General features: G+C 46.9%; 1 protein-coding gene across 1 annotated transcript; it reads left to right on the forward strand.

Moving 5' to 3' along the window:
• Positions 1 to 23,799: 23,799 nt before the first annotated feature.
• LOC8023370 (chymotrypsin B) lies at positions 23,800 to 52,889 on the forward strand. The gene is made up of 9 exons (XM_040207758.3): positions 23,800 to 23,952; positions 26,277 to 26,440; positions 30,539 to 30,776; positions 35,196 to 35,318; positions 36,555 to 36,780; positions 40,137 to 40,236; positions 40,932 to 41,091; positions 43,793 to 43,941; positions 52,623 to 52,889. The coding sequence occupies exons 1-9, from the start codon at positions 23,916 to 23,918 to the stop codon at positions 52,797 to 52,799; spliced, it is 1,374 nt and encodes a 457-aa protein (XP_040063692.1). The 5' UTR covers positions 23,800 to 23,915; the 3' UTR covers positions 52,800 to 52,889.
• Positions 52,890 to 72,089: the final 19,200 nt, after the last annotated feature.

Genomic DNA, 72,089 nt, shown 5'->3' on the forward strand with positions numbered 1-72,089 from the left:
ATAAAATACTGAATCAAGAATGTGTTGGTTAGGGTCAAACAAAGAATCTTCAGCGCGAGACTTTCGCAACTTCCAAATAGAAACGTGTGACGCGCTTTCACCAAAAAGATTGTTCTGTTTTTTGCTTCACTGAAGACTTTTTCGCAATGTTTGTTCTATTACTGTAGAAATCAGCCTCCACGAGTCTATATGCAAGCGAATGTCGAAATTAAAACAAAATGGACGAACTCACCCATGTTTCTTCCGCATTTAAAATATGTAAACATTTTAAATGCATCTCTGCATAATATTTGAAATCGCCAAATCAAATCACCTCTCCTACTTCGAACAGAAAGAAGTGATAAGACAGTATCAACCCTTTGACGCTTCGGTAGCTTTTGTCTGCCCGCATTTGGTAACTTGGTAAGGACCCCTTGAGGCGTGAAATCTTTCACTCCCATTTTTGTGACCCAAAACGCCGACAAAGAACGTGACATCGTCTGAAGGACGCGCTCGGGCGATGGACAACCTACTGCTCACTATAACGATAATCCGCAAAATATCTTCACCCGCAAAAAAAAAAAAAAAAAAGAAAGAAAGAAAGCTTTGAGAGGCACTCTCCCTCAAAATTCCGACCGTCAACCCGACGACATAGATGTAAGTAGTCCGGGGCGCTATAACACATTGGGCAATTTCAAGTGGTGGTATTAGCGACATGCTCATAGATGGCGCAAGCTGATAGCTGGATTTCTGGCATTTGATGGGCCACAAACTTAGTTAAAGTTTACCACAATAAAAATCTCTGGCAAAGCAATCTTGTAAGAGATATATTCAAAAAGTCTTGGTCTTCAATATTGTGGCGCCTGAATTTGTATTCAGGCCCTGGTTTATTTTTAAGTGTTCATGAAAAACGGAATGAAAAAAGGGCCTTTACAAGCAAGTTTAAGTTCCCGTAAAACAATTTTAAAATTTAGATTGGGAAAGATAGCGCCACAATATTACTCAGTTTTTTTATCATCTTTCTAATGAAGCCATTCCCAATTCAATCCATTCGGTGGTTACTGAGAAAAAATATAAAAAAGTTGTCATTGGAATTGCATAGGGCTTGGAGGTGCGATACCCTCTCCGTGGTGCCAGTATGACGAAGGGAAAACTCACGTATCTTGCCACATGTAGGACGTGAAGGCGGTCCGTTTCGACCAGGGTGTAAGATAGACAGGTGGGGAAACGGCCCATAGAAGCCTACCGCAGCGCCGTGACCGGATTGTGTACTCGTCTGCTTGCGGGTACCCCCGATCTGCGACAGATGGCGCTGCGGCGAGAAGAAAAAAAAATTGGAATCGGATTTTCATGCAACTCTATGGGAGAGTGCGCAAAATAAACCGAGAGGACGACAGTCCTCCATTGAAAATCCACAAGAAATCATCTCCGTCAGTTTCGCCAGTCGCCACCGGTCGCCCACCCGGAGTGAGAGTTCGCGGTGCTCCACATAGATGGCGCCACAGAAAAAGAGGAAGCCGGGGGGGACACAATCCGGTCGCTCATTTGGCTCTTGTTTCCCCACCTGTCTATCTTACACCCTGGTTTCGACGGACAAGTGAATGTCACGTCGCTCATGCTCTACGCAGACGAAATGTGCGCGCCTGCAAAAAAACTTCGAGCTTCGTGCAAGCTTCACAGGAGTTTTCTTAGTTGGCACTGAGTGGACTAGCTACGCTAACGATGTACGTTTAATGATTTCTTAATCAGCTTCACAACAACCGGGCGATTGCTTTCGCGCTGTTTCGATATTTTTTATCTCTTCTCTCTGTAGGCTGACGGAAACATCCCAGGGTATGTTATAGGGTAAGCAACGTTCTCGTTCCGCTTTTCGTTGCCGGTGAAGTATTTGCTGCATATTTTAGAGTTTGCTGTAGGTATCCATGTTGATCCACCGTCGCTAGTAAAGATGATTGTATTATTCGTCAGCCACTTAAAGCACAACGAGAATTGTAAGGTGAGAAACGTCACTTACTTGCATCGACGCAAAAGTCGCACTCAGGTCGCGCGGCGCTCCGCCTCGTTCGGCTTCAAAGAGAAGCCGTAAAACTTCGTGCCGAGCGCGTCCTTGTAGGTACTGTTGCATCTCAGAAATTATAGCGCTAACCCGCCACAACGCACAACCAACGCAGCGGCTGGCAGAAGCTTCCCAATGAAACGGAACCGTTTGCCGCTAAGGGCGGTCTGGTCGGGGCTTGAGTTAGGTCCGCCAGGTTCCTATGCCTAATTAACTTGGTCCGATCCTGCTTGCAATTTTCAGTATTGACGCTTAGCATCGCAGCTACCATCCACATTTTTGCAGCCTGAGCGACATCATCGACTGAAAATAGCGAGCAAAATCTCATCATGTGAATCAGGCTTCAGCGTTGATTCTGTGGCGTTCACGCGGAATGAATCGACACTCATTACCATTCCCTTTGCGAATGCCCCGCGGACCGATACCCCCCTCTTCCCTCCCCTCACCTCTGGGAGCAGATGTTGCGCAAACCGGAGGAGTCAGCTCAAGTCCTGACCACCTCCCGGGCCCTGGCGATCGCGGCGGCCCTCTGGGCCTCCGCCACCCCCAATACCTGATCCCGGAAGAATAATAAAGTTTCCTCCTCCTCCTCGCCGCATGTCACATTATTTATACAAAGTTGTGCGCTGTAACGAGCCTCGTTAATTTCGCTCAGGACACTAATGTAGAAAAGAGTCAAGGTACAGGCTAGCTGGTGGAAGTCAACCATTTCGTCGTTTACCCTGAGACTTGTCTGTTTTGAGACCTGTCTGTTTTGAGACCTGTCTGTTTTTTTCTGTTACTTCTGCTCTTCAAAAAAAAACCCAGTCTCAGGGTAAACGACGAAATGGTTGACACTAATGTAGTAAGGCATTGGGAAGACGAAGAAATATCAATTCCTACGCGAAAGAGAGCACCACCCTGGCTCGCTGGTGACTGCTGCACCGCTGGGTGAGGCAGCGGCAGGAGTGCGAAGCTCGGCTCTGCGCCGGTACTGCGAAGCTCGGCGCGGCGCGGGCTAAAATGACGTGTCTTCTCATCATCATCATCACTCTAGCTGCGGGTACCGGTTGACGACGTTAGACCTCAGGGCGTAACGATACACCCAACGTTGGTTACACTAACGTTACTAAAACACTCAGTTGGGAAACTCGCCGTCGAAACCTGGGCCGCTGGCGTCCACCGAGACCGAGCTAAATACGACAACAGCGCCACTCTTCATCACTTGTCTGTACTGTGGTCACCTTGAGCTTTTAGAAAACATATTTTTTGCGTAAAAACAAACGGAAAAGGCTCTTTTTGTATGAAATTGATTGGAGTTTAGTACAGAATGAAGGGCGCGTGATGTTTTTAAAATCTTTAGTTTGCAAGGTTTTGCGGCACAATTAATATTGTTTTTATACACCCATGCCTCAGCGGTGCTTTCAGGTAGCGCGTCCCGACCTAGGTGCATTTTAACTTCAGTAGTAAGACGTGGCGCGTCCGCTGGGGGGACGGGGTTGGCACCCCTCTACCCTCTTCCGCTGTATCTGTTTCGGTGCCAAAATGGCCGCTGGAGGCCATAATGGACGTCACGTGCAGTTCCTCGAGTAGCCGCTGCGGGAGAAACGGCGGCGTTGTGTTCGCCATTAGCTCGGTGCTCGAGGACAGATCGGGGACGCTTTTCAGAGAAGTCTTTATGGCAGTTTCCCAAGTGAGTGTTTTAGTAACGTTGGTTACACCTAACATTAGGCTTAAAGTTAGGCCTAACGTACGTCAGGCAAGCGCATGCCCTCGCCCTCCCCCCCCCCCCCCCCCCCCTCCCTCGTCACGTCAAACAGCTACGCGTACCGGTTAACGACGTTAGACCCCAAAGCGTAACGATAGGCCTAACGTCAGGCCAGCGCATACCCCCGCTCCCCCTTTCTACTGCGCCTCCAGCAGCTCGGCTGGCATCTTAGCAACAATGACGCCGTTGCAATGGAGGCACATGACGCGTCGCAGTCAATGGGAATTAAGGTGCAGTTTCGCTGCTCTACAAAACGCCTGCTTCGCTCCATGGGGCAGGCAATGATTTCGCATTAATAATCTGAGAAAGGAATGTCTTATCAAATTGAAAATGGGAATTCGAGAACCTCCCGCGTGTGTAGTAAACACTTCAGTGAAGGAGACTTCGTGTATCATGTTGATTCCAATGTTTTTTGTGAGGGTCAGTCCCTTTTAACCAAGTTAATTCCTTTTTTTAATTTAAATTTTGTAAACCAGTAAAGAAACATTTCCTCAAAATGACTGGCAGGAAGAAGCGGTGGCTGGCTTCCAAAGTCGTTTCAATTAAATCGCTGCTTAGTCACCCGGTCGACGTGAAACGTGCTAGACCTCCTCGCTATCGGAGTCTTAAATCTATAGTAGGTCGGTGACACTTCAGTGTCCCAAAAGATGAGGTATAGACCTGCTACAGATTACTATCGTTTGTATGTTGAATTTTGCGGAGCCGAATGCGCATAATGCGCGTGAAGCGATTCTCACCGAGCGACTTTATATTTGTAAACAATTCTTTGTAAATATTCGATAGAACAAATTAATCATGTCGCCTGAATTTGCCGGGCCATGACCGACAACTTAAGAATTTATGTAAAATTTTGCTTTTTTTCAATCAGAAGTCGCGTTTTGACAAACTTCTTTGCCATGTATTCGATGCGGCCGGGGCTAAGCGTCAGTTGCTGACGAGCATTTTCCCGTCAGCAACTCTCGAGTCACATTTGGATAGAAGCGTCAGTACCGGTGTCAGTATCGGCATTTGGTAGAAGCGTCAGTATCGGTATCTAAAACGACTGTGCGGCGCTTTGCAGCACAACTGTGCGCGCGTGCACAGCCCAGAAGACAGCGTCATTTACTCTGGTGAATGCAAAACCTTTTTCTAAAACAGTCTCCACAAATAAAAAAAAAAATTCAAATAGGCTATGGATAGCCCTGACGCACTCCGCACAAGCTGTAATGTGAAGCTCCAGGCTTGTTTTTTGAACATTTCAAAGTTGTTTTTTAATACAAAAAAGCAACTTAGAGTCGTTGTTATTCATTAGAAAGATCACTCACAAAAACGTCAAACACGTTTCTCTAATAAAAAAAACCCGTTTTTAATCGGCATAGGTGCAAACTGACATAGCCACTCCTTGCTTTGACAAAGCTCGTCGTCTGCCCGCATCCTACCAGCTCCGTCATAGGAGGGCGTCTGCGAGGTGGCGCCACCAAAGCATCTCTTCACCAATAAAAACTGAGTTCTTTGGAGAAAAAACAAAAGCGGGACATAGCACCCCCTATAGTTCGATCTCCTTGAGAAAAAATAAAACCGCCTGCTACGGAAATCGATCGCGGTACCCCTTAAAGACAGGTGCGCTCTAACAACTGAGCTATCAAGGAGTTAGTCCTCAGTAAAGCGAATTTGGATGTTAACACTTGCCACCAGTCTTTTTGCAGCGGCTACCAGTCACCAAGAGGGCCTGAGTTACGCTCCATTTCAGTGGAAGTCATTTTGTTCTTGCATTAATCTTTTTTTTTATACGACGTGCAAGTTCATCTGTCCCTTGCACACCGCGTGCGTTTGTTTACCCCCAAACGTGCCCAGGTATGTACGTTTGTTTCCTCCCCACCTCAAACAATGACGCGTCGCACTTGGCTACCCCGTCATTGCTCGCTTCCTGCGGGTTCTCTAAGTTGGTCCTTCATTAGCGTTCCCCTGTTCACGTTCCGAAGCGCCAAAGAGGCATTTTGAGACACTCGCTCGACGGGGAAGTCTCCACTGTAGACAGGTTTTGAATGACTCTGGTTGAACTAGCTTCCGACACGCGACAGTGCCGGAGTCGACCAACAATCTCATCCGAATCGGGGCCGGAATTAAGTTGTCGAGAATGCATCTATACAAGATAGTGCTGCCAGCATCCTGCCCCGGTCGCCAAGCCGCTGCCTGCGAACGCTTCCGTGTTCCAATTACGACAGTTGCATATCTTTTTGATACGGCTGAGGTTTGTTTTGGGAAGTCATTCCTCGTACTAATGAGGCCTTCTTAAATAAACCTTAACTGAAAAAAAAACAAAAAAAACTGCAGTTTTTTGTTACAATGTGCGGAGAACTCAGAGCGAGAGTTGTCGTTGCGCGTAGTAACCCACTTGTAAGCATGTCTACTCTTTATTTACTCTATGACACGACACAACCTTGTGTAATTGAAGTATGTAAAAAGGAAGAGTCAACGTCCCTGCCTAATACTAAATTGATACAGGTACCTTTACGAGGGTTGCTTAACATCTGACAGTATACAAGCAAACCGGGTTCTACGGTGAGGATCGTGTAGCGGCGTCCCGGCCGTCAATCGTAGAAGATACTGCCGCCCGGCAAAAGTCAAGTGCGAACGCTTTGCGTGACGCCACGAAACGGCGCACACGCGAGCGTACCTGATGGGGTTTTCTGCCTGTCGCAACGCCGATGCCGCAAATGTAACTAGAAGAGCCGTTGCCGTAAAGGAAGAGCTCATGCGCCGAGGAACTGAGGGGGAGGAGGTGACGAGAGTGCGCGGCGACGTGAGAACTCCGAGCTCTGGTTAGTCCCCACTGCACTCGCCAAACGCGTTCGAATAGGGACCTGTCGAGACCAGTGGAATATTGCCGACGCAACAGCCGAGCGCCTCGAAAACGCTCCACCACGGAGAATTCCCCTCATAATCAGAAACATACGAAAATCGCTGGGAGCAAAATGTAGAGCTTCTATCTGTCGGTGACAGGTAGAGGAAGACCCTTCTGTCTCAACATTAGCAGAGCGAACCAGAAGAGGCGGTCTCCCCTCCAGCGTTCGCCTTTTGCTTTGCTGAAGCTGAAAGAGTTGGGAGGAGCTGTCGTCGACCATAGCTTAACACAATTTTTGCCAATAAATATTTAAAGAAGTGTCTCCGGAGGAGTCTGAGTATTCTCGTGATGTGCAATCACAACTGTGGCATTTTCCGATAGTTTTTTTTTTTTTGTTTTTTCTCTTAATAATGCGGGTACAACAATATATGTCTTTGTCCCTGGAGGATGCAGCCGTCACTGCCATGCCATTGGAACGCAGTGGGTGAAGATGACACCTTCATGGCGTCCAGAACATGACCACCACCGTCTCTTCTGCAGTGGCAGTAGCGCGAAATTTTGGTGGCAAGGAGTCGCTGTGCTCTCATTGTTGCGAATGGAATTTAGTTTTGGGGTTGAAATACAGCATTCATATGTCGTGCATTGCGACAATTTATGAACGGAAGCCATCATTCACATCGTTATCACGTGAGAAAATCACCTGGTGGAAAGCATTCGCAGAAAACGAATAACACACTCCTCCCCGAAGGCGAACGACGCCCAAAAAACACAAAACCTTGAAAAAAAAATTTTTTTGTGGGTTAGGACAGGCATTTTTCAAAATAAATGCTCGTCGAAAAATAAATGATTTCTCCAATATTTATGTTACAATACGAATTTTTCAATTTGCGGGCGAAGCCGAAATTGTATCCATGTGGGATGATGATGATAGAGTTTGTACCCAAGTAGTGTGCGCTCTGAAATCCAACGAACTCGGAGCCCACAATATACTTGTTTCTACCTCAACAACCGCATTAAAGAAAAAAAAAGTCCGGCATTTCGCGGAGCATCACGAATTTCTCTATTTATGTAGAATAAGTAAGATATATGTAGGTGCATTTTAAATTTTATATATGTTATCTAAGCAAGACGTATACACGTTTCAAATGCCAGAAGCATCCCTTCTTCCTCCGACAACCAAATCTCGTAAGAGCCACTTCGCACGGGGTATAAACGATGTGCTAAGCGTTTGTTTTTCTTGAGGTGAAAAAGAGTATAGAAAGAATTTACTGGACGCCAATTTAAGGGCGAGTTTTAGAGCGCATGCTCAGAACGAGCTCACATTAATTAATAGGTTGCTAAGAGAGGCAATCTTGATGGTGCAAAATAACTGTCTTGACGTTGCAAACTAATTCTGGAAGCTATTAGCGGCGAGATGTTTTGGTGGCGCCCTCCTATGGTTCCCCCTTGTGACGTCATTACCTTGCGAACAACAAGTTCGATGGTGTTTGTAAATAGCATGGTGGAAGCCTGAAATCATTGCGCTCTCAAAGCAACACTGCCAACACCGTCGAAATTAAAGTTCTTTCATTCCTCTTATTTCCGTCGATGGTATACCCTTTCCGACGTCATAGTCAGCTTTTGGGCCAATCGTGGAAGGCCGACCACAGCGACGCTTTCGGTCGCGCACGTCGCCAATAGACGCTTTGCAGCAGCTGTGCATGGGCGCCGCCATAACTGACCTTCAGTTTTTGTTTCCTCGTATGGAATTTTCTTCACTTCATCATTAGCATAGCAGGTCAGGTTATGGCCATTTTAAATTCTATTGCGTCCTTCTACCCAACATTGGCCTTTTTGGAGGCTCGTCAACACCCGTTTAAGTGGCTCGGTATCTCCATAAGACAAAAGAAGGTCAGCAATGGCGGCTCTAATATGGCGCGTGTGTAAAGCGTCTTTACTCCATTTCACCTTATAATGTACCGCAAGGAAGGTTACGAGCGTGAGCTCCTTGCTCTAGGGCGTATCTCGGCGGCACAAGGTCTCGTGCATTAAGGGCAATTGCCAACGCTAGGAGCTCGCGCTTTTAGCCTTCGCTGCGGTACAACATAAGGTGAAACGGAATATAGACAATTGCAAGCATGGCGCCACAAGTGGTGCCCCATGCGTGCAACCGCGTGCAACGCGCGGGTGAACGTAGCTTTGGTAAGCTCGTAATCGCACGGGCGTGCCTGCTCGAGCAGAGACATGGCGGCGGCCAGTCGCCCAGCTTGCAATAGACCCTTTTCAAAAGTCAGAGTCCTCTTTTGGCAGTCCGAAAAGCTCCAATATTGCCGCTCTAATGGCGGTGATAGGAGATCATGCGCGGCTAAGTCAAGCACCCTCGATTTCGTGCATCTAAGGTGACGTGAGACGACCAACATCTTTTCCTTCTTCTGCTCTATGCTTTCGAAGACGTTCGATTTTTCTGGTGTGGAGAAACAGTGTAGTTCCGCCATTAGAGCGTCGGGTCTGGCTCTGCACAAGGTGGGTAGACTGACTTTTGGAAAGGGTCTATTGTATAAACACTCCGTGCGACGCGACCGGCGCGCCGCCGCGCGGCCGTTACTGAAGGTAGGCAGTGAGAGCCCCTGTGAAACGAAACCACGCCGCGTACATTGGTACGCATTGAAGTGGAGCGGCGCGGTTGCGCTGGGTTAACAGCATGAACTGCTGCGTCGTTAAGTGCTCGAATAGTTATGCGTCGTATCTCGTGTGGACGAAGTTTCACAGTTTTTCACCTCGCCGATGTTTTGTGGGACAGCGACAACGATGAACCCGTGCCGTATGACGCAAGAAATTTGGTCTCCCGATCATGTCTGCTACTGTGTCGGCACGGCTGACATATTCGCACTGCCGCTTTGCGCTCTGCGTTTCGTTTCGTACCAGTGACGCCTACATGTCTCAGTTCGAACTGAAATGCCATTCCACACTCGCGGGTATGCAGTGCGAATTTCGTTGAAGGAATGCCCTCGAAAGAAGTTTTGTCCCCACCGTACGTGTCGATGATCTTTCCGGACCAGTATGGCACGCGGTTTGTACTTATGAAGAAAGATTCGGACGGTACAAAAATTGACAAATATGAATTTAAGGAAAACTACAATGAAACTTCGAATCACTGGACAATTGATGTTTGAGTATTGAAGTTTATGTGGTGTGCTTTCTTTTTTGATCAGCCTCCTTTTGGATGTGGAAATGCTGATACCCCGAGTCTTGTAGAAAAAAAAAATTTTTTTTCTCTCGGCTTTAGAGTCATTTATCGCAAAGTTATTCGAACTGGAAGTACCGTCCACTGGTCCCTTCCTAAACAAGGACTTAAAGTTTGGGGGGTCTCAGGGGGTCTCGACCCCCCACTGATTTTAACGGATGGTCTGAGACCCCCCTCCACAGCCGCAGAATTAGTGAAATCAAAATCATATCTTGCAATAAGATAGCTTGTTTTCAGGGATGTGACATTTGGGGTTGAGGTTTGCAGGTACAGCGTGGACAGAGTCAGCAGTGGGGTTTATTTTATGTGCATCTATTACATCTCATCAAAACTTCCCTCCCCCCCTTTTCTTTACCTTCTTGTAGGGACCCCCCTCAATTTACGTGGACTTTAAGCACTGTTCCTACCTGTAAAGTGTGCACCTCCCGGCCATGATGAGTGGTATTCTCTTGACAGCCTTTGACGGTCGAAACCGGCTCCCATTTAGTTACGCCACCCAAAAATATTTTCACCTTGTTAAACTATGCCACCTTTTTTAGGTATAATAAGTGTTTTGTCAAGTTACGGTTGTCAAAGTACCTGTGTGCCGAAAATCAGCACCTCGCACAACCAGATTACTACACAACAGCTGACCGCAAAAGCCTTTGACGGCCAAACCGTGTGTTGGCCGGAAAGGTGGCGTTGAAGCCACCTTTCGTAAAGCTGTTTCAATTGGAAGTACAGTGCACTAGTACCTTCCTATCTGTAAAGTCTCCATCTCCCATGAAGAATGGTACTCTCTTGACAGCCCTTTCACGGTCAAAACCGTTTCCCATTGAGTTACGCCGCCCAAACCAAATTTCCACCTGGTTTCCCTAGGCCACCTATTTTTGGTATTATAACTGTTGTGTCAAGTTACGGTCATGTCCAAGAACCTGTGTGTTCAAATCTGCACTTCGCACAGCCCGGTTATAAGTTATAACACAACATTTTGGGTCCAATATTGGATATTCCTGACAGCTTTATTCCCCAATTCATTCGAACCATAACTTTCACACCTGCGGTCTTAATAAAACTTCGCTCAGTTAGTGCGCAAACTTAGTGAACATCTCACTCGCCTCCAAATATCATCGTCCCAGCAGTCCTACATTTACCGCGACGAGCGAAACAAATCTCCCACTGAGAGCAATTATGGTGGCGGCCGTCTTGCTTTTCGGAAAATTGCTCAAACCCTTTTTTCGAACGCAACTGAAGAAACTACCCCTAATAACGACTCAAACTCTATATATAAGAAGCGGAGAACAGCTAAATACCCTTCTTAGGTCTGCCCCAGCACTCATGCAACGTCACCCTCAACTTACCGGCTCAAAAGTCAAAAGTTCCGTCCGTGCGCGCTTCCGCCGCCGCAGCTTCGCACGCGAAAAGACGCCGCAGGCTGCTGAACGCGCCTCACTGTCGAACGCCAGCTCCTCCACCAGCGGCGCTACGCGCGTTTTTCAAAGCGCCCCTATAGTTCCCGCACGGAGTGTATAGCAGTCAGCACGTGCTCAGCAGTCGCGCCGGTTCCACCTCCAGTGTTCGTGCGTATGGCGCGTGATTTGCTCGCCTTCCGAAGCGACGAACATGCGCGTGCTGGGCTGAGGGGATCGCGCGCTGGGCTGAGGACTTGCAAATATTGGAATGGTGTCCGTTCTGCCTTATATTGTACCGCAGCGAAGGCTAGAAACGCGAGCTCATAGCGTTGACAGCTGCCCTTCATACACCAGAGCTCGAGCCGCCAACATGTTAATCCCTTGAGCGGGGAGCTCGCGCTTGTATAGCCTTTCCTGCGGTGCATCATAAGGTGAAATAGGCGGCCATAGCTGTGTGCACTGGCGGCCATAGCTGTGTGCACGACTGCTGAGCGGGTGCTGATGGCGAGCTTCCACAGTTCTTTTGTAACGTGGATTCCGCACCCTCAAGATTGCCGGTCTTAGCAGCCTATTAATCTGGGTTCGGTGTGAGCATGCGCCCTAGACAGCACCCACAAATATGGCGCTCAGTGAATACTCCTTATAGTTGGGTACAAACGTTTATATAATCATCCCACAGGAGTACAATTTCGGTTTCGCCCCTAAATCGAAAAATTCGTATTGTAACATAAATATTGGCCCCCCAATTTTTTTTACAAACATTTATTTTAGGACGTGCCTGTCCTAAGCAGGTAGAAAAAAATGGCTTTCCTAGGTTCGGTGTATCTAGGTTCAATCTCTTTCGAAAGCGACAGCGAATTGAGGAGAAATACTCAACTATACAACTTTTCAACAAGGGCGCATCAATCTTGAATGTCACCACTTCTGGTATGTAAAAACAGCGCTCTGGTCTCTTAATGCCATTGGGAGGTGCTCGCAAAAAATGCGTGATTGTCACATTCTTGTTTTGCCTCGTCTATATTTTCTCGCGTTTCCTAGGTTGGAATGTCCTATTATTTTTTCGTGCCGCATACCAGATATGGAACCCACGTGATTGAGAACGAAAGGAAACCAAAAACGTGTATAGACCTTTTCTCTGTACTCTCGTCCCCAGCAACCTAATAGGCGTATCCGGTATGGGCGATGAAAAAATAATCCAACGTTTCAACCTGCAAATAGTAAAAAAATAAAGGGGAGGCAAAACGAGAAAGTGTGACGGTTACGCTTATATCCTAAATGCCTTCTATTCATGTGGCAAAGGCAAAACAATGTTTTCGCCCATACTGGAAGTGACGTCAATTCAAGATGGCGGCACACTTGCAGAAAAGGTCTATAGTCAGGTACAACATAAGAAACATTGCTAGGGGGAAAAGGACGCGGACTGGAAAAGCCGTTCTGGGAATGAAGCCGCTCTTCTCCACTTCAGCTTTCCTAATTTCCGTCCCTTTCCCTCTCGCACGGTCTTTTTTATGTTGTAACTGACTATAGGGAGTATTCACTGAACGCCATATTTGTGGGTGCTGTTTAGAACGCATGCTCAGAGCGAGCTCACATCAATGGTAACACTATACTCCGTTTCACCTTATGTTGTACCGGAGCGAAGGCTAGAAGCGCGAGCTCATAGGGTGGGAAGCTGCCCCTAATGCGCGAAAGCTTGTGCCGCCGAGATGTGCCCCAGAGCAAGGAGCTCGCGCTTGTAGCCTTCGCCGCGGTACAACATAAGGTGAAACAAGGTATAGTGATGTGCAAACGCTATCATCATCATCATACAGGGGTACAATTCCGCAATTTTAAAAATTCGTATTTTACATAAATATTGTGCAAGCACTTTTTTTCTTCCAACATTTATCTTGAGACATGCCTGTCATTTCCTATGCAGGAAACACATTTTTTTCCCAGGTGCGGTGTTTCTTGAAATCTCTGGAACATTAATGAGACCGGGTGGCACCACGATCGTTCGACGACATCATAAGGATGTTGCGGTGTATTTACTTTACTTTCAATAAAAGATATTTCGCATGACTCTGATGCCTCTGACTGCTCACAAACCAGAAAGCAAAAAAAGAAATATAGCTTTAATTATTTTTGTACAATTACACGTAACTAAATTACATTAGAAATTTGCATAACGTAAAACTAATTAATTACTGTTGTGATCGGGTTCTGCCGTGTCACCTAGGCAGTGTCACGGGAGGAGGCAGCTCGGCATTCCTCCCCTCTTTCCCGTTCTCTTTTCCGTCCATTCTGATTGTTAGCGACTGAAGTCATAGTGGTCCCCCTCTCCCTCTCTGAAACAACCCTTCTCCCCCGAGTGATATATATTGCGTTGTGTTCGAATAAACTGTGTGGTAGTTGTCTCAAGCACTCGCTTCGTCTGTCTGGTCTCTTCGTCTGTCTGGGCGCAACCACGGAAGTCGGTGGCGATGTGAATTACCATTGCAAATTACTTCAGGAAAGTAATGGCATTACTTTCAACTTACCTCTTCCTCTCGCTATTGAGGTGGAAATGAAACAGTCGTAAGACGTTTGTGTGTGTGTGCGTGTGAGCGTAATTTTCTATTTGAACGGTATATTCTTCCTTCTGGCGAATAGAATACAGAGTTCGTAGTATTAGGTAGTACAACCTGCTCCAGCGCTAGTGGCCAATTCTAGTGAAGCCTTTTCGATTCTTCGGTACCTTCACACGGCCAACAATGTCCACTTGCTTTTTTTTCCAATCTTTTTATCTTGAATTTCTGCATAGTTCGTACGCTGTGCTCACAAAGGGGCAACAACAAAACTCATGTCAGGAGCCACCTAAAATGGGAAGCTGTATAATGGTTTCGGGAACAAAGATTCGACCTCTGCAGCGTTCCCACTTGTACGAGATCCGATCAAAAAGTTCCAAGAGTGATCATGTAGCGTAAAAAGAGAGGCCACCACGGTGATGCGCCGGCAGCTGTCGAAGGCAGGGGCCTTCGTGTCTCACTATGCCAAAGAGCATTGGATTGGACACGAGTTCTTGTGACCTCGAGCACGATCGAGCGCAATGGCGATATTATTTTAAACTACAAATTTGAGCGAGGGCGAACATTAATTCTGTGTCAAACCCGACAAATTTAGGACATAAATCTTTGAAATGATTTAGCTGACTTATGTCAAAATGCAGTGAATTATGCAAGTATATTGAGTGCCACTCGCCCTTCGAGAATGGCAGAACATCGCTAGAAGAAAAAGAGAGGTAGGGCGACCTTCTCTAACCTCTCTTTGTCTTTCAGTTATGTTCTGCCATTCTTGAAGCTCGAGTGCCACTCAAAACGCTCCACAAAATTCACTTCTTTTTGGCAAGCCGCTCTTGAGTCATTGCGAAAATTTCTTTTTACGGATTTGCCGAGTTCGACGAAGAACTGATGTTCGCTCTAGTTTGCAGTCTATGGTAAAATATTCATCGTCCTCGGCACGTGGTCACAAGACCTCGTGTAGCACAGCTCCAATTCCCAGAATAACACCTTCTGGACAAGAAGGCAAGAAGGTTCCTGCCTTCGACTGCTGCGTGCGCATCACCGTGCTTGGTTTGCGCTAAAAATCAGTGTCGGAAATTTTTCATCTCGCGTGGTTCCTCCTCTGTTTTCTTTTTTTTTTTATTATTATTAGAGCACTATTGTGTGTGTGAGTGCTCGCGCTCCAGGTATGGTACGCTTAGGCATGTGTCTCTCACTGAGTCACATAAAACATTCTTTTTTGTTTTTATTTTACTTTTGGACCCCTACTATTTTTTGGAGCTGTGTTTTGTCGTCAAGACCAAGCTTCTCTTTAGTTCTGTAGGTGCACAAAATAGGCAGAAAACGTAAGGAATTTATATAAAATTACCTCCCAAAGTGTAATTTAATTAAGTTAGGAGCGGGCCTGTCGAGACACAACAGCATCGAAGAACCCTATAGGAACTACGGTCTTCCGCCTCTCAAATCCTTCCTTGAAGCGCGCAACGCGAGCCACGAGCTATGCCGCAGTACACCCTCACCCCAGACCAACCACCTCCAGACGCACCCCAGCTTCCAGAACTACTGGAACCATGGCGAGACGTTCGTCTCATGCTCCTTAAGCCTCTCTTCAGGAAATGCAACACCCAAGACCACCAGGCAGAGCATAAAGCACAGGCCTATCACTCAGACGAGACGAAGAACGCGGTGCTCACATGTGCAACCTGAAACGCTGCCACACAAAGGGGCAAATTATGAGTAATCTCACGAGAAGGCAAATGTAAATGTGTATTCCGACATGACTAACAACCCAGTTCAGACCAGCTCGAACTGTCCGCGATCCTCTATGTCGTACAAGGTGCGCAAAGACACGTCAGGGACCACGACTGGTGACTGAACGTGTTGTCCTTTACACAGACAGCAAGAAAGCCATCAACCAACTCAGCAACACCCCTCCGATTGCGACGCTCGTGCACAACATCAAGGGCACCAGTCTGATGCTTCAGCAACACCATGGAGTGTGGTTGAGGGTGGACTGGGTGCTTGGGCACGTGGGCTCTATCGGCAATTGAGCCGCGCACTCGATGGCAAGCGAGAGCGAGGATGTGCACCCCGTCCCGGCATCCGAGATTGTGCCCGCACCAGACGACCCTGGTCTGGCCGCCCTCATTTGTGCGGCCAAGCAGGTCCGAAGACGTGCTCTGAGGGAGCAAGTACTAGTCAACAACCACCCGCTGCCGCAGCGACTACCGCGTGGCGCCCAGATTCTGATCCCGAGGACGTCCTCGCCAAATGGCGGACCTACCAGACACGCACACGACGAACTCCCGTCGAAAGCGAGGACGACGAACCACAAAAGAAAGTTGAAGCCACCCCAACCGTCACGTGCTTGACGTGCACGACAGGGGCTAGCCCAACCATCGAACACATGCTGTGCGCAGGCTCTAGCTTTCACGACCTGAAGAACAGTTATCCTTCGCCTCTTATCATGTCACTGCAGGAATGGACCACCCAGCCAACGTCGAGCGAGCACGCGACACGCGCTGCTTTCCCTCTGGAAGTTCGCACACGGGGCGGGCACTGATCGACGAATGTGATTCCGTTCCTTATTACCACTCCTCCCGCTTGTGGTCTAAAGCGTCACCCTTTTGTTAATAAAAAAATCAATTCAATTCAGTTATGCCTGCAAGATAAGTTGTCGGAATCTCCAGCCAGTCGAACTAAGCCGAAGAAATGAACCAAACATGCGCTTATTTTGTCCATTCTTTCGACATATCCTTCGTCTCTTTTTGCGCTGCTTTCATTTTGCAATAGAAAGGTGTTCGCACCAGAAGATACCGACAACAGAAGACATAGACTCGCGTTGAAAAGGCCATAAAACTTCAAATGGGGAAACAAGAGACATTGATTGCTACTTAAATGTGTAGAAAACGAATGTGAGTCTTATACCACCTATAAGCCATATTCCCTATAAGTATTTAAATGCTATGCAATAGTATTTAAACGTAGTCATCGAAAAGAGACTTGAAAGTAAGCGTTCTGCAGCCTTCTGCCTGGTTAGGGATAAATATTAAGCGAAAAATTGGGACTCTAAAGTTTACTTTTGGTTAAAGTCCTTATTTTTCGCTTAATTGCTCAAGTTGCAGTGGTGATATGGCGCTTGTTTTACGAACACTCAACATCAATGTCAGGACCGCCAGGCCTATCGTGTGAACAGACAGGGATCCGCGAAAGGCCCGTGAAGGGTCTAAAAACTCTAAACCAACATTTAAGGCCGACGTTTTGACCAGTTTGGCGCAGATGGTGGGCAACCATCCGCCTGAAACATCTCAAAAGCGAGGTTGAACGACAACGACCCGGGCTGGCTTTCAGCACGTCTTTAATCGACCGCCTCCTAAACGGACGTGGCTACAGCTTGAAGCAAGTTTCCTTGCAGCCGGCCAAGGGCTGCACAGCAGACGTCAAGAAAAATCTGAAGGTTTTTGCGACATGGCTTAAAAAATACTGTCCCCAAACATTAAATTTTTACGTGAATGAAACCAACTTCAACATTTGGTGCTCCCGCAAGTTTGGACGCCCAAAACGCGGTACGGGAGCCGTGCAAAAAACCACAGCTCCAAAAAGGCCGAATATTTATATTTTAAACTACATGCCGGCCGATGGCTTGCTTTTGTGGAAGACGGTGGATTGAGTATCCTGACTAACATTTAATAAGTTTTTAGAGGATGTGTCACGCACTATCATAGCCGCTTGACCAGTCTGCGAGGCGGTTATTATTATGGACAATGCCCCAGCCTACAAGCGGGCAAAAGATGCCGCAGTGTCAGACCTGCACACTGTAATGTACATGCCTTTATACAGCCCCTTTTTTAATCCGATAGGATAGTTGCATTCTAAATCCAAACTCGAGGTCAACACTGACTGCGGGAGCAGAGCAAAGAGATCCTCACACGGCTCGACGCATCACAGTCAAGGAAAATCTTTGGCGCCTGCTTCAGTCTGCCACGCAAAACGATGCATACAAATAACCGAGCCGACTGCACGGCCTACGATCGTCACAGCTTTGATGATGTGTCATCCAGCGCTCAATGGAGCAGAGATGTTGAAGACCGCGCAGTTTGGTCGCGCCGTCTTTTTTAGAAGTATAACTGCAGAAAAGAAACCGCATGCCTTTATTTTGTCTCGGCAGTGCTCCGAGAGATGACATTTATTGAACGGACAACTTGAAGTGTGCTTTATACTGCCGTCTAACGTAATATTGACTCTGTCATACTCCGACGTCGGGCGTTGCAAACGCGGTGTAGCGCAGCGGACACCGCTCCTGATTGAGGGCATGCAGATACCGAGTTGCTGCTCTCCGGCCAATGAAAGGAGTATGTTTTGTCTTACGATAAGTTCGCTTCGGAATATAACAGAGTCTTTAATGTGAAACGGAGCATAAAGCGTAGGAACCCGGAATCTTCTTGATTATTGGCATTTTTTCTTTTGGATTGGCTAAAGATTGCATGCTCCAGTCCAGAAAATGCCATCACTTGCGTCAGACCAGATTTATCAGTCCGCTTCTGAGTATCGTCCAAATCATTTCTTCACCCTTTTGTGTTCTGTTTATCTTTGGCCTTTATTAGGAGAAGGAAGAGGCCTTTGATGACCTATAGATAAGGCAGCATTGAAGTATGCATATCCTGACAGAAATTCTAACCGTGTTGAATTAACCTGAGGCTCGAGTAGAGAAGAAACATCAAAACGTAAAAGAGTAAACGTTTTTTTTTGTTTTTTTTGCTTTGCGTGGTTTTAACGTGTATTGGCCCAACTAACGTTTCAGTGTGTGCGCGTGTGTGTTTTTTCATATGGAGAGGGCGAGTTATGATTCAGAAGTATGAACTGCGTTTAAAATAGTAGGGGAAGAGGTCCTTTTGTTCAAGTTTGAAGGTCAGTGGATGTTGCTTTATCGCGTCGACCTATAAAGGTTGTCAACGTTCTTGCATTGTGTGGTGAAGGCTGTGGCGCTTGAACTCTATAGACTTCGTCCTTTTGTTTTTTGTGTTTGTGGAGATGACCTTGAGATTGAGACTCTATAAGGAAGTGGACTAAATAAATCAGTTAGCTGAGTTTGAGACGTCGTCCTGTCTATTTTCTGTCCTTTCTACACTTCTTCTCTACCCCAGTCTCATGTTAATTCAACATGGTTAATATTCATCAGCTCGCCTGCACCCTTACGATCTTTTCTAAGAAATTCTAAATTCGAATTATGCTCTCTTATCTTCCACAAAGGGCGGCCCAAACCAGCCGGCAAAACGGTCGTGCGGGAACTCCGTGAGCCGGAAGTGACATCGCTTGTGACGTCAACGGTGCCGTTTTTTTGCTTCCAATGCCCGGACTGAAAGTTGAAAATGTTGAACTGTCCCTGCGCCGGAGGTATTTCCCCTCGAGAGCTAGGTGGGTAAAAGGGGGCGGGGTGGAGGGGGAGGGGCTTAATGCAAGGGCTAGGTCATCGCTCGGCAGGGCCTCGTCGTCAATCAACGTGTCCTTAAACGACCGGCACCGCGGCCTCCGGTCCAAATGCCGAGGTTGCGCCTTTTTGACGACGCTCCATAGATGAAGAGGAGGTTGCTAGCAGCCCTTACTAAGTTAAGTTGCGTTGCCCTCGCACGCTACCAGAAAAGCACCTCCTTCCCCAACACACACCACAAGCACACACGCGCACGTACGTCCGCACACTTCGGGGACTAACAACGCAAGACATCTCTCAGCGATTTCAATCAGTACAAGGTACCACCCACGCATACTTAAGGAGCGTCGAATATCACGTTACGCTTTACCCGTTATTTTTCAATGAGAGAAAAAAAGTGTATACTTTGTTTCAGCTTAAGTCCAGACGCAGCCGACTCAACGATCTGATGGGTCAGGCAGCGTCAAAAAGGCACCATCACGGTGTCCGTAATGTTTCTGTACGTGTTCTATCATCGCTGAACCAATCATAAACAGGAAAGGCCTAGCGACGAGGGCCTTTGACGCTGCTTAGTCGGTTCCCTTTCCTCGTGGCGTCGGCTGCGTCTGGACTTAAACTGAAACAAAGTATTTAAGAAAGCCTCTTTAAATCGATTCGCAGCTCTATACTTACTGCTAGCTTATTAAGAAACGCAGGAGGTGTACATCCCGTGTTCCTCATTGTCATCGCTCCATAGTCAACGAGACTACGGCACGAGCCGACAAGGCCGCCGAAGAACAAGTCACCAAGCAAGAAGCGACAACGTATTGAGCCGCGCACTGCATTTATTCTGATGTAAGTGAGTATAGATCACGGTGGTATATAGATAGACCTTTGCAAAAATCGCCCTCTGCTCGCTGCCATCTTTGTCAGCTGGGCTGTGGAACGCCTTCTAAGCATGCGCTGTTGATCTGCTGTGTGGTATATCGGACGCTGCGCATGCGTCCACATCTCAGTGACTCAGCATTTTTTGCCCGACTGATAAGCGATGCAAAGGTCTATATACACTAAAACGCACTGCACGGGCTCGGTTTTACCTGAAAGCCCGGGCCGGGTAAGGCGGTCTTCGGTGCGCCTGGGCGGGCTCGGGTTTTTATGTGCGGGCCCGGGACGGGCCGGTGGTTTTTGACTGCAGGACTGGGCCGGGCTCGAACCAACAACTTGGCGGGCCTGGATCAAGCTCGGGGTTGCGGCCCGATCCAGGCCCGTCAACGGGTGCAAATAATAGGTGTGGTTTCAGTAAGAAACATCTGAGCTTCGTTAATTTCGTTGTCTTGGCGACAAAGAAAACACGAGCATAGCGCTCTACTAAATATTGACGAGGAACTTCGTTTTAGGGCCAAGTAAAATGAAACGCGATTATGTACGCGGTCATAATATATTTTAGGAGAAATCACGGTACTCTGAAGATGGATGAATTAAAACGCGTCGAGCATAGCACGATGATATGATAAGCATGGTATGTCTCGGCTGCATCACGAGCCGAAACGTATAGTAGTTCGGGCCTATCTCACTTAAGGCTGTACTCCACGGGGCGAAAAAAACGGCGAATTTCGCCCGGCCGCGTTCACTCTGCGCGTGGTTTCAAAAGAGTGGATGTTGCGCCGTACGCAAAGCGAAAGCGCCTCCGGGCGGGGTTCGTTCGTTCTTCGCCGCCTATTCGCTTCGTTGAGTCTATCCTTTGCAGCATGTCGACACTTATAATATTTTGCTTCTTGTTTCTGGGGCATCACAACACTCAACAGAAGTCCGATAGCGTGGGATTCTGTGCTCAAATTTAGGAGCTGAGTACACCGCTACCACAGCTGGTGGATGCGCATTGTAAAAGCAGAGAGGAACGTTGGTTACGGCACAGTAAGACACATGATGGTCGGCGTGCCGGCGGTTTCTTCCGACAGCGAGAGCGGTGGCGAAGAATACGGAAGCTCCTGGATAAGTTTCAAGACTGGCACGACGACCCCGTCACGAACCGTGATGACGGTGAGTTAGACGACTAAACTTGCATCCCGGCGAGTCGTCTGAATACCTCGGTGACCTGCAAAAAGGGTGGGAGTCTCAGAGCGAGACATTTTCAGGTCTTTCTTTTCTTGCCAAGAAGGTTCTATGTACCTAGATTCATCGAATAACCCTTTTGTTCTTGCACAAAAAGTGGTCGTCTTTTTATTCAGAAAATGAAATCATTGTCGGAAGATTTTGTTCCCGTTCTAGTCAGTGGCAATTTTGCTGGCAATTTTTCAGAATAAGTAAGATAATTGTGTTAGGTCTGCGGCCCCGGAAGAAGAAAACTCTTTATCTGTAGAAACCTCCCTGTGAACAAATTCACTGTGGAAATCGTTCATCTGCCTGCTGTTAATGCTGTTCGACTTGTCTTGGAACCTAAAATAAAAATTGAGGTCGGAGTGGCCGTTTATTGCTTACGTCTATAGGCCGGTCAATTTATATATACCACCTTTTTTATCTTTTTATTTATGAGGTCAATATAATTCTTCGGGGTCGCAATTCGACGAGCCTACATAAATTTACTCGTGTTATTCGTAGCTTCGTCAGGTACTTCCGTACAAGGAAAGAAGTTGCGTACACCAGCAATTACCCTTTAGCGGTCGCGTTAAGTGCATAAAATTACATTGCCCAATACTTGGGCCCGGGCCGGGCCGAGGAACATAGAAATTGCTCTGGCTTGGGCCGGCCCGGTTTCAAACACCTGCGCCGCGCGATCGGGAAGATAAATTACCACGACGCCTGGCCCGGGCCGGGCCTAGACTCAAAAAAAGCGGCCCGTGCAGTGCTCCAACATGCACCAACTAAAAACTCGGACGGCATTGCACTGCGGTGGCGCTGGTGTCGGCATCGCGCATGCACGCATACTCCTTGCCGGTGGCTTCTGCTCACAAGCGGTTCCCATCACCTGGCGCGTGCAAACGGGAGTTTGGTTGGAAACACCACGTGAGATTACAGAAACCCGTCGGGATGTGGCTTCTGTATTCTCACGCGGTGTTTCCAACCAAACTCTTGTTTGCACGCGCCAGGTGTGGGGGAACCGCTTGTGAGCAGAAACCATCAATTGGCGTCGGACAATTGCGTCAATTGCCCGACGAATCGCTTTCCGTTCGATCGAACAAAGAAAACTGCAGAAGAGACATCTGTGCCATGTTACCTTTTACTAAAAAAAATAAAAAAAAATGAAATGCCGCGAAGGTGTTTTTTTACCGACAGACGCGTGTGCAAACACAGCAAAACGTACGTGGTGAGCAGGTCGACTGGAACGCGTACCTTCGCGCATGAGGGATGGATGGTACGTAAAAAGTGAGGAATCTCTCCGCGCATAGTAGAGTAAAACAATACATTTTTTTTATAAAAAAAAAAACAGTGGCCGGGATTTTTATTGTTCGAATTCTATAGACCTTCTCCAGAAGGGCGCCGCCATCTTGAATTGTCGTCACTTCCAGTATGTGCGAAAACACTGTTTTGCGGTCGCCAGACCAATAGAAGACATTTGGGATATAAGCGTGACCGTCACACGTTATCGTTTAGCCTCCCCTTATTTTTTTTTACTAGTTACAGGTTGAAACGTTTTATTATTTTTTCGTCGCCCATACCGGATACGCCTATTTGGTGGCTGGTGACGAGAGTACACGAAAACGGTCTATAGTGCATGATATTATATGTAAGGGGCGATCGTTTAACTTTTTTTTAGAAGACAACAGACCATCGTTTTGGCGGGTGAGGAACACGCAAAAACACACACTCACACAAACACACACACACACACACACACACACACACACACACACACACACATATATATATATATATGTATATATTTGTTTATCAATTTCCCCACTAAATTTAGAGGGGGAACTAACTTGCTGCAGAGGTATATCGTAACGTCAGGTAATGTGACGTCATTTGCTTTGCAAACTTTATCGGGAAATGCACGGACGCCGGACAAGCAGACTGACGTATAAAACTTTTAGATTGGAGGGGGGGGGGGGGGGGGGGGTTACGTTCAAAATCATGTCGTGCTTTAAAAGCCCCTCAAAAGTAACTCGGGTATGTCGAATATCCACCGGCTCGGCCACCTAATAACGTTTCCTTCAAGAGTAACTCGTTTTTGTTTTTTTTCTTACCTGGCAACGAATAAATTTTTAAAGCTAAGTGCGTTTTGTTTGTGATTTTTTTTTTGTGGCAATTTTAGTTTCATCCAACAAGCTACCTCTAAGTAGCGAATTAACAACGTACTTTGTTACATGCTCATGGGATACACCGGCGCGTGGACCAATTTATATTCTTTCGTAATGCGGATAAATACTTGTCAGCGATATTTTTTTAAAGTTTACGTTTGAACTCATGTTTACTACTTAAAATATATATTTCACAAAAAAAGAAAAAAAAGCTGCAAGGACTCAGTAATGCATTATGCGCGTTTCATGCCCACCTTGTGAAGAGCACAAGTGTGACGAGCCCGCTGTTATTATCAATCGGTATATAATTGACGAATCACTAGACTAAGATAAAGACTGACCGGTATCAGCAGAGCGCATGAAGCGCAAAGATTAAAAGTCTCATCTATATCTCGTTGGTTTTATCTGGAAACAATGAGCCGCATTGAGTAACTACCGCTGCAATCTATGGGGTACCGGTAGCAGAAGAGTCTTCACGGAATCAGACTTGGTTCCTCGACTCGGAGCACGATACCAGCTCAAAAAACGATGAAGGCGCTGATTCTGCTCGGTCTTCTGGCCACAGGTGAGCTCCCATAGAACGTGAATTTTATCCCTGCCTTTGATTGAAACGATATATATTTTCCTGCACTCTATGTCTTCTTAAACAAAATTTCAAACTGAAACTTTTTTTTTTTTTGTAAGAAAATGCAGCAAGAAGGTGAAAAAAGTATGCGACCATGTTCTTCTGCCAAAGAACAGTTTGCTATGTGGAGCGCAATTTCGTCTGGTTCTCTTGCAGGGGTTGTGGTGACGTTAGAACGACGCCTAGTCCTGATTGCCTCTGATTGAAGGATAATGGGTAGGCTTCGAAGCAAGCTGCCTCAAGGTCTACTTCTACCACTATCCTTCAATAAGATCCAATCAGGGCTTGGCGTTCTGACGTCACCAGAACCCCTGCAAAAAAAGCAGACGAACTTGCGTTCCGCATTAGTCAACGAGAACTTATGAAGCGCAGGGCGTGAGGGGACCTGCGGGGCATCTCATTTTCGGTCCGCAGCCAATAAGATTGCGGCGTTAGTAAGAACGCCGAAGAACCAATCATGATGCAAGATGCTTGAACGTACTGAACCACACCCTGCCTTTCTCAAACTCTCAGTGACTATTGTAACGAGTGATGTCATATCCCTTTACTCACATCTGTAGCGGTTTCCGAAAAAAATGATACGGCGTAAATTCCGGACTATATATAGTCCGCAGGACATTTTTGCGCGGTGAGAACTATCTATCGCTGCGGACTATACATTTTTTTTGTTTTAATTTTTTTAAGGTTTTTTATTTTGACAGAACGGGGCAGATTTTGGGAATTACAGATAACGTGCGGCATTATGATTTCCGTGTGATATGAGTTTCTTTGTTCCCCAATAAAGCTTGCGCTTCTTAGAAGGTTTACGAGAATTCCTTTACGTGCGGAATATATCCGCCAGGTGCGGCCTGTGCACAGGCCGTATCGTATAGACGCTTTAAACCCGCCAGATTAGAGTCGCCATTGCCGACCTTTCTTTCGTCTTACCGAGATGCCTCCACAATGCCCTATGCTGGAGAGAAGGACGCAGTAGAATCTAAAATGACAATAACCTGTCCTGCTGCGGTAATGATTAAGTGAAGCGAACTGAATAAGAGGTAACAAAAACTGAAGGTCGGATATGACGGCACACGTGCACAGCTGCCTGAACGCGTCTGTACGTACATTGGTTTCATTCCAGTAGTTAGCGCTTGCGCGCATTGTTTTCATTATGTTGCCGTGGTAACCACGCTGGTTGAGACGACATGCCCTGCCATAAGGTGTGTTCGGACGGACAAACGGACGACTTTCTGGGAGTAGGGGGCTTCGTTATAAAGCATTTTGCGATTTAATAATAGTTACACACAACCGCTCGCTTATCGTTGGTTGTGCGACATGGTTTACACAAATACGTTTGGTTGTGCTCAAGTACCGAGTTCTCTTGAACCCCCTAAAACGAGAGAACACTCGCCTAGATTGCGCTGCCCATCTCAGACGATTGGCAGCGCTTGGAATTCCCCTCCCCATTATCAATGCGAGCAGATATGTAGAATGGTGAAGTAATTACTATATGAAAACGCCTCTCGCATTATCAATGCGAGAGGCGTTTTCATAAAGTGTTTAGTTCACCATTCTACATATCTGCTCGCCTCTGCATTATCAATGCGAGCAGATATATAGAATGGTGAAGTAATTACTTTATAACGAAAGGTAACTTTTTGATGGAATATTTTATGAAAAAGACACAAACAAAGAGATTTTTTTTTTTGTGTGGGTGAATTAGTAACGGCAGACCTGGAGTATTTTTCATAGTAGAAACGCTGGCAGTGCGAAGACAGTTTGTCAATATGAAACGAGCTGAGCGGTTTTGAATGAATTCATGAAGAGCAATTAGTGACGGGTGAGCGGGGTCCCACACAGCAGCAGCATATTCTAATTTTGGACGGATTAGGGACCACCGAATATGCAGTATGTAGATACTGTAAAACCCTTTATTCTTGCGGCCCCTATTTTTCGCGAGTAGGTCACATATGACATAATCGCGACCACTAAATTTCGCGAATTCCAGACGCCTGCATTGAAAATCTTCAGGACCGAAATTTTCGCGCGCCCTTAAATTTCGCGAATTCTTCAATTCGTGAAATTCGCGAAAATTGAGGGCTCGCGAACATTAAGGGTTTTACAGTATATGCGGTGATCGAAAGGGTTCTAGGGTTACATAATAACTGACGGCAGTGTGTTAAACGGTTAGAAAGTGAGGCAACGCACCGAACATGGTAAAATGCAAAGGTGTGCATAGCAGCCATTTAGGGCGTATTCAAACTTTTACTGTTTTATATGCGCAGGCCTGGCGGATGACCTTTATGTGCTGACGATGAAAAAAAAGAGAAATCTGATACACCTCGACGCACTTGATGGCTACGTCGTCAGTCCGGGTTATATGAATCAAACGAACTACCCTGCGAATTTCTACGGTTCGGTAGAGTTAATCGTTGATTCGGACTATCAGGTAAGGGTGCCCTTCTGCATTATAGTTTTGCAAGTTTCGTAATGTATGCTGTTCTATGCGCGGCTAAGCCTAATAAGTCATATTGTTTATAAACGTCCCGGGACCCTAAAGCCTAAAGTCTTAATGTTAGGTGTACCGAGTGCGCAATGTGCACATGTATGCATAGGCATTTCCGAATGCGCCAAAGAAAAAGCGTGTACTCAAAAGTAACATTCCGGGGAGAGTATTCAGAAAACTTTGTGGAGAATAAAGGGAAAATAACACCCCCCAATATGTTTGTTTTATTTTTTGCCAGGTGATTCATTGTGTGGTCAAAAGACTACCCAATCAATATTTTGTTACTGTGTCGCGAATATAAAAAAAAAACGCAACTTACGCACTTCTTACGATCAAATCAGCATAGCCGACAGCGTCGCGGTCGCGACGACCAAAGGACGTTTCTTTTTCTACGTGCGCTCCTCACGCGTCCAGACTTCAAGCAGCAAGAAAAAAGTAAAAAGTACTTGAAACACACCACGACGAACAAGAACGCTGGATCCACAAACACCCGGGAAAAGCTCCAACGGCCACGATTCCACCGACAACGACCAAGCGAGCACGGCCGATAGGCCTAGCAAAACACTCCGACTCGGCGACCGTCTGCCCACGACCGGCTGGCCTGCTGAATGGAATATGTCCGCGCAATCCTTGTGAACCGTTCCCGTTTTATACTTTAATCGCTGACCTCAATTTTAGATTAAGAGCTCTTCCACTTGTCATCTCCTTGTTTTCCGAGGCAGCGGTGACTCTCACCGGTAAAAAAAGCGGTGAATCTCCGACAGACGCAGGAAAGGTAAAGCAGCCATCGCTTTGACTAGCAGACGTAAAGCAGACGACGTTAACTGCGCCAACCCGCCGACGCCGTTAAAGAGTGAGGAGTCTCGCCGCACACGAAAGGAGGGGAAAAGTATTTGGGAAGGAACTTGCGGACACTAACCACCCTCACTCTCGATTCTTAGCACGGCAAACAAACCTCGGCGCCTCGGGACACCTCGCCAGTGAGTCTTTTGACTTTCCTCCTTGGTGCGCGTCTGCTAATTGTTAGACAAAAACAACGAACCGCTCGAGTTATTTCGTCTGCCCTCTCTGAAAGGCGCAGTCGAGTTCGCTTGACTTCCGAAAGTCGCAGGAAAGGTAAAACCTACGCAGACGACCTTGCGAGCAGACGACGTTGCAAAGGAGCAGACGACGCTAAGATAGGGGGTCGCGATCAGCCAATCAGGGCTCGGCGTTCTGACGTCACCGCTACTTCCTTTCTCATGCGCAGAAGACGAAAATCAGCCCTCTTGCGAGGCGTATACCCGGCGGTGAAGATGAGCCTTTAACTAAGCGTTGTAGACAATAAAATTAAGTCAATGCTACCACTGCAAGATATCAACATTAGAATAAATTAGGTTACGAAAATTTGCAAGCTGAAACAGCGATTCTCACGAGAAAACTTGCACCCCCCTTTCGAGCGTAGCCCATGTTCATTTACAGTACAGCGGTTAAAATCGGTGCGTGCTCTATTCACGAAATGTTCCGAGCACACTCGAGAGGATCGCATTGGGAAAAGTATTTTTATGTTTACGGACGCAACCAATGCCGCCGGAGGTTTTCGCCATTTGAAAAGCGATGGAGTTTGAAGACATTGCAGCCGCAGTTGCTTGTCGGATACCGTGCACGATATCGATATATCCTCCGATAATATTCTCCGCTTTTGGTTGTTATTCATTCAGCCTGTTACCGAACAGTGATGTCCCGATGACCAGGGGATTATCGTCATTGATTGCTCTAGGTAGGTCTAATTATACCTGGAGTAAAATAAGATAGAGAAAACCGCGAAGAAAACCACCAAACTTGGAGAAACACACGCGTCCAAGACGTTCATCCGGGTCTTTCGTTCGTTTCTAACCACTCAGTGAGGAGAGAAGTGCTGGTAGCCCTTTCGTCCTTTTCTTTCTTTGCCCCTTTTTCAGTAAAACACCCTATAGGTAAACACGCCTTAGCGATTTACGTGTTAGCCTTTAGCCGGCTCACAGATATTTGCTTACCCGGTACGCGTGAGCAATTCGAGGCGAAAATCGAGAGATGGATAAAATGAGCTAAACACACCATTCGGAGGCGCGTTCCAGGCACCATGCATGCGTGCAAATTAAAGGGGTGCGGAAACGAAATTCCAGCGCTCATTTTTTAGCTTTAATGTGCTGCATGTTGCAGCATAGCCTCAAAAATACGCATCTTTCATTGAAAGGCACAAGTAAACTAATTTTAAAACTAATTAAACGATCTTTCAATGTGAATCTGGTGGATGCATATGGAGCCTATTTGGGAGGTAATCTAGCAACGTTGGGGAACTTGCTACGTATAGCAAGTTCCATCGGAGCAGCGCCGCTATTTGGAATTCAACATTTTCCTTCTTAGCTTCCCTCCTTAACTCACAAATCGCGCATTGTACCAAACAGTCCAAGAAAAGGGAAAGGATGGACTTGGACTCTCGTTTGTGTACCCGGACCAGGACCAACCCGGACACAGCCATTCTCACCCTAGAAGATTAGTCCGTCGCTCAAAACTCGTACAAAACTTGCATTCCCCACCTCGTTCAGCCCTAAGCTGACAATGTTGTGGAAGCTCATAACCACGTCAGCCTTCCTACGTCACGAATGCGGGGAATCTATTTTTTTTTTCTGTTTTTGTTTGCGCCGGATATCCCATGACGCATCGCGCTCTCCGTTCGTTTCTCTTCCAGCGCTTGCTCGAGTGCACCGTTTGGAAGGAAAACTATAGCCGGTCGTTAAAAATATAAACGTGCGATTATCATTTATGGTTATTGTCCATCACGCTTGACTCATTTCCAAAAGAAATTTTTATATTTCAGTTTTTTTTCCGTACCCCTGTAAAGCGGCACTGAAAACCACATTTTTTTTTTCACAAACGATTGGACATGATACCCACAGACATCACTCTCAGCAATTGCAGCCTGGGAACCTCGTTTTACCAAGAAAAATTACACAACATAGTTTCAGAAATCTGAATTTGAAGTTCCCGCGCTCCTCCGTGACGTCGATCAAAAGTAAAATAACGTTTTTTTCTTCGTTTTTTTTAGTTTTTTTTTTTTTACATTTGTTGCATGGTTTAGTCGCCAACGAGCTTGTCTTGTTCGCGAGTTTGTGAAGTGAGCTGGTTGAGTGGCCACTAATGGCGAATTCGGGTGGTCAGTCGCCGGCGAGAACGAGCCGGCGGAACCGGCAACCAGAAACGCGCCGGCGGCACACCACGTGACCCTCACCACCCGAACACGAAACGCCAGACGGTGGCAGTTTACTTCGCCCCTTGCCCGCGCGACACCGCTAGTGAGAGCCTGTCGCACCTGTCGCCGCCGTCACTCATGTCCCAACGACTTGGATCGACTTTCGTAGCGGCTGCTAAAGTTACTTCAAATCAGTTTCCTTCTTTCGTTCATTTTTTTTCTCACTGACCTTCTCTCTCATTTCGGAAGTGACGACACCGGATACAGTCTGGCGCCTACTCGCCCGGCCGTTCGGAGCTCGGGCAGAAAAAGCGCCGGAAAGTTGCCGGTGCTTGCCGGAGAACCACCACCCGAACGGTGCGCGCCGGCCGGAAACTGACCACGCGAACACTATTGCCGGTTTTCCGGCAAAATAAGTTGCCGACGATTGACCACGCGAATTCGCCATAAGTGAGACTATGGTCACTGGCTAATTGAGAAATGGGGGACGTGGCGAGTAGCGCCTATCCGATTATCGCTCCTTAGCCAATTAGATTGCGGCAGTATCCGATAAGAAACCCGAAGGTCCAATCACGAAGCAGGACGCTCAGGTCCCAGGGCGCCGCCATCTTGCTCGTTTGGGGTGCGCTTGGGCGCGGCCATAATCTGATTACGACGCCTTTGCAAGGCTTCGTAATATGATTATGACGCGTCCAAGCGCACTCCAACCGTTGAAGATGGCGGAACCCTGAAGCCGTCGGTGACTGTAAACGTTAATAAAAAACGCGCTATTTTTATTATTTATTTATTTATTTATTTATTTATTTTTCGAATGGATTTTGTGGACACAGAGAATCAGGCTTGACTTCGAGGACCTGGACTTGGACGTGAACAGCATGTGCAACAGTGACCGCATCGAGGTCCAGGAGGCACTGAAGGACATCTGGGTCGACGCTCTCAGGCTGTGTTCATCTCAGCGGCCCAGACCGTGGCTGTCCCGCCGAGGCCACGTCAAAATCGTCTTCAGCACCAACGCCATTCAGAACGGACGGGGATTCCGGATTCGTTACCGGGCGACCAATGCGTCAAGTAGGTGTTGTTATAGGCCCTTTTTGAAATTATGCGTAGGTTATACGCGGCCGCCATTAGTTGGTCATACATAAACTGTGAGCATGCATTGGACACGAGCGCTTCGTCAGCGTCCGAACCGACACTTGGATTGAAACGCATTCATGACGAGTGCTGCGTCACTGCTCGACGCGAACTCGGAACCAATCATGGGTTTTACGCCGGAAGCGATGAGACCAACTAATGGCCGCTGCGCATGATCTATGCATCATTTCACAATTTCGGAAAGGGTCAATTTTTGAGAAATATTTATTTATTTATTTATTTTTCCCTCAAGGCCAGAGAGGCATTACAAAGGGGGAGAGCAAAGAAAAATACAAAAAAAAATGGAAAACAAGCCCATAAATAAGTTAAACACACTCAATAAATAAAAGATTAGTAATTGCAGTTTTGAAAAGGTCAGAGTCCGTGATTGTGGCAATTGTCCCGGGAAGGTGGTTCCATTCTCGTGATGTACGAGGGACGAACGATGAATGAAATGTTGTTGTGTTAGAAATTGGAATACCAACCTTGTGATTGTGATCGTTGCGAGAAGAAACGTAAAAAGGACGGGAGATTAATTTGTCGCGCAGGATAGAATTGTGGAAATAAATCTTATGGAATAAAGAAGGGCGAGAAATGCTACGACGAAAGGCTAAAGGCGGCAATGATAGAGTAGCTTTCATGGCAGTCACGCTAGCAGTGTTGTGGTAGTTAGAAAGGATGAAACGAGCTGATCTGTTTTGAATTGCTTCCAATGCAGTGATGAGGGTGACTTGTCCAGGATCCCAGACAGAGGCTGCATATTCCAACCTTGGACGAATTAATGTTTTATAAAGGGTCAACTTTAGTGCAACTGGAGCTAATGAAAAATTTCGTTTAACATAACCTAACATGCGGTTATCGTTAGAGGAAACATACTGAATATGATTCTTTCATGAAAGGTCAGATGTTATGTGCACGCTGAGGTATTTATAAGACGACACCGGCTTCATATAAACCTGATCAAGAAAATAGTTAGGATTGTCAGAAGATTATCGAGATACACGCATAGACTTACATTTGTTAGTGTTAAGGCTCATTGACCATAAATCACACCACTCGATGATAGTGTTAATGTCGGACTGTAGAACACTGGTGCCATGATTATCCATTATGTCACGATAAAGGACACAGTCGTCAGCAAACAGACACATAGACGAGGAGATGTTAATTGGGAGATCGTTAATATAAATTAAAAATAGCAATGGCCCTAGAACAGATTCCCGAGGAACCCCGGAAGTAACAGATACAAGAGATGAGTTACTATTATTGACAGTAACAAATTGCGAGCGATCAGACAGAAAAGATTGAATCCATGCAAGTATGTTAGGATCTAAGTTAAGCTTGGAAAGTTTCAGAATCAGAAGTTTATGAGACACTTTATCGAACGCTTTTGCAAAGTCTAGGAAAATGCAGTCTGCCTGGGATTCTCGATCTAAAATGCAATGGAGGTCATGGGTGAAAGAGAGAAGCTGAGTTTCACATGAAAATGTTTTTCCAAATCCATGCTGGGAAGGGCTGAAAAAATTGTTAGACTCTAAAAAGTTGACAATGTGGGAGAAGATGACATGCTCAAGTAGTTTGCAAGGTATGCTGGTTATTGAGATTGGGCGGTAATTATGAGCAGAATGCTTGTTACCAGCTTTGAGTATAGGTACCACCTTCCCCATCTTCCAGTCGAGAGGAAGAACGGCATCTTTGATTGACTGTTCGAACAACATAGTTAATATTATGGATGAGTAAAATTTAGTATTTTTGAGGAATTTTGAATTGATACCATTCACTCCTGTTGAGGAGGACAATCTGAGATTTTCTATAATTGAAATCACTCCAACGTAATCAAGAGGAATCGAATTCATCGGCAGGTAATCAGTGCTAACCAGCAGTGGGGTATCAAGGCGTCTATCACTTAAAAAAGAATCAATGAAAACGCGATTAAATACATTTGCGCAGACTTCGCTAGGCATACTTTCACCACTTGAAGTGATTGAAGAATGGGATTTTTTGTTCATAATGTTCCAAAATTGTTTAGGGTTATTTATCAACATTGCTGGTAAGCTGCGTGTGAAAAAATCTAATTTGGCGTCTTAAATTGCTCTTTTATACACTTCAGCAGCAGTGCGATAACTCGACCAGTGACGTTCACATGTGCTGAATTTTGCAGCGCGAAATAAACGCTTTTTCTTTTTGGAGAGGCGTTTTAGGGCCCTAGTAAACCAGGGTGACTGAGTTTTCAAAGGCTGTTCTGAGTGGAATATGCTGATTGATAAGCATGTGTACTTTGGTCTTGTAAAGTTGCCAATTTTCTTCTACTGACCGGCTCGAGAAACCTGCTAAAAACACGTCAAAGAAAGCTTCGAGGTCATGATTAATTTTGATGAAGTCAGCTTTAGCATAATTACGAATTTGCTTTGTGGGAGTTGATGGCTTAGGCACTGCTCCTTTAACATCAAAATGCAATATGGAATGATCACTAAGTCCTGCGAGGTGTATTATCGGGGAAACAATATCAGGATGAGTTGTTAGAACAAGATCCAAGACATTTGCTATCAATGGGGTCACTCGCGTGGGTTTCGTGACTAGCTGAGTTAAATTAAAATCTAGACACAGGGAGACAAAGTCTTTGCATTCAGAAGATAAAGTCGTTGCAACTATAGATTCAGACCAAACAATAGAAGGATAATTAAAGTCACCGAAAAGAAAAATAGGTGAACTGGGACAACGCACCTTAATGTCATTTAATGAATCATGCAAGGCTTTAGCAAATGATGACGCGTAGGAGGGTGGTCGATAGCGCATCCCTATTATCCACTTTTGATGGTTGTTACCAACGCACACACAAAGAATTTCTAAATTACAAATCGTGTCTATGCAGAAAGAACTCATGTAAGCTGCTACTGCAATTAACACTCCACCACCGCTCTTACCTACTCTGTCATTCCTGTAAATATTATACTTTTTATTCGCGTGAAAAATATCATCATTACGCACCTTCCCGTTTAACCAAGTTTCCGTTAAAACAATTACATGAGCATGAACATGAAGGGAAAAGTGGACGGACCGATTGTTCCCCTCAACTGAGTAGAATGTTACAAGGCCACTAAAAGGCAACAGCAGATCGTTATTTGGTTGCCTTAAAGATGGACAATGATGTCTTCGCCTAAAAATAATTTGGAGTCAATCTTATCAAGTTTTCTAATGGCGGATTCCACGGCCGTTTTGGAGCGCATCAGAGTCGACTTTTCTGGAGCACGCCTATTTCACTGAGTCATCGGGATCAAGACGGACGTGGTTCCACTCGTCCTTTTGGATCAGCTCCCACTCCAGATCTCGATCCGGATCCGAAAAAATTCACCCCGCCGATTTCGGCGTATTCGACCAGAAGCCATGACCTGGTCAGCTCTCGGTGCGCAAACGCAACTTCCTTTCTCGCCGGGCGCCGGTGCAACTCGCTTCGCCTCGGAAGAATTCGTAATGGCCGCTCGCGAAGTACCGCCCGCTTTACTGCTGCTGCTGCTTGATGACACTTCGTCGTCAAGCTGCTCAAGCAGCTCCTCCAGCAGCAGCGGCTCGAGTAGCAGCGACGACGAGGATTGCTCGCAATGTCCCGCATGAATTCGACTGTCTTATCCGATTTCCGCAGAAGAGGCTGAAAATCGAGACGTATACTTGGACACCGTTTACGAGTTTTCCGATTGAAGAGGCAAGTAAACTTACGCTGACACACATCGCCGATCGACACGCATCTTTTACATCATGATTAGCTTTGTGCGTTGAACATGTGTTGTTGGCGCTGCGATTGCGAAAACACGTGCTTCAAGATCCAGGGCCACGGGAAGGGGGATATACCCGGGAAGGTGAATGACGGGAAGGCATCCGCCGATCTTGGAGGAGTAGTCATGTTCCACATGGGATCCGGAGGCGGAGCGACTCTGTTCGGATGGCGTGCTCCATCTCGGATCTGGTCTACTGATCCCGGCGCGCTCTAAAGCGACCTTTGGAATTCGCCATAACATCCTTGCAAACAATGACAGTCTACGCTGGTTGTGGCTTATTACGTTCACGTTCTTATATGGAGAGAAAGCCGTCTGCTTCTTGAGCAGGAGTTGCGGTGACGTCAGAACGACGCCACCGCAACTCGACTAACACCGACTATATTGTTTTGATTTGCCATTCGTCTTTTATATAATTACCTTACACTCGCCACCGCAGTACTTGGGGAATCAGGAGACGCGTGCGCTGTACCGTGGTTGTAGTCCGAAGCACCGTAGGCCCGCTCTCGGCAAAATCATTTGTGATACACACTGTAGAGAAAAGTATGACTTTCAATGTGGCCTTCGTATATTTCCGGTGGTGCAGCTGTCTGCAACAGCGAAGACATGTTCCAGTGCAAAAATCGGGACTGTATCCCGCCCACACGCGTTTGCAACGGAATCTACGATTGCAGCGATGCATCGGACGAAAAGTTCTGCGAAGATATTGGTAAGCCTCTGCCAATTACAGCCTTTTTTACCACAATATACATAACATGTTTGCTCTATGAAATGTACAAAAAAAAAACGGTTCTTGGCGTGAGTGTTGTGTTTGCACCCCTGCTTTGTCGGTAAAACTACTGGACCTGTTTGTGTTTGCCTTTCAATATATATGGGACAAATGCACCAGTGCAGGAGCACTCGCTCGCGGCGTACATATGTTTTGCGCACATGCACGACAAAGGTTGTCGACACTTGTAAGAAACGCGAAGCGTTAACTTTGTCCGGTGGCATCATATGTCAAGACATGGGCTCGTGCCCAGTATGCGGGGCTGATCGCTTAGAGGACAAGAAGCGCCGGGGCATCTCTTTATGACGCCCGGCTTCCAGGCTTCAGAACGCGCTCCTGGCCTGCAGTCAAACTTTAGCGGCGCCTCCACGCGCTAATGGCTGGTTTACACACTTGCGTTTGATCGCATGCGCTCTCCAGCCTCGTGCTCGCTTGTGAGGCGGCCCTGGCATTGCATTTTACAGAGTAGAGGTTTTGAAGTATTGGCGAGATCAAATGTGCATACAATCTACGGTAAATTGTGATTTGCCAAAGTTCTTCAAGTTTTATGATAAAGGTGATGCGCTGTATTCTGTATACGGCAATCTCAAATGGTCCGGGACTGCAGTGTGCGCTCTCGTCGTAAGATATCACAAGGCTGCACAGCACACTCGGTTGTAACCAATCCTAGGTGTAGACGGCGAAGTGCTATCGAGAGTAGGAAGATCGCGCTGGAGGCGGGGCGACTGAAAGACCTCAGTGCGATGCTCACCCCGTCAGTGACTTACGGACAGAGGAACCACCGTCTGACAAAACGTCTCGTCGTCGATACTTCAACGTTTACCGTTGGTTGGACGTGATTTGCTCAGCGGACTCATGCACGTTTTTTTTTTTTTTTTTTTTTTTGTATCGTCATGGCACTCGACGTTACAAGGTCACTTGACGTCACGGGAAACCGTGACGTTTAGCAGATATGTGTTTCCGAAAACTTTAACGGGGAAACGCTCGGTGCACATTCCCTCCACGATGTCAGGGCGTTCGAAATACAGGCCATGCCTTTCTCATACCCTCAGTGCAAGCTTATCTTCAGCAGAGTGTTTAGCAGAGCGTGCAAGGCCTCGGCTATCGCCGCAGTTCATCTCCGAGCCACAGCGCAGATGAACTGCAGACGGCTTGGAACCGGGATTATTTTCGCAGGGCCGCAAGCAAAAAGAAGGCTTCGCCGAGCCAAATGCGGCGCGCCATTGATCGCGCCCGTGACGTCCGAAGAGGACCGCGTCGTCGGAGGCCAGGAGGCTGTCCCTCACAGCTGGCCCTGGCAGGTGAGCCTCCAGCATCCACAGTTTCACGTCCTTGGCCACTTCTGCGGCGGAAGCCTCATCAACAACAGCTGGGTTCTCACTGCGGCCCACTGCGTCAAAAAGTGAGTCGTTCAGTCTCCCGATTATTGATTCGTTTTTTTTTTTGTTTTTTTTTTTTAACGCGTTATTAGTGTTAGCATTAGTGCCCTGGTACATGCGCTGACCTCAAAAACGTTTGGAGAACATGTCATGGCCTCCTAATCGGCTCATAATGGCATATCCTCGCCGCGTGACGTTGCTGGAACCAATTTAAAGAGCCAATTACGGGAAAGCCAATCTCCGTGAGTCCAGGAGCTAACTAAAATGGAAGAAGACGACGCCGAGTACCGGCGAGTGACTGTACCAGCGTGTGTTTTCGAAGCGATCTAGCTTTCCATGGGACTGGACAAAAGCTGCCATTGCGATAAAAAAGACCCGTAATCAAATAAACATATGTAAAGCCAGACCGCACGCCACTGTTCCCACTATAATTATACAGGCGCATGCTTGTTCCGCTTTCATTTACAAACTTCCAATCAAATTAATTCGTACATAGGTTATGTGAGACCGCAATCGGTGACCAATATTTTGTTCAGTTGCGAAGCGATGTGCACCGACATGAGCATTGACCACCGTATGTGAGCCAATTCATCGCGGTCGCGCATAGTGAGATCGTCTAACAGCTCACGGAATCTTCAACAGACAAAATGCGCAAGTCCATTTTTTGATCGTACCCCGTCTTGGACTTGGCCTTAAAGTTATGAACCAGCTTGTCTACGATTTTAAAATAACAAAGTTGTTGTGGTAATTAAATGGTTAATGTATTTTGAGGTGCGGCAGCTGGAACTATAATCGGTGACAGGTCAAGAACGAAGTGGAAGATCCTCCCACCCATTTCCACTTCAGCGGAGCGAACGGTGGAGAGGAGGTCGCTTCCTCTCCAGTGTTCGCACTACTAAAGTGGAAAGAGGTGCAAGAAGCTTGTACTTCGTTCTTGACCTGTCACCGACTATACATGCAAACGCTTTTCGAATGAATGAACTTTCAGGATCGTGTCGGCTTTGCAGCAGCAACAAATGCGGTCTTCATTATTTCTTCCGGCGCTGGTTTCCTCGTTATTACTTAATTTGCACAAGGCATACTGCGGTGCTTATTTACCCTTGATACACTGATTAGGAGAATAGCCGCTCGGTAGTTAATCAGCGATTGTTCGTAAACCGGGCAATGCTAGCCAGTTTTCGTAAACTGGGAAATATTAAGCTGGCTTGCCATCAAACTTGGAGTTATGAGGCCGATGTGGCACAAATAATTTTACCACACTTTCCACTTTAAAAGAAAAGCCCGTGCGTCTACTTTCCCGCACAACAATCGGAGAGCCAATCCCCGCAACTTACAGAGGCAGCTCAGCAAACGACGATGTCGAAACATATGCTTAGACCAAGAAATGCAGTCTGAGTTGTGACATTAGGCAATGCAAAACGTCACGTTTGCGTTGCTTAATGTCACAACTTAGACTACGTTTTGAAGAACTGGAAGTGTCAGTTGTATGAACACATACTAGTGAAGTGCCTAATGTATAGGTAAGCTGTACATTTTAGCAAGCTGGGAGAAGCTTACATTAAAAAACTAAGTAGCGAAAAAAGGCAGTTATAGCTGTTCCCTCATTTGTTAGAAAGGTGGTACTTCTACTATTACAATTCCTTTTGTGTATATTTTGACGTCTAGACATAGTTCATTTTCTTTTTCTCAATCACTTTAGCTTATATGCAGAAATTGCAAACGGTGTGTCTCCTTGGCAGGCGAATCAACACGACGCGCTTGTGAGACCCACCAAAAACAAAACCACTGCAAACGAAAGATGGCTTACGTGCAAAATAGGGCGGATAGAGAAAAGTAGGCTGCCTTCATGTGCGCTTTGCTTAGGGTGGTGGCATCTCGCCATTTTGTCCCACACGTTTATTTTTCTTTTAGGGGCGAAGCTCCTTAATAAGGGGTATTCACACGAGGGAGAAATCCCGGGGATTTCTTCCTGGCACGCGAGCATCACGAGACGAAAACGCGAGGCTTTTGCACATCGCAAAGCCTGACGTTTTCGTCGTGGGATGCGCGTGCCGGGGAGAAATCCCTGGGATTTCTTCCTCGTGTGAATACCCCTTTAAGGGGTATTCACACGAGGGAGAAATCCCGGGGATTTCTCCCCGGCACGCGCATCCCACGACGAAAACGTCTGGCTTTGCGATGTGCAAAGGCCTCGCGTTTTCATCTCGTGATACGCGCGTGTCGGGGAGAAATCCCCGGGATTTCTCCCTCGTGTGAATACTCCTTTAGGGGCTAGCCATGTCCGTATGTTCGTCCGATGTCCGGCGTCGGGTGCTCGTGCTCACGAGCACGTGAGAACGTGCTCCCATGCTCGTGTAGGGCAAAAAAAAAAACAAAAAAAAACCGCATCTCCACGTGGTGAATGATGTTGATTGGGGCGAAGCTCTGGTGGTGCTTGTCTGCGTAGACGGTGAGCCGCAGCATGCCGAGCCTTCCGTTCGTTTTCATCCATGTCAGAAAGAGAATGTGTGGTATGGAACGTAGTTATATAAAAGTATTTGAGCATTTTACCGCAGCGTGACATGGATGAAAACGAACGAAAGGCTCGGCATGCTGCGGCTCAGCGTCTACGCAGACAAGCACCACCAGAGCTTCGCCCCAATCAACATCATTCACCACATGCGGTTTTTTTGTTGTTGTTTTTTTTTGTTCAGACCATCGATGTGTTTTCGTTGGTCTTGAAAGTAGCGTCATATGCTCCAGTGCACGAGGCTCGGGCGTGTCTCGAGCGGCCCTTAGAAGCAAATGGCGGCGCAGCACAGAAGTGAGCGGTAAAGCCCCTTTATGTTTTAAAAGTAGCACAAGGTGCGTCAGTGCACGAGGCACTGCAACGTGCAGCCCTTGCGAGTATCATGGGGGCACATCACAGCACTGGGCTAGTTTTCAGGCGCCATGTTCTTTCCGGAAATGGCGCGCGGCACGTGTCTCGAGCATTTCCACAACAATGAATGGCGCCACTTTTCCCAGGATAGAGGGGCTTTAATGAGCGGCCCTTGGAAGCGAATGGCGGTGGAGCACGCACTCGTGGCACGTGTCTTGTGCGTTTCCAATTCATTGATTGGTTGATTAATTGGCCGATTCACTGGTTGATTGATTCATACGTCTATAGAAGGGGCGAAAGGGGGGAGGAGTAGGGAAGTTTATTCAGTGGCGGCAAGGTCTGGAGGACGGTCTGGCAGTGTTAGATGTGGGTAATTAATGGAACGCAAAATCTCGAACTCTGTATAATTGTATTCGTCAAAGCACGAGCAGTCAGGCTTTCAAAAACTGCTTGACTAGATAATCAACTTCGTGCAAGGGCTCATACGCGATGGTTCTTAAGCTGTGTTCGATGTTCTAGCAAGCTTCCGAGAGATGTGACAGTCAAGTTGGGCCTGCACGACATGATGGAGGAGGACAACGTCGTCACCAGGAGGGTTAAGACCATCGTCAAGCACCCGGTAAGCTGGGAATGCTCACAAATAGCGAGAGCTAATACTCAGATCCTCACCCTGACAGACTTATAGAACACAAACATTTCTTGGACGGGCTTCTCTCCACCACTCAAGGATGTAACGAAAAATACCGAAACGAAAGCCTTCCGCCGCCAAGATTCGTACGATCCTCTATAATATATACTAGTCTAGCGGCGAGGCTTTTTATGTAGTTTTGTGTTGGAGATTAGCAGCTTGGCATGTATAAAATTTAGATAGAGCATGTGTCCAATCAGTGTCACCCTTGGTAGTGCATAGTGTTCTAAGATCACAGTTTCAAAAGTGCAGGGCCTTATATGGAGGTAAACCTTGAGGTGTGCAGCAGGTTTCACCACCCCGTTTGGCGCGGAATACACCCCCATCAAGTCAGCAAGCTTTAAAATAAGTAGAAGAACGTGATTACAACCACAGTGGAAGTGAGGCTTCTTGCTCATTCGCCCCCCCCCCCCCCCTTTATGTGCTTGGGTTACGTTGCACTAAAGTCACGTTGCACTACATAGGCCGTCTTACGTTGAACCCCATATAAATTTAAACTAAATAAAGAAACAGGAAGTCCACTTTACTTCTGTCGGTTTTATATTTTCTCAGTATATCGGCGTATGAGCAACGGAACTTCCATTGTCTTCCTCCTCCTCAAACCTGCTTGATTTTTTTTTTTTTAGAAATACTGGGGTCTCAACATGAACAACGATATTGCTCTGCTGCAACTTGACATGCCGGTTAATCACTCCGTCACCGTGAGGCCAGTCTGTCTACCAGAGAAGGACGAGGCTGTACCCTTGGGCAGCACCTGCTTCAGCACCGGATGGGGCGAGACAAGAGGTCAGATACACTTTGCAAATCTTGTTAAACTGTCAAATGTTTCCTTTTTTTAGCGTTAAAGCAACGCTTCTAAGCCACGTAAATCACCGGTCTAATACGAGCATGCACCACGTTACGTTAATCTTATCGTTGTATCCCATCAGTTTTACAACTAATAGAAATATCTTATTCAGTCAATGCAACAAAACAAATTAAATGCTACTTTATAGCATTATTTATTTGTATCAGTTCACAGTTCTTTGTAACTTTATCAAGCACATACTCAAAGTTGTCGTTATTCCGAACTGAAGTGGTATTTAAAAAAAATGTTTTCGTTTGCTCTTAGCGACCCGATTGCAAGGTCCCGCAATTCAATCTTGTTGCGGGAAAAATTGCGAAGTACTTAGTACCTGTGTGGCGGTATGTAGTATTACTTCAAAGACTGAGAATACTTCTCTTAAAACAAAGCCACTTGAAATTTAAAAAAAGAAAAAAAAGATTCCTCTGGAATAACGTTTTTGACCGCAGTGATGGTCATGTGGTGATTATAAAGTGAGGAGTGTCAAATTAATTACTTAAAAGCTACTAATGAACCTTTAAAACATTCGCCTTTGCTGAGACTTTCCAAATAAATGTTTGTTGCTCGACGTCGAAGTATGCCACAGCTATTGTTTGAGTTCAGAAAGCTTAATTCGACTACGCGCTACTTTCGGGGAAATTCAAGCTGCGAGAAGACAGATACAACGAAACTAGACTCAGAGAAACGACAGAAATCCCAGCCGGATTGACGACAGCCCAAGCAGCCGGCGCGGATGGCAAGCCATCATGAGCCATTCTAACAAAGTCGAGTCATCAAGCATTGAGGAAATTGTTTATATAGAAAATCGGAGCCCTGCATCGTCCCAATAACGTTTTTGGCAAAAAAAAATATTTTTGACACTTTGCTGATATTTATTGATTGCATCATCCGCGAGCCACGTTTATCAATTGTTGAAGCTCGCGATGAAAAATATATTGATTACCGAGAAACTAAAAGTGGGTGATTTCAGACAAGATCGACCAAAGGGTGGCTGGTCGACATTTCTAAATCAACTTTGGTTTTTATATGCTATAGTCTAGCGTCGGGTATAAATGAATCCAAGCTTAGTTTTGACCAGAAAAATTATTTGGGGACAGGAAAAATCGTAAGGCATCAAGAGGTGGACCGTTGCATTAACGCGCACTGATGGAGGGGGCACGTTTGGGTGTGAGTAACTAAAACGATAATATTAGGAGAATTACAATACTTTTTAAACGGAAACTATGAGTATAGCTTGCTTGTAATATAAAATAATATTATTTATTTCCATTTTATTTGTTTTTCTAAAAATTGACAAACATGCATGCTCGAACGACAAATGGCAAAATTTGGAGGCCTGTATCTCATGATACAATTTAATCATTATTATATAATTTGCAGATAGTATCCTACTTATACATGTCTATTATTCAAAAATAAATAAGGTATCTGAGTTATACGATAGTCGGCATATATTTAGGCAAACATGAAAAAACAATTCAAACAACGAAAAATTCCGATGTGAATAAAAAAAAACACCTTCGATTTTTTTATATTTGGGTACCCTGTTATACTCTATTGCGGCATTCATTTCTATTAAAACATGTTGCATTATTTGATTGAGAAAGAAGACACAACTTCCCAAAGTAGGGTCCTTTTTCAACGCCTACACTTAGCAGTGCCCTATACGAGAAGTGACTCTGAGTTCCAGTTTCATGAAACAAACACACATCTTTTATATAATTTCATTCAGATGTGGTCAATGATAACTATAGCAATCATTCGCACAGTAAAATTGAGGAGAAACTACTGTGTACAAAGAGCTATCATATTACGAACTAGTGATCCGATAAAAGATTCTGCAGCCATCGACCACTGGGAACTTTGTTTACTATCTTTTCGTACGACACTATATGCTCCTCTCTCTTCCCCTCTATCTCCATATCTCTCTTATATATATATATATATATCCCTGACTAACATCTAGAATAAAAATGAAAGCCGTTTACAACTCCCTGTAACGCCGAATCAGAGCGCAGCTCTTGAGGAGGAGGAGGGAAGGGTACTGAGGTTCCCGTGTTTTCGGGGGGGGGGGGGGGGGGGTCACGTGACCTTGGTGGGTTCACATGACCCCCTCCCAAAGGTCACGGGGGGGTCACGTGACCCCCAGAGAAATCTTTCCGCTAGATTTAGCGGGGAAATGTTTTCCGCTAGATATAGCGGGGAAAATTTTCCGCTAGATTTAGCGGGGAAAATTTTCCGCTAGGTTTAACGGGGAAATTTTTCCGCTAGATTTAGCGGGGGAATTTTTCCGCTAGATTGCGCGATTTATGAGTTGAGGAGGAAAGCTAAACAGGAAAAAGTTGGAAAAGCGTTTCATGACCCCTTTAAAAGAAGAGGGCCTCCCTCTTTTACTAATGTAAAGGGGTTCCGGGGGAAGTTTCCTCCTTTCTGGCGCTTGGCGTCAGAAAGGAGGAAACTTCCCCTGAATCCCTCCTTTCCGGCTGCTCGTGGGCCTTGCTAACTCAAATTTCGCGAGCGTCGCGGGGGCATGTGGCGCTGCAGGTTACTGCTGGACTCAATCGCAGAAAAGTTCACGTGCCTGGGGGCGTGCCACCAGTCACTGATTTCAATTCCTCGCATCTGCGGTTTCTTTTGTAACAGGTAGTGGAGGCTTCGGAAAGCTCAAGCAGACCAAGCTGAAGATCTTGCCCTTCAAGGTCTGCAAAGCGGCCTCGAGACGAGATGTCCTAATGTTCGAGGACAATGCCGTCTGCGCGGGCGACGAAACCGAGCAGGAGGGTGTTTGCCACGTAAGTATTCTTCCTCGCGTATAGTAAATGTTACAATATTTAATTCCTTGCGCGGTAATATTAAATAAAGGGGGATTCTTTTGGAAATATGTATAAAGGGAATTACGAATCATCATTCGCATTTTGTGGCCACTGTAGGAGAAAACTCTATTAATGAAAATTTGAATAAACTAGAAACCAAAATATCAAAATAGATCGAATGTTTCGCAGGATTTCTTCGATTACTGGGAGATCGTTATTCTTCGAACACACTTGAAGTTTTAGTTAAATATACTATAGACCAGTTTCATAAGAAGCGTACTTTAAAAATTAAATAAAATGCAGAAGATTCATTATGGTGATAAGGACTGGAAGGCCCAGAATGTGGGATAACCTTTTAGGTCTTATACTTACCGGCTTTCGCCTGCGGGTTCTCTGGTGCAGGCTCTTCCTGTTGCTTCGGCCATTTGTTACGCTTTTTATAAGCTTTGCTCTTCCACGATCAGACTTGTACCGTACGCATTACAAGTAATCAAATTACTTGTAATCGATTACTTTTTGGAGTAATTTTGTAATCAGTTGATTACTTTTATTAGGCAGTAATCACAAGAGTAATCTGATTACTTTTTGAAGTAATAAAATTACTTGTAACCGTTACAATTTGTACACGGGACCCCCCCCCCCCTCCCCCCCTGCACACGCCTTTTTTTTATGAAATGACAAAAATAAAATTAGCTTTTTTTTTTCGAATGGAAAAAAGAAAGATTTTTGCGGAGCTGTAGGAAACGAGGGCAATCTCTTCCTATGTACAGTTTCTGTGGAATGTCCGTTTTTTTTTTCTTTTTTTCGAGCTGAAATTGGGAGTGGGAAGCCCCAGGAAAGCCACAGTGCGTGACAAAGGCCATTCCGGGCGAAGTTTGAGGGAGCAGAATGTAGCTTTGTGAGTACTTCGTTCAAACTAGCCCCCTCACGCACACACACACAGAAATAAAAAAATTAAAAAATCCTGCTTAGGGTACCTACTCGCAGCCCATAGGAGAACCAGAACCGAAGAATGCCCAAAGCGGATGCAAAATATAACAAAGGCAGTTGAAATATTTCCCCATTTCCCCTACATGGTCTTTGTGACAAGCAATGTTTCGAGTTGAGAAGTGGTCGGGGCGATCTCTTCCGCTAATGGATACTATACACATGATCCGTTTCAAATCCTGGAGCTGCTGCTCTTTTGTATAACATGCGAGCTCTTCCACGTGTGAATAATAAAATGAGCGACGCAAACTTTGAGCGACAATCCTTCCTCTAGCTTAAAAGGGCCCTGCAGTGACCTTTTTACTAATTTTTAATTTGCACCGAACCTGAGCTCACTGAACTTAGTGAAACTTTTCTTTTCTCGAAATTCCCTTTCTTTTAAATGTTATAGGCAAATTAAAATTAAAACAAACAAGCAAAAAATAACCTCCCTCATGACGTCCTTGATTGCTTGAGAGTGGCTGTGAACTAGAAGAGAAGTAGTGAGCTCATCGAGCGCTCACGGCGGCCGCACTCCGTGTCGACGGCGCGAGAGGGCGCCATTAAAGCGTGTTCTGGATAGGCTGTATGCAGCGGGCAGCCAGAGCGGCTCTCATTGCATTTGCTGCGCGATTAAATACTAATTCGGAATGACAGTTCACTGGTCACAAACGACAGCAAGCACGGGGTAAAGATCCGTTCAGAATGGGAGCTACTTTGCGCTGCCATACCGCGAAACGGCCAAACCACAAGACAAAGCTTCTCGCTGAAGGCCTTCGTAAAGCTCGGAGCCGGTCGGATTATCCTGTTCATACGACAGCAGCGCCGCCGCGTACATCCGGGACCTTTCCGTGTCGGCGCCTGATCCCACTACTCCTTTCTAGTATGCACCGCCTTTTCCACCGCTTGGTGGCGGGTATGTCGACGGGTCATTTCTTGTTTCCGTACTTTATGAACTGCATTCGTTTCTTTTTTGACCTGAAATACTGAACAAAACCTACTCTTATAAAAAATTGAAATGGTTCGCGCCACTTATATTTTGTATTTCGACTAAAAAGAAGCATTTAGCGGCTCTGACCAGTAGTAAGCCCAGGACCAAAAACGTCACATTTTGCGCGCTTTCGGTACCGCGGGTCGCCCTCGTCGGTGGAGGTGGTTTCCGCGTCGTCCGGTTAAAATATGGCGCACTGATACCTAGTTAGTCTCTCCGCGCCCGCTGGCTTGCCCGAACCCCAAGGGACGTGGAAACCGCAAAAAAGGCAGACGCTTAAATATGATTGCAGGGCCCCTTTAACAAGATCTAGAACCCCCTCCGCCCCCCCCCCCCCCCCACACACACACACACTGGCGAACGCCCAAATCATTAAACGTCTTCAAACGAATTCTATGGTTGTATCCGCATTGTGAAGGTGCAACGACCACGAAGAGGGAGCCAGTTTTAGAGCGCAGCTCTTAGGGGCCCGTTTCCAGCCTGAGCGGCGTCGGCGTCGGCGTAACCGGGGGGGGGGGGGTCACGTGACCCCCCCCCCGAGGTCGCGTGACCCCCCCTCCGAGGTCACGTGACCCCCCCTCCGAGGGCACGTGACCCCCCCCCCCCCGAGGTCACGTGACCCCCCGCCGAGGGCACGTGAGCCCCCCCCCAGGTCACGTGAGCCCCCCCAGGTCAAGTGACCCCCCCTTGAGGTCACGTTACCCCCCTCCCGAGGTCACGTGACCCCCCGAGGTCACGTGACCCCCCCAGGTCACGTGGCCCCCCCTCCCCCGAGATCACGTGACCCCCCGGGGTCACGTGACTACCCGCAGGTGGCGTGACCCCCCTCAGTACCCTTCCCTACTCCTCCTCAAGAGCTGCGCTCCAATTCGGCGTTACAGGGATTTGTAAACGGCTTTCATTTTTTTTTCTTCTTCAGTACTTGTGCAGATGTGAAATATAGGTTGGAAGTAGTTCATTGTTATGAGCGCTAAAGATGTGTCTTCACACAATAAAGTAATCGGAAAAGTAACGATTACTTCTTTAAGTAATGTCCAATTACTTTTTCCATCGAGTAATCAAGTAATCTAATCGAATACTTTTTAGCCAAGAGTAATAGTAATTGTAATCGATTACTTTTTTTTAGTAACGTGTGCAAGACTGTCCACGATAAGCCAAGAAGAAAGAGGTGTCTGAACCGCACCGCCTCGCTACGAAGCATGTGTGTCCAAGATTCGCTCTTATTTCTGACAAACGCTGTGAGATGGCGCAGCATGACATGCTCACACGCTTTCAAAGCCGCGAGGCGCGCGACCTTACAGTTTTCTTTCGAAAGGTTCTCTGTTCGCGTCGACAGCGGATTTTCGTTACACAATACGGCTTCTTCTGTCTATTGTGTACCTAAAATGTAAATAATTGTTATGTTGAAAAAAGAAAACAACATGGCTCGCTAGCTTAGTTGGTAAAGCACCTGGGTGGTGAGATCAAGCCTTGGCGAGGGAATGAAGTATTTTTATATGGGCGTAACGATTTCGATGTCGGTTTTACGGTACAGCCAAACGTCACACACAAGACGTTGCATACCTCAATAAAGACTGGCTGTTAAAACACACTCTGAGTAAAAAAGATCCGAAACTTGTGAGTTTCAAAACATTCTTGGAATAAACAAAATGTGTAATATGGCTCTACTGTATTTGGAGTATTCCGTCATGATATCGAGTGTTTTAGAAAACCAAATGCTAATCATAATTATAAATATATAGAAAAAAATTGCAGGGATCACAGTTTTAGCGTTATTTATCCTCTCTTATGACTATTATAAATCCGTGAGTGTGTGTTAGAAAAAAAAAGGAAAATTAACCTGAGGCTTCTTTTCACACTTCCGTTTGCCTGTGACCGACTGCGTTTTAACCGCTTCTGACAGCAGCTTACCGCCAAGATAACGCACTGGCGTCGTGGGGAAACCCTGGTCTATTTCCGATCCGCGTATATTTGCTAATGTCCACTCATTATCCTTTAAACTTCGGCTTGCAATAATTCCGACGATGTTGTAAGCGAACATTCTTCTACATACTGCGGAGATTTTATATCACGAATGCCCTAAAAGCTTCAGTCTAGTTCAGGAAAGATAATACAAACCGGAAATGGGCCAAGTGTACTTGATAGGTGGCGTCAGTGTGTTATCTCGTCATTAGAGGGCCTACATCACAGAATTTCCAACTGCTCGATCGACGTCACGTGATCTATGGGCCGCGTTTGCAATACGAGCTACAAGGAGGCGCCGGAAGCGTTGATCGTCGAAAAACGTCTCCTTTCAGCCTGCTTTCCTCCTCGCCACAAGAAAAGGAAGCGCACGCGCACTTCCGACCAATCTCCGCAGGAGACGTCCGCCATTGAATTGCAAACGCTCTTCACAGCAAAAGCTGTTGCAATGCAATGATTCGAACCATAAGCGCCAACTACGGGGGGGCAGTGGGGCTCGTGCCCCCCCCCCCCCCCCGGACGGCTTCACGGGGGGGCAGAGCCCCCCCCGGCCCCGGCCCGGGATTTTTTTTAAAGAGCTTGGCTTGGGTCTGCGCCCATCGACAGTGGACTGTTGGCCGTCCTGACTGGCAGCTATTTCACAGGGGCCTGTTTATTCCCGCTTCTTATTTCCTTTCAGGCTTTTAAATGGTGGATCTCGGGACAGTGACAGGTCAGACATTCAGTGGAAAATTCCCCTCAGACGGAGTTAGATGCGCGGAATATGTTGTCTGAATGAACAGCTGAAGTGCCCGCTTCAGCTATGACAGGCTAAAAAAAGTCTTGAAAGCGTCGCGACATCTCTGTCGGTTTTTAGACAACAAAAATGCTTCTGAGAATAGGAAGCATCCCCGACACAGTGAGTCAGTGACTGATTCTGCAGACCTGCTCGCCAAGAAAAAAATTTTAATTTCTTGCGCGTCTACAAATGAATGCCCTTTCGGCCAAGAAAATATTGTACACATTTTTGATTGGTCAGTGAAGGGCTTTACTACCAGTCTTGTCACCGAACAGAGACTCGAATACTCGTCCAGAAAACAACTTTTGGCGGAAAAATTTGTAACCCCAGCTTCGCACAAGGTATAGTGGTATCAAATGGTCTTTGCTACCGTCTGAGAATTATTTTTGGCCCTCTTAAAATTGAAGTCAGTCGTATAATTAAAGCTTCTTGTGCCACCATTACCCCACTCTCCCCTGCTGCATGTGTTAACAAAATAAACAAAACATGACAATAAAATACACACCAGAAGCCAAATAACAGCATCGCAAAACACAACAAAAACAAAGGGACACTGCTTTGAAACAAAAGCCTGTGGGGAAGAGAGCGATTGGGCCTTCGGAGTCTCTACGAAGGCCAACTTTGGGGAAAGAATAATCATCATGCCCGATACGTGTTCCTTTTGTCATTTTTAAAACGTTTTTTTTTTTAATTGTAAGCGTTTTGTAACCGTTGCATTGAGAATTGCTCAACGTGTGCCTCGTGTGTCTGTTCATTATAAATGTACCACACGAAAATAAAAATATTAAAATATTTTGGTTACAGCAGATTCATTTTCTCCTGTTCACCATTTTCAAAATTAACACTTTTGGTGCGCCTGCGTATCCACTCGGGGAGTTTGGTACTATATGGGCATCTCAAAATACACTTTACACACAAAATGGCCCGCAAAATTTAGATCCTTGGTGCAACAAGTAGGAATATTCCTGAAATACGTGTTTTACTGGTCACATTTATGCAACAAAATTTTAGACCCGAACTACCCCTGCAGAAAAAAAAAATATTCGCTTTTTTGTACTGGTAGTTTAGTCTTGCAATATGTTTGCATAAATGTGGCCAGTAAAACACGTATTCAGAGAAATTTCTACTGGATGCGTCAAACCGCTGAAGTTTCCGGGTCATTCTTTTGCGGAGCGTCTTATTTGGGGACACCAGGTAGTTAGCTGTCACAATGTCCGTGTCCGTTTGTTTATGTCCTTGTCCCTTTTTCTCCAGTCTCGGGTTTACCAAAATGCTCGGTAAAGGCTCCGACTGCTGCAGGTGACCCTTATGGGGAGAACCCACGGAACAAATAAAACAAAAACCTTCTCCTCCTCTCCCCCCCCCCCCCCCGCAGCCTCCCCTCCCCCCCCTTTTTTTTTTTGAGCCACATTCCGAGTCTGCCCCCCCCGGGAAAATGGAAACTCTACGCCGCTGATTCGAACTCAAACGGACATGTGCGAACCAGCCTTTGGTTTAGAGCTGTGCTTCCTGAAGTGCGCATGCTTGTCATTGTTGGATTGAGGGAAGAGGTATTTGGGGGGAAAATGACAGGACGATCCATTGGTGGATTTTTAGGGAATGCGTTAGCATGAACCTTGGCAAGACCACGCACGTCCCCTTTTGGGAAACGCTGACGCTGACCCCTTCACTTTTCTTTTTTGACTTTCCCTTTGATTTTTTGCTGCCTCTTTTTGACCTCGTTACGGGGTTAGTGTTAGCGTTTCCCAAAGGGGGACCTGTGTGGCGTTTCCAAGGGTCATGCTAACGCATTCCCTAAAAATCCATCAATGGATCTTCCTGTAATTTCTTTCGCCCCCCTTTTTTTTGTACTTCGCCTGTCAGAGTACGTCGACACTCTTGGATACGGTCATCCATATCACTTGTGGAAAGAACCACATCCATACCACTCGTGCGAGGAACTGCATCCATTCCATACCACTTGTGGACAAACTGCATCTATCGTTTTCACTACACACACATCACAGCCCACACATCGCTACAGGAACCCAGAGCGAAGAACAACCGGCAACGGCAGAGCGGCAACTGAGCACGCCCGCTTTCCACTTGGCCGCGGCGCTACACTTCCTTGATAACAAAGGCGCAGTGCTGTATGAGATGGCGTCATCAAAGAAGGCAAACACTGGGCACAGATTGGACACGAGGACTGCGTCAACGTTCGTCTCAGACTTGACTCGAAGCAAAGCGCTGACGCAGCACTCGTTTCCAATCTGTGTTCAGCGTTAGCCTTCTTTAAAGACGCCATCTCATTCAGCACTACGTCTTTGTTATATAGGGAGTGTTGCGCGGCGCCTCCTCCTTTTTCGCTCCGCGCCAGCTGTGCGCGTGACTTTGACGAAAACGAAAGGGCTCGTGCTGACGAAAACCCGGCTGTGTCTCAGTTTGTCAGCGCCGAGGGGAAAAGAAGAGGTGTGACGCATACTAACGTCATCGCTTCGGACCAATGAGAGCGTCGCACGAGTCACCTTCTCCCTCTCTCCCCGGCGCTGACAAACGAAAGACACCGCCGGGTTTTCGTGAAAACGAGCGTTTTAGTGCTATCGCATGCAAAAGAGGATAGAAAAAAAGTAAGGCAGATGGCCATAAGGTATTGATTGGCTGCCAATAACAGGGTATAATGATCACGAGGCCTTCTTTCAACATGTGTACGAGCGATGTATTATATTACTGTCACATCTCCTTAATTACTTGTAACTTTGTTTAAGAAACACATTTTCGTAATGTTCACGCTTTACTCTTCCCGGCGTGCTATTTATTGCATCTAAATTTAAAAATATATACGGCCACGTATTGAGAAAATGGCAAATAAAAATTATGCAAAAAAAGAAAAGTTTCCGGCGCACTCCAGTAGGATGAAGTGACCGAGCAGGTAGTCTATAAAACATAATTTTGCCACGCGCATCGCCGTGCGACCGCGTGCGTGACCAAATGGTTACCCCCGCTTGACTGTCACGCGGAAGGTTTGGGTTCCATTCCAGCGAGCGGAATGTTCTTTTATTTATTCTTTCAGTTTGGTGTTCTCGTGAGTTAAAGAGCACTCTCGTCTGATCGAGTTCCGAATGTTCTTCGCGCCGAATGTTCTAGGCCGAATGTTCCAGAAACCCACGTGGCTACAGCAGGTGCTCCGCGAGGCGAACCGGAGTCAGTCTCGCTCCAGCGCTCGATCCTGCTGTTTCGTCGACACCGACGCCTGCGACGCTAACGCTCTTCTATTTTATTTTGGGCACAAGTTTAATTTCTTCAGTTACTCTTCGCCTCCTCATTTGTCATTCGTAACAATATTTTGCGGATACTCTTTTTTTTTTTTTTTGTCGTCTTGCTGGCGTGAGTTTTTCCAGCGTTCACTTCACACCGTGAAACCTAAGACCCGTCGAGAACAAGCATTGCTGCTACATCTGGCGTCACGTTCTCAGTGTTGATAGTGGAGCCCCTCAACCTCTCAGACCTTACGTGCAATTAGGATTCCTTGTTTTCGGAGTTTATTTTTGATCAATTTCGGGGGTATTTTTTAAAGTTTTTCGGATTTTTCTGAAAACGAGGCCCTACTTATAATTTATGTTACTAGATACGATATGTATATTAATTTGTTGAACCAGTAGACCCTTTTCAAAAGTTCATCAAGCAACATTGGCGGTCGCCATTGCTTGGACACAAAGCGCGTGATTGGATCCGAGTCCTCGCCGAACGCTGGCACAGCCCTCGTGTCCAATACACGCTCAGAGTAGGTGATCAAGCAATGGCGGACAGGAGTTGGTGCGGACTTCTGAAAAGGGTCTGGTTTGAGAAATGTATCAGGGGCTATACATTTCTTTTTTTAAATCAATTTTATTGTTTTTAAAAGTGACCGACCTGGGGATTGCAGCTTCGAATCTACCGGCTGCTTGACGCGACCGCCGACGTTTACTACTTGATGGTCGTTTGCAGGGCGACAGCGGTGGTCCTCTGGTGTGCAAAGACGACCGTGGGCGTTGGGTACTGCACGGCGTGACCAGCATGAGCACCTCTTCGTCCGAACTGACCTCTATCTGCGGAAGTAGTGCCTACTGGAACCGGGTCCAGGAGAAGCGATCCTGGATCGACGACACCTTGAACGACCTCTAAGCCAAAATGACGGGAACGTTATTCTGGCTGACTATGCTTTAGTTCGATGCATTCGTGCCTTACAAATCAATAAAATTTCCGAACTTGGTATCTAAGTTGCCCGGTGGAGCGCAAAAAGAGCATAGCGTTATACGAGAACACATTTACCGTTACCGCCGTGACGGAACAGCGGGCTGGGAAATGTACCACAAGCGAAACAACGGAGTGTTTTTAGTAGATTACGTAGGAGAGTTTAGTAGGAGTATCATTGTCGGAGGTATCGGAACGGTCTACTAATACTTTGTGGACCTTACGTAGGCCATCCTTGCCCCTTCGTATGCTTTCCGAAACGAAGACGCCACTGCTGCGCATGTGTGCCGCTCTAGCATTGTCAGCGGAGTTCTGGATCTCGTGAATCGGGTTGTTCAGTTCTTTGTGCCTGCAACGATTTTCCAAAAATCCCCAATTTATCTAGGCCGTACCAGGCTGACGGAAGGAAAGATAATAGGGAGTTTTCGTAGACCGTTTTCGCCATGATACGATATCCGCTACGATACCCGGAACTCTAAAGTCAAAGCTATCGGCGCGCAGGCGCAGTAGCAACTTCTTCGTTGCGGAGGGCTTAGCGGAAAGGGAAACGCGGTCTAGGAAAACTCCCTAATCACGGTATGAAACTGGGGGAGAGGAGGAGACAAGAACGCGCGGGGACGTCAGAACGCTGAGCGCTGGTTCGAATAATAATAATATTAATAATAATAATAGTCTTAATTAATCAAAATCAACACTACAGATTGTCATGTCTGCCGATGCCAATTAGGGCTTGTGTGGCGCGACCTGGCAGTGGAAGCACATTCTTCACAACAAAAAATACAACACAGAAATCAGCGACTGGATACTCACAATGTAGAATGCTTATTTCTATCATTAAACAATCTGTTGAGATTCTTTTTAAGGTGAAGATTCGATTTCGAAAGAAATATGGAGTCGAGTAACGGGTTGAATATTTTGGGTACATAAAATACCCTAATGCTTTCCCCGTAGTGACTATATATACGCGGGACTTCAAAGCGTGTATTACATTTTGTTATACGAGGTGCCATCCTTTGAATTATAAAGTCCTTGTTGCAAAAGTGGTGCTGAACGACGGTTTGTAAAAAAAGTGAACGAAAACAAGGTAACTGAAGCGATGCGAAGATATTGTCACTTGAACATAGCGATACATTGTAGGACACAGTTTTCAACATCCCCTTCAAAATACCATCGATTCTATCGTGCCATTACAGGGAACAATTAAAAAAGAGAGTAATGCCGTATCTGAGCACACTATAGGCCAGAGAATGCATTATCAACTTTTTCACTGCAAACGGAAGATACATTTTTTAAATTGTAAAGCTGGCATGAAACACTTCGGAGACGCTTTGCATCAAAAGCCATATCCGTATTCCATGGAAAATCGAAATAAAAAATATACCAAGATACTTAAGAGAATTAACGTACTGGACAGAGGTGCAGCAACAAGGAACACAATTAGAACCATGCAAAATTAAGTTCGAGAAGACAGTGAGCTTTTTCCAAGGGCTGCGAAAACAGACGAGTTTAGGTTTTAAAGAATTCGCAGTTATTCTGTTTTCTTTGAACCAATCCATAACTGCAACAGCATCTGTTTGTAGCATATGCATGGCGGGTTCAATATCGGTGTGACTGGTAAATAACAGAGTGTCATCCGCATATTGTAGCATATGTTACTAGTGACAACAGCCGGAAGATCGTTTACATAGATATTGAATAATAAAGGAGATAATATGGGAACCCTGTGGCACTCCAGAGAGGAGAGGAACTTTGCTACTTCGAACATTAGCCAATGACACCAACTGTGAACGAGATCATAAGTAATCTTGCAGCAGAGCGAAGAAAGGACCTCTGAATCCTACCATGGTACAATTTCTTAAGTAAAATTTTATGATTAACAGAATCAAATGCTTTTTTAACATCAAGGAAAAGAGCGCATACACAAGAGTTACCGAAAGATGAATGAAGGAAGCCAGAGAACACGTCTAGTAACCATGACTTGCCACGCCCCGTGACAAAGCCGTGCTGTGAAGATAAGATTATACAATGCTTATCAAGAAAACCATTCATGAAAACTAATACGTGTTTTTCTAAAATGTTTGATATGGACAGCAGTATCGAGATGGGCCGATACGATGACAGCAAGTTACGGGGGCCACCTTTGTAGATGAGTACTACGATTGCTCTTTTTAGATCTGCAGGCAAACAGCCAGAACATACCAACCCATTTATCATGGCTACTAAGCTTCTGCAAGCACATCAAAATTATCACAGAGGTCTATGATAGATATACCATCGATTCCTTGTGATTTATTTCTTTTGAAGGAAAATAGAATGGAAAGTAACTCGGCCCCTAAAATTGCAGGAAGAAACGCAGATGACGAGACTATATTTTTATCATAAAGATTGGGCACATCGTCCCCTGTGCTATTACAAATGGAAGAGGCAAAATGTTGAGCAAAAGAAGTAGCTGTGGTGAAATTGGTTCCAAAGCTTTTTTTCCAACATGGAGGCACTTTCTCGAGAGACACCGCGAAGCTCGTTAATTATGGACCACGTTTCCCTAGAATTGAAACGCGAGTTATGAAGCTTTCCTGTGTAATGATTATGTCTAGCACAGCGAATTAGTGCATTTACCTGGTTCCGAGATGCCTTGTATCTCGCTCGCAACTCCTCATTTCTGGGCGCACGCCGGCTACGCTTCCATAGAAGTTTTTTTTATTTTTGATAGCCTGAGGAATGTTGTCGTTAAGCCATACTTGTTCCGATCTACGCTTTTTTATATTAACAGTTACTGTGCTAGAATCCTTAAATGTTTTAATAAGCGAGACTAGTTTAGAATAGAGTTGAGATGGGTCTTTTTTACGTAGGAGAGACTCCCAATCATAGGAAGAAACAAGATTGTTAGAAGAGGGGCATTTAAGGAAGTTAATTGTTTTTAAAACCCGAAGAAGTGTTTGCCCATGTTCACTGGAATTAATCTGAATATTAATATGAAATAGTGGTCAGATAATTTTTTTGGTGATAACAAACGATTTAACTGAGTTAGCGTCAGGTGCCCTAACGTTTATGTGGTCAATACAAGACGTAACAGCTTGTCCCTTAAGAATTCTACTTGGGTAGGGGCATGTATATTAGTTTCAATGCCAAAGCTTGCAAGTAGGTTCATATAGTCACATACTAAAGGAACATTGTCTTTTAGGGTGTCGATATTCAAATCATCAATGATGCAAACATTTTTTTATTGTCGATGACGTATTCAAATAGCTTTTAAGTTCCCCTAGAAAAGCAGTGATATTACCTGATGGCGGTCTATACACTGTCAATAAGGACACTAAAAAATCTGATTTATTAATGTCAAACGCCAATGACTCAGCGTGACTGAAATGTATAGGCACTTTTGTCGTTATCAGGGAGTTCCTTATGAAAGCGCCAATGCCACCCCGACTGCCCGTGAAGCGCGTAAAAAAAAACATTTGCAACGCTGCTTCAGGAACATTAGTTTCCGTAGACATAGCACAGTCACCCAGGTTCTCAACAATAAGCCAAAATTGATCCCAGTATTTTCTTATGCTACGCGCGTATCTTCACATAAACAACAGTAATGACACTAGTATTAGATGACTGAAATTCTCTTTTGAACAAACAGAAGTCGGGGCACTCAAGGAACTGTACTGTCATGGCTCTAGTTTATCCTTTCAAGGTTCTGTTCATATCTGATACGGACGGACGTAACCTCCCCCCCCCCCCCCCCCCCCCCCCCAAATCTGCTCGCTTAGCAAAGCAAAGATCTTTCCGTTACAAACCCAGACATATTTAAAAAAACAAAAAAAAAAAACCGGATCTCTACGTGGTGAATGATGTTCATTGGAGCGAAGCTCCGGTCGTGCTGATGATACTGATTTTGTTTAGAGGTGGTGCTGATGGGGCTGATTTTTTTATTGCTCATAGCCTAGGTAGTGCTGAATTCCGGGTTGCGTTTCGACTTCATTATTACTGCTTTATGGTTGGTAAAGTGCAGAGCCAGTGGTTCTTCTAGCGGATCAGCTTGGATCCGCTAGAAGCCGTGGGAACTCATCTTTAAGTCAACGGTCCATGTCAGAAAGAGAATATGTGGTATGGGTCGTGGCTATATACGCAGTTGAGCATTTGACCACAGCGCCCGGAAAGTTTAACGCGATTATATACGCATCTGACCGCAGCGCCCTCTCCTGTATAGACGTTGAGCGGCTTCAAGCAACGTTTCATCCATGACATTCCCAGCTCTTGAGTTACTACCACATCTCAGGGCCCCCTACTCGTCCCGCAGTCGTGGCCGAGTGGTTAAGGCGATGGACTAGAAATCCATTGGGGTCTCCCCGCACAGGCTTGAATCCTGTCGACTGCACAAACATTTTTTTTTTTAAGAAGACAGATGGGATGGCAATCGATGTGAGCACGGACGCCGGACAAATCTAGACCCTAAGGAGCTTCGCCCCTAAAATGATTGATCTTGCCACGAGTTCTGACTTGCCAGAAGAGACTACGGTTAAACTTTGTTAGGTTCTCATTGAAATATATCTGCGGAACAGACTTGTTAAGCACTAGCGTACGTAGTTTACCTCGTGCGTTCAACCAGGATCCACGAACTTCAGCTGACACAAATTTTATCAGGACCGGAGCCGTTTTGCCTTCCTGTCCGTGTAATCTATGCAGAGTGACGATTTGAGAAGGGTGAAAGGAGGACAATTCCAATCGCATAGCGAGGTCAGCAACGTTATGCATCAGGTTTTCGTTGGAAGTTACAGGCATTCCGTGAATTTCAGAGTTAGGAAGGCGACTATGCTGTTCGGTCTCGAACTCCGCTTGCAGTTGCACGATACGGCAGCATTCTCCGATACAGTAGTTCTAAGTAGGGACGCCTCCACCCTGAGCTCATTGACCCAAGTTTCGTTGGTTGTTATTTGCTTAAGTAATGTATCGTACGGAGCCGAGCTAAGTTCCACGGACTCCTTCAGCTCATTAACTGTAACCTTCAATTCATCGATTGGGGAGTTTATTACAAGTAAGCCGTCCACCTTGCCAGTTAGAGGGAGAAGGGGTTCCACTTTTTATTTTAAGGCAGGAGTTGTTCGAGTTTCCCGTTCATGTTGGCAAACAAGGCAGAGAAGTATGCGAAATCAGGCTGGGAGGCATTCACGTCCGACACTGAAATCGCCCGCCCATCCTTGGCTTTACATGTTCGGCATCGCAAATTCTCGCGCTTTCTAGGTCCTATGCTTACAAACGTAGTTTCCGCGACACCAGAGCACGTGATGCCAAGAAGGAACACTCCGAACAACATAGAAAACGGTTATCATCGGGCAATGCCTTAGCGCATGCTAGGCAATCGTTTGAGGTTATGACGCACCTAAACAACAACACAAGGTAGACAGTCACTCAACGTTGCGGTCGACGGCCGCACAGTAAAAAGAAAAACTTCGGCTAAAACGTTGCGCTTACCTGCCGTACAAAATAGAAGGTTGCCGAAAAGCCGAAGAATGGCCGCCGACTGCGAAGACACTTAAACGCAGCGAACGGGAACTGTTTTTATTGCTGTTCGAGGGACAGTGACGTCGATGATATACTGGCCAATCCTGGTGCAGTGGGCCAGTTCATCCTCTTCACTACCGACCATAAGGTTGGGAAGAAAAGCAGCAACTGATGGGAAAACTTTATTAGACATCTCGCCATACGGCCGTAAAAATATACAGGCGCATGCATTTATTCTTTTACAGCAAAGCTGTCCACAAATGGGGACATTAGTTGTGGGGTTGTGCAAGTCATAGAAGCAGGTCTTTGCTTGCACGCAGAGAAACACATTGCATTTAATGCATTTCACTCTAGTTTTACCTTTGCAATTCTTTTTTCTGCATCGCATGCCATTATCGAGTTTGGAAAATTCTGGGAAATGCCCAAAGCCATTTTACGGATGTCTAGGCTAGGCACTTGGACTGCCGTTGTTTTTTCTGCCTCTGCTGCACTTCCGCGGAGCTTGGACTGGGAGATGTTCGCATTTGTAAGGTTCGCTCTGATCAGTGTTTCAGCAATATCTTGTTTGAATGCCAGGACCGGGAGGCGTTCTTTCTGGGGCATATTCAGAGCACGAGCGTCACGGAGGAACTCAATCCATGCGTTGCAGATGGCCATGTCAAGGAAGTCAGTGAATATTCGAACTGTCCACTTCTTGGTCCGAATCGATGTTTTGTAGTGAGCAATAAATCTCTCTATGAGGTCGACTCCCCCAATGCACCTATTGTACTTCGAAACAATGGCTGGCTGAGGAATGGGTATTATCTTCTCGTCTTCCTTGACCATCTTCTGCACAAACCTTTTGGATCTGTCCCTACAGCACTTGAGAGGAACAAAACGCTCCTATTGTCCGCCATTTCACTTTGACATATACCTTTCCACCGTCACGGACGAGAGAGACCGCTTGCCCACGAGTCATGTTCTTATCAGAACGGAGCCTCGCAGAAGCACCCTCGACAGTTCCAGTGATAAGTTTGTTCTCCGCCAGAAGGAAGTCCGTGATCTTCAGCCCTGTTTAGTACCTGTCTGCGAAGACATGGGCATTCTTGTTGATCACAGTTTTCATTAACTTCTTCACAACGGCGCCACCTAGTCCAAAGGCCTTCTGTCAGGTTCTTTATGGTAAAAAGAAAGGAAACTGTGCGGTCCGTCTGAGTTTTGATATCAAAGAAATATATTTGCACCCCGTTGCTGCTCTACTTTCCGAATCCCCGTAAAGAAAAAAAAAAGAGAAATTTATTAGCAAATAAATAAAAGAAACGAGTGTACAACCAAAGTTCGACTTGCCGAGGTTGGCACCGGTTTACGCTGGTGGTAGAAGCCGGTCTCGTTTGGCTCCAGCTGCCAGCGTACCGATGGAGACCAGGGGTGCTATGTTGCGCTTTTTGCACTCCCAGGAGACTTGGAAGAGGGAAGTGACGTCAACGACACAGCAAACGCAGATTGGATGTTGACAGAAGAAAACGAAATCAACATCCAATCTGCGTTTGCTGTGTCGTTGACGTCACTTCCCGTTTCCTAGTCTCCTGGGAGTCCAAAAAGCGCAACATAGTACCCCAGTCAACCGGTTGTTAGGATAGCTTTGCCGGTGCGCTCTTGAGCCAGGCTTGCCGTTCAAAGTCGACGGTGAGGACAGGTCGGCAGACTCCTGCGAATGACAGCTTCGCCGGTGTATTCCGGAGCCAAGCTTTTCCGAATCCGTCCGCTCTTCGCCCTGAATCTTCTCGTTCTCCCTCACTTCTTTTTCTTCCCTTTTCTCCTTGTCTCCTTCCATTTTCTTCCTCTTTTTGTCGCCGTTTTGATCACATCATTACACCTTCATGTCTGTGTCTATGATTGTATCTTTTCCTGTGTAAATTAGAAATTCAAGCACCAAGCCATCAGGGGAGGCAAGAACAAAGTTCTTCAACCCGACTGGGTTTGGTTTTGAAGACAGATACTGTCTGAAGCTACATCTGCCTGAAAATGGGGACATTTGCTTATCGATTGAGACTTAAGTTCTCCTTGGAAGTGATCGACTGGCACTTTGGAAGTGGCCAAGAATAGGACGCACGAGATACAGCTTGTCTTTGTTCTGTTCGTCGGTTCTGGATGAGAAATCAACGAAATGCAGGTGATTACGCAGCTCGTAAAATCTGTTTCGGGTCATGCAGTCTGCAATCAGAGGTGTTCGCGTGCCTCGAGACCAGTACACGTGAACGTGAGGAAGGCCCATTACACCCATGAGGAGGTGAAGTCCTGCAAGATTCTTCACTTCGACGATGTTGGTTTTCACAGAGCGGTGATTGCGTTTTTGTACGGAGTACAGGTTGGTCTGTGCGGCACATTCTTCCCAAAAGTTGGCTGGAAAGTACTTCATGAGATACTGGTGAGGAGAGAGGAGACCTTGGTGAATGGGTTCCGCTGGATCTTGATTACCTGGAGTTTCCTTTGCTTGAAACCTGAAAGAAAAGATAGTGCTCCTTTATACCTAATGATAATAATAGTAACAAAAGTATGAACGTACGTAGCTTCTCTCCAGGAATATCTCCTCTCCTTTCTCGGAGGGCTGGGTGTTCCGTGTTCATCTTCGTCATCCATAAAAACTTCTTGATCGCTTGTATCCCTGTAGACACCAGATCCAGATTCGTCTTGGGCAGAAATACAAAACTCGGGGTCCCCTGCATCCGACAGATCCGCATCGCTTTCGTCCAGAATTGCTGAAATTTCTTTGTCTGTGAGAAACCTCGCTGTAGGGCACCAAGATGAAAAAAAGCTTTACACCTGTCCAAACTTTTGTCCACGAACGTGGACACGGAAATGAGAACACCATTATTTCGTCACAAACATTCACTCATCTTCAATTTTTGTTTCAGACGGCTCGTGGAGGTATCAGATTTGTGTACACTCAATCTCATTTACACAAGAAAACGGTAAAAGTACATAGAAATGCTAAAAACTTAACACATGGACGCTTCAGACCGCTTGGGAGGAAGTCGCCATTTTTTATTCCGACCGCTGGATGGATGGATGGATGAATGCGGCTGAGCCCTTTGGATCGGGCGGTAGCTTATGCCACCTTGCCATTTTGTTTTACCATTTAAGCTTAGAATATTTAAATGTGAAATCTATATTCACTCCGCACCGCAAAGAAAGTGGGGCTGTAAAACCCCCTTGCCATCAGTTAATAAGAAAATACCTAGTTTTCCCTCGCTTTCTGCCACCATTCACTTAATCTTTGCTTGGTAATCTCTACCGTCTTGAAATCCACTCTCCCTTCACTGTCTCTAAAACCCAATGACTTTATTAAATCCATGTTGTCTTCGGTAAGCATAGGGTCAAGCCCTTTACAGTAGATTATCAAGTGCTCAGCCGTCTCGTCCTCCTCTCCACAAGCGGTGCACACTGTATCCATTTCCTGGTAACTCGCTCTGTATTTTCTGGTTCGCAGAACACCCGTCCTCGCCTCAAACAACAATGAGCTTCCCCTAGAATTATCATAAATGCTTTCTTTGGCAATAACTGTTTTGTTTAATCTATAGCTTTCCAGAGCCGTCTTGGTCTGCATTTCGTCTAGCCACCGATCTCTTTCTGTGGCCTTAACTTTCTTCTTAACTGAGACTTGCTCTTCCGTATCTCCACTATAGCTTAAAAACTTTCCTCATAATTTCCTAGTGCGCTGTCTCCACTTCGTGTCTATGCTCCTCATGTATAAATAGCTGAAAACCTTTCGTGCCCATTGGTCCCCATCCATTTGCATCAACCGATCCTCAAATTCTATCTTGCTCACCGCTTCCCTGCTTTAAAAAGACGCCCATCCCATGTCTCCTTGTACTCCCTGGTTTGGCGTTTTGCAATGTGCCCCCAAAGCCAGTCTACCTACTCCGCGCTGTTTTATTTCTAGTCTTGCAAGCACTTCGGATTTCATGCATAGCACTGCGTTTCCAAAAGTCAAGCCAGGCACCATGACCCCCTTCCAAATCTCTCTCACCACCTCATACCTGTTGTAATTCCAAAGTGCTCTATTTTTCATTACAGCAGCATTTCTGTTGCCCGTACCTATTATATACTTTTCATGCTCACTGAGATATTCTGCACCGTCACATATCCATACTCCTAGATACTTGTATTTACTAGCTCTCTCAACTGTAATATTCTGTATTTTCAGCCTCTCAACTTCATCATTGTTAAAAATCATGACTGCTGATTTTTCACTACTGAATTCTAAACCTAATTCCTCTCCTTCCATACGCTCCGACGTACAGGCTGCGCCATCTCTTGGAGGGCGTGTAAAACAGGACGTCCACAAACGGGGACAGATGTTTTGCATGCCGACGAAGATTTTTCCGACAAGTTCGCGCTCATCTTAGCACGTCCACGTATGTGGACGCGAGTAGTGAAGAGGAGTAGACAGAAGGTTTTCGGCGCCTTCCAAAGCGGGGGCCTCAAGCAGAGTCATCCGATTGGTTCCAGGGCGGCGGCAACCTGCCGTACAAAATAGAAGGTTGCAGACAAGCCGAAGAATGGCCGCCGACTAAAAATTGGTTTGCTCTTTATGTTTATACAGCCTTGATGGAGATGCGCCCCAACGGGTAATCGGTCTCTTAGCTGCAGATGAGAAATTCAGCCGGTGCAGTACAACCACTAACCTGGGGTTTTTAACGTGCATCACGCAATAGTGATCACACAAACGCGTGCCGGTACGAAACTCATCCAGATCGAAACGGGCGGGGGGCGGCGGGGATCGAACCCAGGAGGTTCCCAGCGCAAGCTTTCGCTCCAGGCTCCGAGCTGAGACGCGTTAAGCGCGATCCAAACCAACGCTTCTTTTTGGGGCTGTTAGAGTTCCTGTATAGGCTCCCTACGGGAGCCAGAGTTGCGCATTCGTTTTCCCCGCGCCGCCGCGCTGCTGTTCGCCGAGATCCATCACGTGAGGAGCAAAGCATCCGGTGGCGTGCAAGAAAGCCACCTTTACGGTCGCTCCGCCTACGTTGCTCGCGCCCCGGCGTATATTTCCCTGCTTTCCGCCTCCTTTTTCTCCTCTCCTGTTTTCCATGCGCGGCGGCGCGTGCGGCGCCGCTACTCGCCAAATTTAGTCGCGTGAGGAGCAAAGCATCCAGCTCGTGCGGGAAAGCCGGCGCTACGTCTACGCGCGGAGGCTGAATGCGCAACTCTGCTACCAACTTTAGCGGCTGTAGGTCGTGCGCGCCCCGGATGTGACGTATTTCGTGACGTCACGCCGGTTCTTCGCTCCTTCCGGGCGCGCACAAGAAAGTTGGATAATTTCAACTTCTTTCTCAACGCGCACAAAAACGCGCGGTGACGTAGTAGGGCGCTCCTGTCTCCCGGCCAATCGGTGGAGGGCAAGCTAGTTCCGGCTCCGCGTTTCTTCGTCGTCTGGCCGGCCAGTCTGTCGCAGTTACACTTTGCTTGCTTGCGAGTATGGCTGCATCTATGGATTTTCCCCCCGTTTCCGACGCGAGGAAGGTGACCGCCAGAGCGCGCTCGTGCCTGCGTGCGCGCTTGCCCGAAGCTGGCCCGTCCAAACCAAAGCGCACGGTTCTGACTCAGAAAGCGCGCCGGAAACAGCAAAAACGTAACGAAATACGTCACATCCGGGGCGCGCACGACCTCCAGCCGCAAAAAGAAGCGTTGGTATGGATCGCGCTTTAGCCCACTCGGCCACTTTCTCCCCTGCCGCCGACTAAATAAAAAAAAAAAAAAATTGGTTTGCTTTTTATATTTATACAGCCTTGAAGGAGATGCGCCTCAACGGGTAATCGGTCTCTTAGCTGTAGATGAGAAATTTGGCCAGTGCGGTACAACCGCTAACCTGGGGTTTTTAACGTGCATCACGCAGTAGTGATCACACGAACGCGTGCCGGTACGAAACTCATCCCGATCGAAACGGGCGGGGGCGGCGGGGATCGAACCCAGGAGGTTTCGCTCCACGCTCCGAGCTGAGACGCGTTTGCCCACTCGGCCACTTTTTTTTTTTTTTTTTTTTCCTTAAAAACACATTTTTTTAGATATTATTTACAGATGATTTCCACTCGCAGGTGGTTTGCACAACAGTTGAACAGATAGACTTACAAAGCAGAACAAACTTGACCGTCACTGGCCCGAGCAAAACAGAGGAAAGATACGTTATATGGGCATGGGCATGACGTATTTACAACACAACAGGGCGCCCCTGCGCAGCGCGCCCCTCACTCAGCTTCCCCGCACTGGCTCTCGCGAGGTAGCCGCCAAACCCCACCACGCTGAGGCCGGTGCCTACGGCGGATACCCCCGGCCTCCAGCTGTCTTTCCACGCACCGCCACTCGTCGGTCGCTGTGCTTGTCCCCCTGTCAATCAGTGATATCACCCAGTCCAGCTTGGCCACGAAGTAGTCCCAGGTTGAGCGTGCGTCTATGTGGCATTGCACCATCGCAGTGCGCGATTGCCAGATGGCGTGCAGTCCTAGTAGCACCAACACATAGGTCACCTCTGCCGTCTCCCTGCCGCCTAGAGCCAGATACTTGAGGTTAACCCACTCTACGTCGAAAGCCGTTCTTAGGTTGAAAATCGTCCTCATCTCGTCCCAGAACAGGTAGGCGTTCGAGCACTCGACGAGGGCGTGTTGGATGGCCTCGGTGGCACCGCAGAGGTCGCAGTTGAGCGACCAGGGCACAAAAATCCCCCTCCGGTGCAGCCATGTTTTGACTGGAAGCACCTCCAGATGCATGCGCACAAAAAAGTCCTTGCTGGCCGCAGAGACAGGGAGACGGCGCACGAGCTTGAAAAGTCCTGCTTTGCCGTCGGGTACTGGCGGCGTCCTATACAAAGGCGATGGAAAGGTCACAGAAATTGTGTCCCAGTAGAGTTTTCTTTTGCCGACGGTCGCCAAATAGTCCCAGGAGAACCGAGCCAGGAAGAACTCGATGGAGGCCGCTATTTCGCTGTAAAAGCGCAATGCGGCTGCCTTCGCTGTGCGGCCACTGGTGGTCACCATCCATCTTCCCAGGTGAGGGAAGCGGAGGTGGTGTAGCGCACTCAGGAGAACGGGGTCCTTTGCGTCCCGGAAGAGGAGAAAACGCTGTACATGTAGCTTGAGCACGATGTTTACCAGGCCAAGACCTCCGCCCTCCTGGTGTAGGAAGAGGTTCTCCCGCCGTGTCCGTTCCATGGATGACTTCCAGACAAAGACGGCCCAGCTTCTGTGTATCCTCTTGGCCGTCACTCCAGGGCAGCATACAGCCTGCGCCTTGTAGAGAACGGCTGGGTATATGACAGCGTTGCATACGTAGGCACGGTTGAAAAAGGAGAGATGTCTGCACTGCCAGGGTGAGAGCTTGGATGCTACCGAGTTGGCAGCCTTTTTCCATACTGTGGAGGAAGGTCCCTGTGGGTCAATAGGAACACCGAGGTAGTTTCCGACTGACGTGGTCCAGCCAATCCCTGCGAAGAGCTTTGGCGTTGTTGCCCATCCCCCAAGCCACGCTCCCACCGACTTTTCCCTGTTTATCTCCGCGCCTGCTGCGACGGTGAAATTCTCCACATGCCGCAAGATGGTCTCCACCTGTCTCTTGGAAGAGCAAACGAAGGATACGTCATCCGCAAAGGCTAAAACGCGGACATTCTCGTTTCCTAGCTGTAGTCCCGTGATAGTTTGGTCTTCATTGATCGCGCGACATAGTGGCTCAAGCTGCAGCGCGAAGAGAATTGGCGAAAGGGGGCATCCCTGACGGACCGACCTCCCTATGCGGATGGGCGCTCCCCTGTCTCCGTTGATGAGTAGGCGTGTGCTGATGTCGCGGTAGCAGAGGGCTATCCACCCCCGCAGCTCCTCCCCCACACCGAAGTGTTTGAGTGCTGCATGGAGAAATTTATGAGACACCCTGTCAAACGCTTGACGCAGGTCCAGCTGAGTCACAGCGAGAGGCTCGTGACCCACAGCGGTCGCCTCGCAGACGGAGCGCATGGCGTGCAGGTTCCGCGCTATCGATCGGCCACGGATCCCGTAGCTCTGATGGGGCCCTATGACGGATCTAAGCCCAGTGTCGAGTCGTCTTGCCAGTATCTTGGCTAGAATCTTGTAGTCACAGCAAAGTAGGCTGATCGGGCGGAAGTCAGTGACCTCAGCTACAGGACTTGTCTTTGACTTCTTCGGTATCAGTACAGTAAAACTTTCCCTCATGGACGGGGGGAGCAGCTTGCGTTTCTTTATGTCCTCGAACACCTGAACCAGGATTGGGCAGAGCGCATCCGAGAAGATCTTATAAAACTCTGCTCCAATGCCGTCCGGGCCGGGCGCCTTGTTGCGTGACAGTCTTTTTATAGCTTGCTTGACTTCTGACAGTCGAATTGGACAGTTCATAAGGTCACTTGCTTCTTCGGGCACGGTCGGCGACTCATAAAAAATTGACTCGAAGGCGGTCTTGTCCAGGTTTTCCTCTTGAAACAACCTCCCGAAAGCCTCCTCAAACGCGCCCGCAATTTCTTGCTGCGATGTTGCTACGCCCCTCTCGCCACGCACTTCCCTTAAGGTGTTTTCTCTCACCCTCTGTCTCCCATGTGTGCGGAAGATCTTGCAAGGCTGTATTTCCCCCTCAAGAGCCTGCACTCTGCTCCTGACTTGAGCTCCCCTGTAGCGCTCTTCGAGTATACCGAGCAGCTGTTCTTTGCAGTTCTTTATGTCGTCCGCAAACGTTCCAGGGTTTTGCTCCTCCTCCTCTAGAAGCATCCGCAGGGTCTTGGCCAGGTGGATTCGAGTCTCACGTGCCTCAAGGTGTATTCACACGGCGGACAAATTTCGGGAACCATGTCCGCGGACCTGTGAAATATGCGTATCACGTGGCTTCGATGTCACAACGGACTAGTCCGCGGACTTGTGCAAGTCCGAGGACATACGAATTAATACTGCATGGTTGCCGTGGACCAAGGCGAGAACTCCGAGTCCGAGCTCGTACCTTTCTCGCTGCCTTCGCTGCACGAGATATCTGTTCAGGATTGGTATTTCCCAACGCTTCCACCTCGCACCAGAGCCTTGGTGGTGCTTCGCTGCGTTCCAAGCTACAAGAAAACGGCCACGCAACGCACGTGACGGTCGATTCCAATCCCGCCAGCGTCTGATGAACCTGGCATTGAAGACGACAACAATGAAGGATCTCAGCGATGAAGCGACGCTGTGTTTAATTGCACTCGTAGGAGAGTTTCCACAGCTTTGGTGCCTTCAAAACGACCAGTACCGCAACAACGGCATAACATCAGAGCTCTGGAAACAAATTTCCAATGAAATGCAACGGCGCTACTTCCAGCATGGGCCTTACACGGAAGGTGGGTTCATTGAAGGCGGACTAATTAGTGTCGACCCCGAGTTGTATTTGACCGCTTATTGTTGTCTGATATTTCAGAGGGAGTGAGGAGCTTTTTTCAAAATAAGTGACTCATCTACAGACGGGAGAAGGAAAAGATCATGAAAACGAAGAGCGGCCAAGCTGCGGAGTACACGTACAACGGTAGATGGAGGTTCTACCGCAGTCTCCTGTTCTTGGATCGGAGCAAACCTGTCCTTTCCCGGGAGTGCAACGAATCTTACCAACACAATGATCCCAGTGGAGTGAGTAACGTTTGGCGGGTTGACCCATTCGTTTAACTTAATTTTTTAGACCTATCGAACGAAACGTTGTCGAGCGTTCGTTGATGGAGGTCACTGAATCCTATTAGCTTGGCTGACGTTCGAGTTCTGGCGTTGCTCTACACGCTTCAGCTTTTTTTTTTTCGTTCAGGCTTCAGCATTTTGTTTCGTTCACTCGTGTTAATCACGGTTTCTTGAAGTGCTGAGAGTCTCTGGATGAAGCTGCGAGACACTATCCTAGGGTTTGACAACCGGCGGCCCGCGGGCCGGGTCCTGGCCGCAAGGCAGTTTCATTCAAATTTCAGGGCCACGCAACAGTTTTGACCTTAAATGCAGTGTACACGGTCCTTTATTGAGTAAGCTTTTTTTAATTAAATTTTGCAAGTGAAACGGCCAACCGCCGGTGAGCCTTCGATGGGTCCAACCTGCTGCGTCTATATAAAAAACAACTCTAGCTTCTCCCACAATACTACGGTGGTGACATCTACGCTTGGTCACGTAATCTATCGCCGTCCTCCCTTCACTACTAAAACTATCTCTCTCTCTCTTTTTATCTCTCCCTCATTGCTCTGAACAGTAAACGGCCGACACTTGCGATATTCTGACGTGCAAGCGGGGGCTTTACATATAGTTCCTCTAGAGTAACGCATTCGTATTTCTTTTACCTTTCCAGATGGACAGTGAGACAGAATTGGCGTCTGTTATGACCGAGATGAGGGAACCCGTCCTTGGCACGCATTCCACACACACACCGCGCGGAACAACGAGTTCCAGTGTGGAAGCGTCTGGCACTCCAGTGAAGCGCTCAAAGTGCGATGACGGAAAAAAGAAAGCAGATGACTGCTCCAGCTCTGGGTTGAAAGAGCGCACGGTTGCTTTCTCTAAAATTGCCGAAAGTTTTGCAACTGAAAAAAGTGGCGACGACGCTGATAATTTTGGAAGAGTAGTGGCGGGCCACATGAGAAGCCTGAACGGAACCAATTTTATTGGGTGTCAGAGGTATTGGAACTCGTCAAGCGTTACCTAGACCGACAGCAAGAACAAATGTAATTCAACGAACTCTATTTAAACTAAAAAAATGTTAAATTAAAATTAGCATCTCGCACTCATAAGTAAAGGGAATACTTGAAAACAAACAAATGCTTGTATCCTTTGCCTTTCGTACTTTTCCATTAGGACCTGACGGCTGTTTTTGTTGGAGTGGGCGAGTGTGTTAGATTGCGAACCAATATTATGGCATGACGAAATAAAAAATAACAAAACACTGAAGATTCTTTCAAGTTTATTTATATAAAGTTGAACAATTAGAGCATACCACAAAAAGTTTTGGTGGTCAAAGTGCCAGCACATGCATGAGCGATTGTTAAGTAAAGGAAGTAGCAATATACAGTTCATGAAATGGTATCTTTGCTTCTGCACTTGTCTGAACATGCAGATAAGGTTACATTTTGTTATTTATCGGCAGATTAAGGCCCGCCTCTTCCCTCTGCCACGCGATGGCACCTTCTAGAGCTCTTGCCCCGGAGCGCCTTTTGCAACTTCGTAGCCCGCGAAGTAGATTGTCCTTCTTCGCTGGTGGTCCTCCCTCGACGCTTTAAAAAGCACAGGTGCAGCTCGCAAATAGTTGTGCAGCACACGCGCCGCCTTGATGAATGAGGTGACCCTTCCTGGTTCGGCATCGATAGTCGTGTGCAAAAACCTAAAACGGTTTGCCAGAATGCCAAACGCATTTTCTGCTACCCGTCTGGCTCGCCTTAATCTGAAATAAAAAAAATAAAATAAAACGATAAGGAAAACGGTGTTTAGAAATGACACGATGTAGGCAACACACCTGTAGTTAAATATAACCTTTTCTTCGTCCAAATTTGTACCAGTGTACGGCTTCATTAAGTTTGTAGACAAGGGGAAGGCGTCGTCTCCCACGATGACGGGTGGGACGCCGACCGGTCGAGGTCCTGAGATCGGCAGACCGGCTGTTCCGTTCTCGATGGCATTCCGCAGTGGTGTCGTCCTCCAAATGCCTCCATCTCCATCAGACCCAGGTGCGCCAATATCAATGTACAAAAACCTGCTGTTTGCATCTACAAGAGCAAAAAGCACGATACTGAAGGTCTTCTTGTAATTAATATACACAGATCCAGAGTTTGGAGGTTTGATAATTGTGACATGTTTTCCGTCCAGCGCTCCAATACATTGCGGAAACTGCCATCTTTCGTAAAAGTTCTTCATTACCGCAAGCCTTTTCATCTTTTGTCCGCGGGGACACCAGATATTTTGGTCGCAGCATTTTGTAAATGGCGTCACAAGTTTCAACGAGGAACCCGTTCACGGCACTGTGGCTAATGCGGAACTGCCTGCTTAGGGAATGTTGACTTTCGCCTGAAAATTCGCAAGAAAACAAGAAATACGGCTAAGTCGAGCGTAGCTCTCAAATATGCTAAAACAATGACAAAAGTAAGAAGAATAACCACACACCTGAGGCAAGAAACCGCAGCGTCAGTTGAAGTTTGTCTTTGGTTGGGATGGCTGGACGCATTTCAGTGTCGAGTTTTTGGATGCATGATGCAATTGACGAGAGAATGTCAGCAAACTGGTTGGAGTCAACGCGCAGCAAGCGGCGGTACTCTACGGGGTCGCTCTCCAGAAGTTCTTGATAGAGTAGATTCTGTATACCGAGTTTCTTCTTGGACATCCATGTCTTAATCCATGGTTTTTTTGCGTCGATATTAGGTGCTTCCGCGACTTCCTCATCCGCCATCATGAGGGCACAAGCCACAACAACTTGTGGAGCCTTGTTGGCCTCCATGTTCGAATTGAAAACAATTTTCAGTCGTTTTCTTTCTTTTTCTTTTCGGCTCCTCTTTTCACTATACGCAGGAATCCTAGAGCATCTTCCACAGCTGTAGCTCGTGCGTACTAATCGTACAGGAAAATGAGCAAAGGTCCATCCGTGCACGAGAACCGTGAGAGGCATATAAAAAGAAAAGAAAACCGCTCGTGCAACGAAGTGTACCACGAGCACTTCCACGCAATCGGTCCCGGGCTTGTCCGAGGACCACAGCGGACTCGAAAAAAGGCAGAATTGGATCGCGTTCCGGCAGATTTGCGGACATATTCTGTGACGTTCGCCCACGTGATACGCAAGATATATCAGGTCCGAGGACACGTTCTTCAGGTTCGTGGACATGTTCCTTGGTTTTGCCTGCTGTTTTCGCAAGAACAATGGCCGATTTTATACCCCGGAAAAGGTGACGTCAAGCCTTTCGTAGGAACTTGTCCGCGGACAAAGTCCTGCGTGTGAATACACCTTCAGCAGCCCTGCGACGGCCAAACGCGCAGGCCGACTCCCGGAGATTTGCCTTAAAACTCTCCCAGGTGACCGCATCTACGCCGCTCTCGACCAGCCTCTCCAGAGCACACCTCGTTTTCCCGACGAACTCCTCGCTCTCCAGGACGCTGACGTTCATCTTCCATGTGGTGTTGCGTCGCGCTCGCTCGGCCACCGGCGCGCCTGCTCGTAGAACTGTGGCGACGAAGCCGTGGTCCGAGAAGGGCACGATTTTCGCGTCATAGGATTGAACCCCGTCGGATAGCTCACTTGATACATATACTCTGTCCAGCCTGGCCTGGGATGCACCCTGCCATCTGGTAAAGCGCGGAGAGAAACTGTCGAGCACCTGAGTCACGTCCACAAGATCGAAGTCGCGCACAGCGTCGCGAAGCGTATTGGCGCCCACATCGATTCTGGGGACCGTTGATCCGCGCACTCGGTCGCGGCCATTCAGCACACAGTTGAAGTCTCCCCCGACGACGAGCGTCGCGGGGGTCTCGAGCTGTGTACGGAGTCCAATGAAAAAATCCTTTCGCTCTGATGGGTTGCTAGGAGCATACACGGATATTAGTCGCGTTAGTTCATTCCCGATCAAGACGTCAACCAGCGCGAAACGTCCATCGGCGCAGAGTTCAGGATGAGCAATCCGGATGCCGGTACTTTTCCTGATTAGGACGGCGGGGCCTCCGGCGCGGTTCAGGTCCGAGGTTAGCGTGTGTACACACCAAAAGATGTGCCCGAAGAATTGGACGAAACTCTTTG

The sequence above is a fragment of the Ixodes scapularis genome, unplaced genomic scaffold (assembly GCF_016920785.2).
Source record: "Ixodes scapularis isolate PalLabHiFi unplaced genomic scaffold, ASM1692078v2 PGA_scaffold1__304_contigs__length_218370807, whole genome shotgun sequence".
Taxonomy (NCBI): Eukaryota; Metazoa; Arthropoda; class Arachnida; order Ixodida; family Ixodidae; genus Ixodes; species Ixodes scapularis.

What these genes read in the sequence shown, in the direction of transcription:
- LOC8023370 (XM_040207758.3), top strand. Translation starts at nt 23,916, where the DNA reads ATGAAGGCGCTGATTCTGCTCGGTCTTCTGGCCACAG. An exon ending in CCGGGCGACCAATGCGTCAA is followed by an intron (nt 30,777 to 35,195) that starts GTAGGTGTTGTT and finishes CCGGTGGTGCAG; the next exon opens with CTGTCTGCAACAGCGAAGAC. An exon ending in CGGATGGGGCGAGACAAGAG is followed by an intron (nt 41,092 to 43,792) that starts GTCAGATACACT and finishes CTTTTGTAACAG; the next exon opens with GTAGTGGAGGCTTCGGAAAG.